Source organism: Netta rufina (genome assembly GCF_964035555.1).
Source record: "Netta rufina genome assembly, chromosome: 3".
Taxonomy (NCBI): Eukaryota; Metazoa; Chordata; class Aves; order Anseriformes; family Anatidae; genus Netta; species Netta rufina.
Genome location: NC_140125.1, coordinates 9,664,100 through 9,725,047, shown reverse-complemented (window position 1 = coordinate 9,725,047; position 60,948 = coordinate 9,664,100). Strand labels below are relative to the sequence as shown.

At 38.2% G+C, this 60,948-nt stretch overlaps 2 protein-coding genes across 4 annotated transcripts; one reads left to right on the top strand and one right to left on the bottom strand.

The window, feature by feature from the left end:
* Window positions 1-424: 424 nt before the first annotated feature.
* On the bottom strand, window positions 425-31,391 carry ESF1 (ESF1 nucleolar pre-rRNA processing protein homolog). 2 transcript variants are annotated; one of them, XM_084285217.1, is made up of 14 exons: window positions 31,266-31,292; window positions 30,341-31,031; window positions 29,292-29,641; window positions 28,349-28,462; window positions 27,623-27,723; window positions 25,826-25,978; window positions 24,255-24,369; window positions 23,139-23,277; window positions 16,903-17,064; window positions 9,160-9,281; window positions 7,431-7,521; window positions 2,945-3,018; window positions 2,059-2,205; window positions 425-1,478 (listed from the first exon to the last, which is right to left on the bottom strand). In XM_084285217.1, the coding sequence occupies exons 2-14, from the start codon at window positions 31,002-31,004 to the stop codon at window positions 1,182-1,184; spliced, it is 2,529 nt and encodes an 842-aa protein (XP_084141343.1). In that variant the 5' UTR covers window positions 31,005-31,031; window positions 31,266-31,292; the 3' UTR covers window positions 425-1,181. The 2 variants fall into 2 exon arrangements, with proteins under 2 accessions (XP_084141343.1, XP_084141342.1); XM_084285216.1 differs by lacking the exon at window positions 31,266-31,292 and adding an exon at window positions 31,310-31,391 and having other exon boundaries at window positions 426-1,478.
* A 388-nt stretch (window positions 31,392-31,779) lies between these two features.
* On the top strand, window positions 31,780-38,081 carry NDUFAF5 (NADH:ubiquinone oxidoreductase complex assembly factor 5). 2 transcript variants are annotated; one of them, XM_084285287.1, is made up of 10 exons: window positions 31,780-31,814; window positions 31,903-31,966; window positions 33,815-33,862; window positions 33,961-34,064; window positions 34,402-34,441; window positions 35,527-35,724; window positions 36,231-36,291; window positions 37,315-37,398; window positions 37,722-37,804; window positions 37,943-38,081. In XM_084285287.1, the coding sequence occupies exons 3-10, from the start codon at window positions 33,845-33,847 to the stop codon at window positions 38,027-38,029; spliced, it is 675 nt and encodes a 224-aa protein (XP_084141413.1). In that variant the 5' UTR covers window positions 31,780-31,814; window positions 31,903-31,966; window positions 33,815-33,844; the 3' UTR covers window positions 38,030-38,081. The 2 variants fall into 2 exon arrangements, with proteins under 2 accessions (XP_084141413.1, XP_084141414.1); XM_084285288.1 differs by lacking the exons at window positions 31,780-31,814; window positions 31,903-31,966; window positions 33,815-33,862; window positions 34,402-34,441 and having other exon boundaries at window positions 34,038-34,064.
* The last annotated feature ends 22,867 nt before the right edge of the window (window positions 38,082-60,948 follow it).

Sequence of the window (60,948 nt, the reverse complement as noted above, 5' to 3'; positions counted from 1 at the left end):
CTTATCAAGACATATTTATGTAAGCACTAGTTCTGAGTATCTGAAGTTTCTAACCTCTGCTTCAACAGTGCTTTGTTCAAATTAATGACGACTTAAAAAGTAACCGTACTTCTTCATGATTATGAATTACCTATCAGCTCCATGATTCTAATATTCTCAGTCTTTTTTGGTACAATATTGTATTTCTACTACAGTTGATATAGCAAACACTTCAAAAAACACCTTAAGACTAATTAATTGATAGGACAGTTAATTGAAAGGACTAGGAAAAAACAGTATTTTCTACTTCCTGTATTTAGCTTCCCTGCACTGTTGACATCACTGACACCAATAGCAACAAGGACCAACAGCAGGGTTTCTAAAATTGACTTAAAAAAAAATAAAAACAAACAAACAAAAAAACCCACACATACCAAGTCTCACAGTGTTTAAAGAGGAACTACATTAATGGGAATGCAAAATTAGGAAGAGAAAGTTTAATTTTAAACACAGTTTTATTTAGGCATAGAAAAAGAAAACAGAGCTAAGTGCCCACAAACTCATTTGGGCAAGTTTTAAATGTCTATTTCTAATATATATTAAAGAAATTCTTCTAAATAGCAATTTTTCCCATTAATTAGCCCTTATAAAATCCATGAACTCTTCAATTATTTGGAGTAGAAATTAATTAGGTAGCATATATGTAAACAATTAAACGTATACAATAGACCTGTATACAAAATTTCTTCAGTGTTTAGTTATATTACTACCTTTCTAAATCAGGTATTTATAGACTTCTGCAGAATTAAAAACATTAAGACTCAGTCTCAGCTCTAAACCCTCTGCAGAAGTGTTTTTTTTTGTTTTGTTTTGTTTTTTTAGTATAACCATAACTATGGCTACTTTTTGTAGTCATCATCAACACTTCTGTTCAGAGACTGCATGATATGAAGCAAATAGATCTGAAACCATTAATTCCCTAGGTTTTCAAGGTGTAGTTTTTCCAACAACAGAGCAAAACCATTTTGGGGGCAAAAAGAAAGGTTTATCGTTATTCTAGTTACTTCGGAACTGTCACTGAAGTTAAATGATCTTTCTGGAAATTTTAGGTGAACAGGAATTAGACCAAACTGTAGAAATGTCAACAGATGTTGTCAGAAGAACATCAACAAAAGTGAAGTCCGAGTATAAATGAAGTTCAGTTATTTAATTTTCTGCTTTTTTCTTGCCTGAAACTGTTCCGTTTTGGTTTTGACTGACTTTATTAGCATTGATAAAGCAGGATCTGTAGATTTCTTTGCAACCTCTTTCTTTGCCATCTTGCTCTCCTGCTCCTTGTTTGTCTCCTTAAGACCTTGCTGCTCTTGTTCTCTTCGGCGAGCTTTCTCTTCTAAGATCTTTTCTACTGCTTTTGTCTTCTTGAAATTTGGATCTGAAGGATCCACATTAAATAAGGGGGAAGTAAACATTGCTTGGAACCTCGTGTCAGCAACATTGACCTGAAGCAGAAAAAAAAAATGTTTTAAGTAACCTTTACCCATAATAGCAATGTTTCTAAATACACTATGAGCTGCTTATTGAGCATATGAAATGGTTCATCATGCCAGGAACTGCTCAGGTTGCAAGTTTTCAGTGAGTATAGAGTACCAGAAGATCATATTGGTAAACCAGGTGAGTGAATACTTGTACAAATTCTGTATAAGCGTCAATCAGCAAACCAAGGAAGAGTCTATAGTCGAGAACAATTGACCAGAATCAAAGACATGGTGGAAAATTATTAGAACAAAATGTACCTGTGAGTATTTACTCATTGAGTTGTAGAAGGTCTTATGTATTGCCCTGTTACCTCACACAAAGTTAGAATGTACCCCCCCTTCAACCTCGTGTCAAGATACTTTTGTTTGTTTTCTAAAACAGCCTGTAAAACCCTAAAAAAGGTAGATAGAGCTGCTTCTCCTTCACCTAGAAGCAAGGGAGAAGGATATGGAACCACTAAGTTTATCCCAAAAAGAACTGATACCAACAATTAGCATCTAAGTTATTCTAGTTAATCTTCAAAAATCAAGCATACACCATTACCTGGAAGTCATCTTCTAATAACTCTTTCTTTTTCATTAAGAGTTTCTTTTTCTTCTTGCTCAAGTTCTGCTGTTCTACAATCTGCTTATAATTAAAATGCTTTCTGCCATCGTCTTCATCATCCATCATAAGTAGAGCCATTTCAGCCTGTTAGAAAATAAGAGTTGATGTACACAATGAAATGGAGTTTTCTATGAAAAAAATACAGCAACTATGTTAGTGAAGTCTATGATTCTATACACAAGTTGAAATAGGGTTGTTAAAACAGTATTATATCAAGCATAACATTATTGCACCTCAAAATATGTAAATAATGCAAATTATTATTTTTTTTTTAAAACTGCAGATACACATTTCAACTTTCTAATATGTACTAATAACGTAATTTGAGAACTGTATACCCTAACATCAAAAGAACAAGTATCATTTTTTACGGGTATTTAAATCACAAAATAATTGACATTCACAAACTTCATAAACGTAATAAATTCTGAGAATGAATAAAAAAAAACACAAATAAGCAATAGCAAACAATTCAGTCTTGAAGGTTACAAGCCAATAGGACAAACATGCTGAGACAGCTTTAAAGCTAGAAATTAACCATCCAGCGTTCTTTCCATGCCCATTTACATTTTAGGGTTACTAAACTCTGTTGATCTGGTGTTCAACTACAGTTTTCCGTAAAGATATCCTGGTATAATCTTCGGGGCCAACTACCGATTTCCTTTGGTGATTTATTCCAAAAGCTCTCACTAGTCAAATTATACAGCTTTATTCTATTGTTATCCTAAGGGACTTAACAGTCCACTCACAAGCACATCTCCAAGTATTTGCAGAATTCAGGCAATGCAACATCTGTAATTCTCAATGTTTTAAGCCACTTTACCTTCTGCTTTTCAACTTCAGCTTCATCTTCATCTTCATGGTCACTTTCAGCTGACTCTGCCTTCTTCTTTGAACCTAAGTGCAAAAATAGGCCATGCATACATTTATTCAAGCTTTTGCATGAGACCATAATTTACCTATTAACAGGACCTTAAAGTACACCTCATTTTCTTTCTTTCTTCAACATTAGCTAATTTTTCATTGGTTTTCAGCATAGACTTAAAGCAATAAAAATCTACTGAATATTTGCATAGTTCATAGAGGAAACAATATTTAAATAGATTCTACTCTATTTTTTTTAGAGAGCAGTAGAGAGGATCACAACAGTGCAGGCAAGCATTGCAACTCTACTCCCACAGTATTTGAAATCGAAATTATTTTAGACTCCTAAGTCTAACTGAAGTATACTACAGTTTTCAAATTGTTCATTCTTTCTACTTAGAGAATGTAGTAAATACTTTAGAATAAAAAGCAAATGTGCACCTCTTCTCTGTATCCAGAATACAAGCCTGCCAGCTGAGTAAGATAAAACATCAGTCAAACAAAAAACACATTTTTAGAATTTATTTGTAAGCCTAAAACATCATATCTTGCCGTTAAGCATTAGGGTAAAGAAGACCTATTTTCATCCATGGGGATAAAAATATGATTGACTGTTCAAACTGAATATTCTTCAGATAAAGCTTTCTTACTCTTACCCTTAATGTTATACGCATAGTGCTAATTGGAGACAACATGAGTAGTAATAGCATAAAGCATGAGTCAAACGTAACGTTTATGAACAGGTCTGTTTTCATGAACCCTATGAAATTAAATGTATTCTCTTTGGAACACCCATAGAACTGGATCAAGAAGGAGCAGGAAAAGAGGAAGGTTTTGACCTGAAACACATACTCTGACCTTTGAGCTTGGAATTTCATTCCCAGGCAATTTATTACAGTCCACTGGGGGTACTTTTAAGGAAGATTTTGGCTCCATTTTGTTAAGCCAGATTTGTAGTCAGACTAGAAATACAATCATGCCAGAAAAATGTCAAGTTGTATCACTAAGTATACTCTGGAACAGGATGCATTTCTTGAAGAACATTTTTTCCTCCCTTGACTACTCTCTTGACTATTTCTAAATAGATTCCAAGCTCGAAATGGATTTCTGGAAGAAACTACTACCACCAAAAAAAGTTAACTATCCAGATGCAGTGTCATTAGCTCACAAGCTGAATTGTTGTTCTAGTAGTTCCAAAAAGTATGCAGGAAAATCAGGCTCAGATACAATATTGTTACCTAACTTAAACAATTTATTTTAATGTATGAAGGGAAGAAATACCTGTCTTATGTAAGGTTTCAACAACTTGCAAGTCTTCTCTATCTTTCCAGAACTGACTAAACTAGAGCAAAGTAAACAGAGCACCAGATGTGCAAACTGATGACAATTATTCTGAAAGTTAAATCTAAGTCTCTTATAGCCTTTCCACCTACACCTCTAAGAAGTGCCCTCAAAATATCTTCCCCCATCTTTTACTGTGTGAAGAACCACTAAAGCGAGGATAGCTTACGCTTCAGGCTTCAAAGACTCATGATGCTGCAGACCGGGGTCAAATCAGGAGACAGTATCAAACTAAGCTTTTTTGCACAGAGGAAGGAGGTAGAATAAAAATAAAAACTAAAATCCCTTAATTTCTTGCTGCGATCTTATGCAGCTAGAGCTGCAGTCTCTCTCAGCACTAAAACTACTGCATCGCAGTGAAAACAGTTGGGTTTCATAAGTCACAGATGTGCCATTTTCTTTCTTTTTACGATAGTCCTGACATAGTCCATCTACCCACATACACTCTGGAAGTCCATCCCCATCTTCTTCTGCACATACATCACACAATATCCTGAGTTGGAAACTATCATGTTAATAAGCAATTACACCGTTCAGCTATTCCCTTCCCCAGCTTAGGCTGAAACAAGAAAAATACCATTTAGTTTCAGGTGAGCCCACAGAAACAGGCACACTGAGACTGAAATTGGCTGAGCCAATTGACAGATTTACAATGCTTTTTTCAACAATACGTGTATTCATATAAATCAGAAGTGACAAGTGCTTTTTATTTCCCTTAACAATACCAAACCAGAAATGAGCTTCTGAAATACAGACATCAAGGTTCATATACTTACAGTACTTCACAGAACTAAGAGAAACCTGCCAAACACACTTGAGTAGACTTTACATAACTTCCAGTCTTCCTTTCCTAGCACTGGTGCTTAAACATAATATGAAAAACTGAGGCTCTTTGTCTAATACCTTCTTATAGTCTTGCTTCCTTTAAACTACCCCACCTCATCAAAAACGAAATAATGCAAAACCCTTGAACATTTACAATCAAGAAGTCAAACCAGTGTGGGAGCAAATATACCACTGCAAAACACTAACAGCACTACTGCATCCTCGTTTTTTGCTCTGGTTCACCTGAGTCTGTAATATGTTATGTCATACACTTCTCCAGTATAATTTAGTATCATATGACAGGCAGTTTAAGGGAGCAAATTCCATCTTTCAGGGGAATTGTGGAAGGCTTATGTAAAGTTACAGACAGCATTAAGTTGAATGATTGTATCCTAGTTATGAAACTGTCGCTGATAAAATCTTCTCTGAACTAGGCTTTAACTCATTTTCCTCAATCAGGTAAGCAAGCTGTGCTTAAAAAGAATCCCAGCTATTTTACAGAGGCCATTCTTAGCAAACTTGGGTAAAGCCTGACAAAGTTGAGCTGTGTAACAATAAAATGTCAGCTGGCTTGTAGTCAACCACTACTCTCCCTTTGAAACTTCTCCAGGCTTAGCCACGTTATGTTTTTCTCCTCTTTCTCAATAGATTATCAGTAATCTTGAAGACTGAAGTTTCACTTGCACAACCTTTATGTCTGTTCTGATATCCCCAAGGGCTCCAAGCAGAGTAAAACCTATTCTCTTTATTATGGATGAGAAGGCTCAATCATCAATACACAGTCATTCTCTGCTGAGTCCCTCCACAACACAAGCAACGTCTTACATGATGCAGAAAAACATCTTCAGAGATCTTGCATACAACATTGAAACATCAAATATTGGTATGAGAATAGCCACATAGTCTTGCTATTAAAAAAAAACAAAACACAAGAACAACAGAAAGAGTATTGGAAGAAATAGCATCTTTCCAACGAGTTCTGAAAAGTAGCCTACACACCACTCATCACAGAAGTCTGGCAGAAAACAGCACTGCATTACGCCTTCCTTAAATTAAGCTGATACTTTCCATGAAACATGAATCCAACTCGCTGTTTTGTACTTCAGATTATTAAGACATTCACATAAGTACATTAAGAAAAGTCCAGCTTTTGTTTTTGAATTATTTACTTTCTCCTAACACAAGCTTCTAACCATCAGGACATAAGCCAATGGTGTTTGATGTCAAATTAGAAGTAGTATAGTTTTGGGTTGTGGTATTTGTAATTCTGTTGCTAACACCTCATCCCCTTGCCCTCTTAATATGTGACCGTATGAATCACTCCTAGGCTTTGGCTCTCCAGAGCCTTCAACTTGCACTTCTTGATTATCCTCACCTTAAAATTTTAGCCACCAAAGTCATACTTCAAATAAATTTGTCATCACAGCAAAAGCTAACTTCGACACCAGACCAAAAACTTGTGAAAGCAGCATCCCAAAAATCTGAACTGGACAAGTTAACTCCCAAAATATTACACTTCAAAACATCTTACTATTGTCTTTGTGCCCATATAATAATGCCAAACCAAATTCCTAGATTAAAACACATATGGGAAGTCTGCTATCTGTTTAGCATTAGATCATTATAATTCTGAAAGCTTGAATAGTTCTCCATTTTCTGTCAAGAAAGGCTACGTATACTAAAGATTTATTCTCAGAGAAATAATTAATATATTTTCATACTGTAGATAACTCTTTAAGCTGTCCACAAATAAAAAAAAAAAAGTCATAGAGGTATCCAGTTTATTATTTCACCGTTTGGTTTGCTACGCAGCCAGAGTACACAAGTAAAAACATGCATCAGACTGAGAGAAAACAACATTACTTTCTTATGAGAGACAGATTTATTTATTTATTTATTTTATAACATATCAGATGTTTCTGTCATTTATATAACTGACCCAACCATCAAAGGGACCAAATAATCTGTCTGGAAAAAGGCTTCTAAGGCAACCAAGACTTTTTTCCCTCCAGAATTTTTAGGGGAGTAGACTGTTTGCTTGTTCTCAACAGCCATCCCCAGTAATTGGCTAAGTGACAGTTTCTGATTACAGCTGGGAGAAAATTTGCATTGCCATTACGTATATTACAGTATGCATCATTTTATCAGGAATCCTGCCTGCAATTATAGGCAAGTGACACACAGTTTTTTCCATTCTGAACATGCCATCTCTGCATTTACACTAACCTTTGTTTCTAAAGCTCGTTATTTAAAGAAAGAGCACACTTATTTTGACTCACCTGTTTTCCCAAGCTCTTCAGCAAAATATGGATCATTGAGATCAACATCAGATGGAATTTCATCTTCACTCATTTCTTTCTCAGCAGTAGCCTGTAACAAAGCAGAAACATTATTTCAACCAACATATAAACTACAAAAGTTTCACTGGAATTAAATGTTCCTTCTGTCAGAAACTACGAATGTGAAAACCAAAGCATTACATGCTGAACCATCACGAAACTAGAACTCACTAGAAATTGCTAGTTAAGAACAATCTATTTAAAACCTGTATTACAGATTGCAAGCTTTTGTTTTTACCTAAAGAAGGGCAACTTACATTTTCCAAGGAACTCTATAAGCTTATCACAGACAGCAATGCAGTAGCTAATCATACCAGCAAGTATGTGCATAAGCTGTAGTTCTAGGTACATAATTGTTACCTGATTGCTCTTAACTCCTACCCAGAAAAAAATTAAATCCTTACTACCTCAAGTAGTGTACTATTCTGTTCTTTGCTACTTCAAAAGTGCAATTAAAAAACAAAACACAACTCGTCATGTTCTTGAAGCGAAAACTCTTCCTACCCAGGAAGTCAGAGAATCAAAAACCACTATGGTACTCTAGGAAAATGTTACTTGCTCTATTCACGTGCTCTTTGCCAGACACTGCTTCTGACAGACAGAATATAGCATGCAAAAAAACCCCACAACATACATCTGACATGGCATCATGGGACTGGTGTGTCCTTATGTTCCACAAGGACTCTACCTTGGGAAAAAGCTTGAGTAAAGGGCTTCACTTTATGCTTCAAAAAATCAGAAGGGTCAAATTTGGATTTAGAACAGCAATTTCTGTTACTGGAAGAATTCAGTGATACACCTCACTCCTTGACCTAATTTATCAGGCCAAACTAGAGTATTACACTATCAAAAGCTGCTCTACTACCTAACAGTGCAATTTAGTTCAGAGCACTCATCTTCTGTATGATTAAAGAAGTTATTCATGAAATGCCAGTTAAGCCTGAACTAGAATGGACAGGATACCTCTAGTTATGGGTTACACTTATAAACGTTATTCTGCAACATGAACTGTATGCAAAGTAATTAAGATTATACAGAAGCTAGATTCTATATACTGCATGTTTTTTTCCTTAGTATACAAGCAAGAGTTTCATTTATCTGCCTATTCCTGCACATCTCTGCCACAGGAGTCAGTTACTTCACAAGTACCTTCTGTGTGGGGGAAAATGAAGCAAAAGCAATCTTTGCATTTTTATAGAACAACTTTGCTATCCGTACAACAAAAAATTTACTAGATTTGCTTTTGTAGTTTGAAAGTTGAATGATTCTTCATAGCTATTAGTTCTTGGCTGCTACAGCTCTGACAAGAAGCTGTAAGGTTCAAAACTACAGCTATCATGCATCCCAACTTTGCACCAAAAGCATACCATAGCAAAAAGACCATTCCTAATGCATTCAGAAGATGCACAACTTAAAAAAGAACAAATAGATAAATGACTTTTTTGTAAGAACATTATATACGATCAGTATTAGCCTGAACGTCCTTTAGCTCTGTAGATCTGATTAGAATTAAGACTTTCCAAATGAGCAACCACTGCACATTTGAGCCATAAAACAATACTGCACTCCTGCCATAAAACAAAAGTACCCCCCCCATTTATCTAAAACTAGAACAGCAACTTAAGAAAAGGAAGGAGCATCTCCTTTTGCAACTCAGAGCAGACGTTACCTTTCTCTTCTTTTTAAGGTTTCTTTTTTCTTTCTTCTTCTCTAAGTATTTTTGCCATGGAGTTAGGTTATCCTTTCCTTCCAACCTATTTTTGACCATTTCTTCAGCATTTTCTTTGAGGCCTAGTAAAAATAAATAAATAAATAGGAGGTTAAAGAAATTGGATCAATTTGAACTTTTCCTTAACCAACTGCTTTTCTTTTGCAAAGGAAAAACCTAGTTTTTCCTTCCACAAGTCAATGAGAACAAGTATCGCTTGGAGCAACATCTCCATAAATACGATTGGTTTATAGGTTGTGTTTTTCCAAATATAACATCTTTCCAGTAACAACTCATACAGGAGTGAGATGATGAGGTTGTGTGTGCAATATTTTATTCCCAGCATCCTTACTGTTCCTCAAAAATGTCACCTGTTCAGACAGTAGACTGCACAGTCTATGAAGTCTACCACTTTAAGGCTGAGAGTAACATAATAATGCAGTAATAACACAGCACCCTTAAATTTAATGTACCTTACTATTATTAGCTAAGCTTCACAAAAACACTTCAAATCCAGTCCAGTCATTCCCATTTTTTGCCCACGGGAAAACAAAGATTGAGCTGACAAAGCTTGTGAAATATTAAATCACTACAGGGCCGTATCACAGCTGGCTTGAACCTGTAGCTGGTGCTCTCTGTTTCCTGTTTCACCCAGAAATATTTGATGGTTGTTGCTATATCAGTATGCCCCACTGACGTAATAAAGTTGTTATGTAGCTCCCTTACTAAGGCAATGCTGCAGTGTCTTCATCATCTTCATCCACCATTGTAAGAGAGCAAAAAATTATTTTCACCATGTTTGAAGTCAAAATAAATCCGCAGCTAGGAAGCATGGAAGAACAGAAATAATAAAACAAATAATTTCTTGCATTATGTACTAATATCACAATGTAATATGTGCCAAGTCATTAGAGGCAAGATGTTTTCAAGTAATCTAGTCTTAATTCTGTTGTACCCCTCAGGATAACAAAACAAATATGAAAACCTGTATCTTGGGTTTAATTCCAATTAACAAAGGAGTAGAGGGAAGCATATTCATAATTGCAAAGGTTAGGATTTTTCAGTTGTTTAAGTCATGCAGAAAAGCAAGATCTTTCTCAACTTGGATTGCTGTTTCCTACTTTTTATTTTGCCCAAGACACTTCAAATAGAAAATTGCACCTTGTTAAATACAAAAAAATAAAAACAAAAAACAGAGCATTGTCTCTTGTATGTAAATTCACAGAGAACAAAATGTTTTCTAATCCACAAAAGTAGAAATAAGTAATGCCACGAAATCCTGATCGAGTATTATGCATACATTGCACAATCTACCTAATAGCTCTGAACTAAGAAGTTTGTTTTCCTGTTAACAGATAAGAGTTTTATTTCACAAAACTATTTTTAAAGCTACATAGTACCAGTCTGCTTTAATGACTAAAGCTACCCTAAATTAAGAAATAGTACACCTCTTGTACGACAGGAAAGCTAGATTCAGATTCAATGTTTAGGGTAAATTACAAATGTTTTTTAAAAAAAGAAGCTACCATTGGAAGGAAATTAAGGGACTTAATTTAAAAGATTATAGACTGTTTGAAAGAGATCAGCCTTGAATCAACAGAAAAACATTCAAAAGAACGTCCTCTGGTATCACCAGGTACCATTTCAAGCTGTATTAACTCAAATGAAACAATACCAGCTGTCGTTGTGTTGAGGCTGAGCACCTGAATTTGCACCATTACGCCTTGAACTTTAATACAGCTCTCTTGTCAATATGCAGTGATAAAGCTTCTCATTGTGTGATCACGTTTTACCTTTGCCCACTCTTAACCCTGTTTGATACACAGGTAATTAACACGCCTCAATATTTTGTGTCACTGTACAACATATAGATAAGTTACTGAACATACTAGCATATGGCCAAATTACCAAAAATAATTGAACTCTAGAAACAGAATGGAGCTTTCTGCAACGTCCATCATTACAGTATTCAATAGTGCAAAAACATCACCCTAAAAAAGGAATCCACTAACCACAGTGTCCCCATTTTACAGCTGCCTTTATAATCTGAATAAACACTGACCTTGATGGGCACCTACAAAAAGAAAACCTCATGATGGAAAGAGATTAAACAACTTGCCTTGCAATGCACTGAAGCAGAATTCAGTGGCAAAAAGGCAGAATCCGCTTCCATGAAAAGAAGTAGCAGCCCGAGCAATGAAGGATTTGCTCCTACTTGCAAGTCCTTCATTCATTTACTACATGCTTTTTTTTTTTTTTTTTTAAAAGAAAGCCTTCCCTAACAAAAGAGTCCGATATTCAGTAGTTAACATGCTCCTTTTGGATATGACTGATAGATCTCAGAACATGTAGGGATCATGTTTCTACTCTTCCCACCTCCAGGTCTGACCCTTGCTATCAATCCTCCCAATCCTCCTTGTTCCAACCATCAGGGATGCTGAAGAGCATCCCTTCCCTTCCATTGCTGCCCAGCTCTCTAATTCTAATCTCCCATTTCTCATACTAGCTTTATCGCTCAAGTCATGTGGACCTCTCCAGGTGTCCCAGACTGTATTTTCTCCCAGCTCCCAGATTTCTCATTTGACCTTTGTCTGCTCCTCATCAACCCTTCCAGCTCTTCTCAGTAAGAAGGAACTGAAAACAGATGGCATAATGGCAAAAAATAAATAAACGGGCAGCCTTCATGGGCAGCCCTACCTGTCCCTAGAAAAGCAGGCACAACATTTTTCCAACAAGCTGCAAACACTAATTTCTCTTCTTGCACTTGCCTGCTCTCCAAAAATAATTCCAAGGCTAGAAAGCTAGTTACAGCATGTCTGAAACACGAAGCGTGGACAAGGTCTAAAAATGTATTAAGCCATGCTTTATAGGAAGAAAAGAAGGAAGAAAGAAACACCACGTAAAACAGCCTTCTAATATGCTAGAAAGAAGCCAGAATTAACAGTAAGAGGCAAGCCAGTGCTGCCACAGAAACTGGTTACTGAACCAGCAAACAAATACAAAGCCACAAAAAAGTAAAGGAAAGTGTGCTGTACAGGTTCACCAAAAATGTGCCACTAAGAAACCCTCACACAGCCAGGGCTGTAATTTAGTCACTTCCAACAATACATGGTTTTGTCTCTGAAGTCTAGGAAAGGGCAGTCATAATGCTTCCTAGAAACTGAACTACTATTACTTGGGATTATTTTTCAGTAGGTTTTGGAGGAAAAAAAAGTTGCTGGTCAGGTAGCAACCTTGCAGATTCTCTCTAAAGACTGGATTAAGAAATATATATCACATCTCCAGAAGGAGGGTGTATGTGTGGGGTGGGGGGGATTAAAAAAAATCTCAGAGGAGGTTACAAGATTTCTGATTTATTCGCCTAGAACATGGCATCATTTGATCCATCTGGCACAGAAGGACTTGGAGGAAAATACAACCCTTTCTTGTGGTATTTGGCAGTCTCATGAAAGGCCTTAGAGTTTCTCCACAGATTAGAGTGGCTTACAAACTACTGTCCAGACCGCTTCCCGAGAATAAGAGTGTATTTAAGTGGTCAAAAGACTTGATTGCAGAACTGGAAAGAAGTCATCTGCTTTAGGTAGACTTATTAACTGGCCATACAAAAAGTTAAATTAAGTTTTACCTGCTCCTCCCCGTTTCTATTTTTAAATAACTGAATCACTAGTCATATTTAATTTTTACAAATAAGGGCCATGAAAAGAAGGTGTAAAGTTAATATACATTAGCATGCAACCAAATCATACTTGAACTAGGGGATTAGAAGCGTGAAAAACCCCATACAACATTATCAGCTTAAGTACTGCTTCTCACATTACTGAGGGAAGAAGGCTGAAACAGAAATTTTGCTTCTCTAAACAATGAAAAACTTTAGGCAATCTAACTGCTTGCAACTGTCACAGTTACTAAAAGCTAGAGAGATGCTTCTCAGTAAATCTAAATGAGTAAGATGAACTTACATGTAATACCTCGCCTACTCCCCCCCCAAAAAATAACAAAAGAACTGATACACACACCTTGTTGCAGTTAGATCAAAGGAACGGCCAGCAGAAGGACTCTGATAACATTACAATTTGTTTGGCACAAATATAACACATCTTGGGTCAAGACAGTTTTCCTAACACAGCACTACTCCCTTAAAAAACAAACACACACACACACACACTAAAAAACCCTTAGATGCTAAAATGTCAAGTGTGAAGAACCACAGCACTGAGCACACACTTCTTTGTGCTGCATGATGTAGGATTCCTTATCATTTATCTCTTTATCTCTACCAGAAGCAGCGATCTAGATTGAGACAGATTTTGATTCAATTCTGTCATTTTCTTGCCCCACATAATCTATAACAACATACCGTTGGGGTCCACCATGCACTTATAAGGGATCTGACTGCCTGCTGGTCTACTTCTGATGAAAACAAATTTCAAGGTTTCCTTAAAGCTCAGCTACATATTTACATCTCATTCTTCCCAAAGGAAGAATTTAAGTCCAATAAAAAAGCTGTATGAGAAACTGGCCGAATAGCATCAAGAACAGCGATTGTGGTCTTCTCCCTCTTCACCTTCTAAGGAGAGTTTGGGGAGCTGGATAAGAATGCATAGTAATTGTTGCTCAGATCGGCTATGATTAAGAAAACAGATGGATGCTTAAATATAACATTGATTTTGTGCCTAAAAGAAACAGACCAAAGAAAGTTGGAACTACATCTAATTTGTTTTTGCTGGCACTGTGGTTTATTAAAACTATTATGATTCAAGAATAACTGAATCATTCACAAAGTATGCTTTCTATAACCATGTGTAAATATTTGTGCCAAAACTCAAATTTTTAAATTAATTCAGATCTGCCTTTCAATTGAGGAAAGTCGTGGATTTAACTGTTGTAGTTCTCTCTATATTAAATATTTGGGCAGGAAAATGACCTTGCAGTAAGTCCATCAGATTGAGGCAGAGTTTGATAATAAAAGCATTTCAAGATGAAAGTTGGTTCTAAAAGACCTAAGGAGTCTTAAGAGATGATAGCAAACGATTTTTAAATTCCCAGAACACTCCAAATGGAACATAATTAGTTCTTTGAGAATTTCAATATGCACATTAGTTCAAGGAAAGGGTAATAACTAACATACTTCTCTCCCATAAGAAATCGTAGCCTCAGTTGTGTGTATTTGCCAGAGCTATAAATGATGCAGCAACTGCATTTCACTCTGAGAGCCACCCCCTTTCAGGTGTGCAGGACCTTCTCTCCAAATGCTGTCTACAAAGGCTACACGTTGCCACATATTAGAACAGTAAACAAAGTGAAGACACTCTTCTTTGCTTTTAAGGCTTATTTCAGAAAGAAGCCATCCACTTAATGAAAAAATAAAAAAGGGGAGTTAGGACATGAATAGGATTTTAAAAGCAGACTGACAAACTCAAGAGTTGGTAGGCAAGGGAGCTGAGTAACAATATCACAAACTCAATTCAGGTTTCCAAAGCCTGAATGCTCTTGTAATACGAAATAAACAAACTACTAACCTTCATGAGGTCAGTCAAAATACCATTACTAGCTATTAGCCCTCAGAACACAGCCAGCACCATCAGTTTTACCCATAGTTTTTGGAGTTTCGCTTAAAAAGGCAAGCGAATGCTTCCACGACATCCAGAACCTCTGATCTTGGAAAATACTCCAGAGTATAATACAAGAGGAAGAAATGAAGAAAAAGCTAATACATGCTTTAAAATCAAAGTTGCAAAATTGACATCAAACACTGTGACTTCCTAACGTAAGCTTCATCGTGCACACACGTGTGCTTAATCCATCATGATACAAACCCATCTGAAACAGCTCCCAGGCATCCTACTGACTCTAAACAAGGCCGTATCTACCAGGATGCATCTTTGCTGCCTGTTTTGATTTTACGAAGCATGTAGCCTGACAGAATAACAGGAAGGATGAGGAATGCTGGGTGTTACCACCACTCCTCTCCATCCCTTCTTCTAGGGAGAGGAAAGTGTAGGAGGAGTCCTAGGAGCTCCACAAGGTGCGATAATGAAGGGGTTGGACTAGATGAGACACAGAACAATGTCAATTTTCTAAGTCCAGTTCACTAAAAAAGAAACGAGGGAGCCACTCTATTGGGGAATTTGATTCCATCTGTACTGTGTTCCCAAACATCAGTACAAATTTTCTTGCAACATGCAAGGTGCAGCTGATGAAACTACACCCTTCAGCAAACTGGTTGCTCTCCCCATGCCACTAAGTTTCCTGCAGTCTCTTTTCATTTCCTGCAGTGGATGGTTTGCTCTAGATCCCTAACTTCAGCACCATCTTAAAAAATAAATAAAAATAAAAAACTTCAGTTTACCTATGTATGAAAACCCAGCTGCCTTGAATGCTCAGTGATACAATCAAAAAAGATACTAACCAAGCAACTCCAGAAATGCAAATACTGACACACTGTGGACAGATGAAGTAAAACATCCCTACAGCCTTGTCAGTAAGCACTTGTCCCATAACGCACGTTGTATCTTTGATTTCAAGGAGTTGGCCCACACCAGAACAAGATATTAAAAGGGAGCATACATACTCAACACAAGTCACCCACGTGAATTCAAAGTAACAATAGTGCAAGTTAGATATGCACTTCGAGATGGAATTAACACATCAGTTGGGATGGGGATGAGTTCTAGCACGGCTCTGGTCTTGTATGTACAGTAACAGATCAGATCGTGTTCTTGTTCAGACTGCAGTCCTATGTGTACTGAGTCAATACAACAACTGCTGCCCCTAGAAGGGGCATGTTACACTTTCATAGTCTTTGGACCACATCATTCAACCCTCTGAGCCTTCACCAAACGCTGGACTCTTTAACTCAGCAGTATAGATTCACTTCCTTTTTTTCCAGAGCAGCTCTGCCACTTTAGCAAATTAAATTAACTTGCAAATAAATCTATCAAGTTCTAGGGCTGGTACATGCTGTCAGAATGAGCTTGGGGCCAGGATGAAGGAAGAAAGGCTACAGAAGAAACCATCCCTTTTTTGGATGTAGTGTCTTGTTCAACTGGCTCATTACTTCTCATGGAAGGAGCACGCTCATAAACAAAACCTAAGCGTCTCAATGCGTTTTCATTCCAAAGGAAAAGAACAGACAATAGTTTTCAGAAAGTTTTCTTCTTTCTCAAGAAGAGATCTGCTGGGATTCTATATGGTAAAGTTATCTATACATCACTAAGTATCCCCTAAGCTTGCTTTCCTGGTAGCTTTCCTTCCCACAGAGCTGTCTCACTGGAAGATCAGACTTCTCCCTTTTCTGTTCCCCCAAACCTTTCGCATTAAGCGAGCAAGATTTTAAAACCACTCTCCTCCAATTTCACGCTATGTTTCCAAATCATATTGTTTCATTTTTAGAAGTGTAGGTATGTTTTATGATTCTATTGCAAACATGAATTCTACTCAAGTAAAATCTATAAAGCGATGAATGAAAAAGCAAGCACAAGAAAAACTGGCAAGTAAATAAGCTACACAGAGAATCTTACAGCTGAGGAACTGAGTTCAGTCATTATTTCTTCTATTTCCTCCATTGTATTCCACTAGGATTTCAATTTATGGGAAAAAAGTCAGTTTCTACTACTATAAATCAGACACCTTACATTGTATCCCCATTAACAGGCCAATACTGCACACTGCCCAAGTCTGTAAAAGAAAAAAGTTAAAGCCTACCTGGAACCCATTTAATCTCCATTTCTATACCCTTTTCCTCTTGCTTTTTCTCTTTTTCTTGGATACTTTGCAGAAGTTCTCTGTACTTGGCAATTTGTTCCTCATCATCTTTTTGGCTTTTCCTGGGTTTATCATCTTCCATTTCATGATCTACATCATCGCCTAGAAAGACAAAAGAGAAGGTATGGAAGACAACCTCAAAGTGATCCATTTACATTCAAGGAACACAACTAAGGAACATTAAATCATTTATAACAAAATAAAGTATTTTCATATATTATTCCCAGAAAAAGTAACCAGTTCTAGAACTCCCCTGCTTCACAAAAAAATAAAATAAAAAAATATCTGAAAAGGCAAAGAGTTGGTCCAACAAAGGAAACCACTGACAGAACACAGCATCCTTTACTGCGTTTTACAACTCTTGGAGTCCCTAATGTCCCTGGCAGCACAGTAATAACATCAAAAAACCTAAACCTACAAAAAAAAAGTTGTGCAAAGCATCTTGAAATTTTAACAAATTACTCAAGCCTTTTTATTAATTCAACGTGTCACTAAAGATAAAAAGCAAGATGGAAGCAGTTTTGGCTATTTTTGCTAAGGAAAACACAATTACAATGTGACCTGCAATAAGCTTTCAAGAAGCATTTCAAAGAGAACAGGCTTTTTAAGCTTTAAAGATGCTGCAGCTCCTTGAACAGTAGAAATCTAGCTTTGGGGCTCCTTTTTTCTTTTTCTGATACTGTTGTTCTTTTTCATCCCATAACCTTAAAATGCTTGTTGTTGGCTGGGATTGGAAATGTTGACTGTTCAATTAACTGCAGCTGCTTTTCCACTTTCCTCATCAGTAGCAGAGAACTCCTAAGACAAAAGCATCTGCTCACGCAGCAAGCAAAAACGCATTCAGCTCTTAAGAGTGAGAAAAAAATAAGTGACTGTCTTTTTTTTTCTTCCTGATGTCATAAGAAACGGTAAGCAAAGCTATTCTGGATGGGAACTGAAGAGATCCTTTGGCTAAGAAATGCTCCCTTGAAATGGGGTAACGAAGGGGTGACTCATTTGTATTATTTGCTAATTTTGCCAGGAGAAATTTAAGCGGTGACACATTGTCACACTTTCCAGTTTTGATGCAAGTTGAATTTCTTTTGTCAAAACCAATAGCTTTAAAACAAATGTTAACATTGCCTTCAAAAAACTCTTCAGAGCTTTTTCATTCTATAAGCAAATAAAGAACTTTGAAAACAGCTGCAAGAAAGGAAAGGAAAATTAACTGAATATGTTCTCGAAGTTTGTTTGGAGTTCAAGTAACCTTGCTGCTAGCTTTCAAGTATCACACTGTGTTGCACAACATGAGGAACCACTTTCTGATGGATATTAAGGCAGTAATGTTTTCTGCCAATATGTTTTTTAAAGACTTTTTGAATAAAAAACACGGCCAAAACAAAAACAAAACACTAACAGTTACATTGTAATAGAAATACAATCAAGAGAAAAAACAACTTAGCCTGTGAATGAAAAGAACATAAAAGCAGATGAAATTAGGAATATAAAATACAAGTATATAAAATAGAAGTCAGACTGGGTTCCCATCTAGCCACTTCTGAGCAGGGACGTCCTAGCCTGCACAAGCACACACAGAGATATCCTTTAATTCTAAGCCGCTGAACAACTCCAAGAGGTTACATGAATTTTTCAGAAGGAAAGCCAAGTTGACCTTTGTTCTGGGGTTTCCTAGAACTTAATCCATCTTATTTTTTTAATAAAAAATACACACACAAAACACGCTCCTACAAATACGCCTTAGAAAAAACCCCAACCAGCAAGTCATACCAAGCTTCAGGTGTTTCATAAAAAGAAACCATCAGGTTGTGGTGCTTCTATTTTATCCCAAGAAATTCCACCTGGCCTTGGCTAAATCATTAACTGGTAACTCCTCTCTCTGGCTTATTTCCTTAGGAATTATTTTAGCAACATGCCAAAACTAACCCAACAGGAATATTTTAAGAAGTCAGATCCTCATTACCATTGAAGCAGCAGTAATGCCTCAGCATCTACAGAGTAGTGAGGGAGAGAAGCCAACCCAAATCACATTGTGTGCAATGCATTTTATAAATACCCATTGAATTCAGCGACAATCTTAAATAGCTGCATGTTTTATCATCTGCCAGTTATTAGCCTTCTGCAACAGTCCTAGCAAGCATAAAAATGAACAGTATTCATATGTAAGACACCATATGTACTGTCATATGATAAAATATTAAATATCCATTTAACATAGCTAAGCTAATGAGCAAAATAGATTTAAAAACGTAAAATATTTATTAAGTGTACTGATCTTATTTACCATTAATCACTAAAAACTACATCAGCAGCACAATTAAATAAGTGAATCTCCACCTCGCAAATCCTCCTTCCGAGGATTACATTTTCTTTCCTCACGTGTGCATCTCCAGCATTGGTGCTGCAGCAGAAAAGCCTCCTGTCGCCAGAGCTTCTAACACAATACTACACAAAGGCAGCAGAACTCCTTGCTCAGACTCCTCCTGTGCAGAGCAGGGCTCTCTACAGAACTCCCTGCACATAACACCCCATCAAGAACAACTACTCAAAACCACCCCAGTTCAAGCGTTATGTCATATAGCCTCTTCGCGTACTCTGCGTGGCAGAGCAAAGCAGCACGGCAAATATGATCTTTTTATTGCAAAGAAAAAAAGAAAAAAAAAAAAAACAGCACAAAATCTTAGGCATCAACACCATGCTGCTTAATTTGAAGCGTCGTTTAAAATGCCATAAACTAAATCATTGGTGCTCACAATCAGAATAGCAGTTACGGGCTTGAATTTGATGCACGCCACAAAGTTTTACTAACCGCAACAAATGCATCCAAGCAACAGAGTTCAGAAGCAATGTAAAGGAGATGCTTTGTGCCCACAAGCTACTATATACCAAGTCCATGAAATTGAAATACTTGACATTACAAATCTGTTGTATCACGACAACATTGGTAACAGACATTTTTAACTTAAGAAATGTAATAAAAACGAAATGGACCAGGGCAACTAAAGCTGTTTATAAATAAAGCATACAAATAAATAAATTAGTTGGCCAGAACATTTTTTCCTTCTTATCACAGTCCTTACGCATTTTTCCCTTTTGTGCATAGTGCCACATAATTCTGCTGGACAAAATCCTGCTTTGTATCCAGTAACTCAACGGATAAAATGTCAGGAACACGTTACAGACACAGCAACACCACTCCTCTATTAACAACTTATTTCTCAAAACCATTATTAGGAACTACACAATTTGAGGTCTCAAGTGTGTTAGTGTGATAACATAACTCTAGGTCGATCTCTCTCCCTTCCCAGAAACAAAAGTTTACTTAAAATTTCTTCAGTGTTGCTCACTTCCAGATTCTATCACCACGCTGTAACAGACGCTGTTCTTTTAACGCAGCAGTAGCCTTGAAAACCTGAACTCAAAAAAATGAAATACTTTTCTCTGCAGCTACTGCTCCTATTAATGCATTTTACTAACCATTACTAGAGAAAATTAAGGTCATGGAGGTGCAGCTTATAAACATATTTTTATGTAATATGAGAAACAAATGGACACTTATCCTGCCAAGATATTGCCAAGTCAAGTCTGCTGCCAGCAGATTTCCCAACTCCATAACCAGAAAAATCTGTCATGCTCTTTTGCACACTTCAAACACATCTGATTACAACAACCTACTTTAATGCTGTATAAACCCATTTTAACATCTGTTTGAAAGACTTGATTAAGGCTTAATGATATGTTCTTTTCCTTGTAATTTAGGCTATATATATGACCAATTAAGAGTAGACCGATTTTTAGAGTGAAAACAAGTAAAGTACTTGAGGAATTTGCACTATATGCAGAAGACTTTAAAAGTTACATGACATTCTCTTCTTATTTTTAAGAAGCAACAGGAATCCAAAAGCAATTAAAATTTGCTGCTACTTCAGTCTTGCTGCTACTCCAGTCTTTCATAAGGTTCCCTTGAACACATTCTGTAACTTACCTTCCCCCCCCCCCAGCGTTAGACTTTGGAGTACCAGAAGTCTCATACCACATTTTTTTTCTCTACTGTCATTCACACTCTGATTACCCAAGAAGAGCTACTGCTGCGCCTAAGGACCTTTGTACAATCTACATCTTCCCCAGGGCCCTCTAAAGTCTGGAACAGGTTCCACATCCTGTCTAGGGTATCCCAGCAAGCCCAGCCTTAGGACAGGTTCTTCAGTGTGTCCTTGCCCTGCAGAGACTTTAGTACATATACAGAGGGTCATAAGGATGGCAAATCACTACATATATAATACTATACTACATTACTATTGCTATACAGTATTATATACTAAATACCGTAAATAGAATTTTCCAGTTGAAATATTACATTACCCTGAAAAATAGAGAGGTAGGAGAAAAAAAGAAAGAAAAAGATGTTGTACTTAGAGGCCCAAGCTACTAATCATAAAACAGCCACTTCGAGACTAAATCATTAGGGAAACTCCTGATCGCTCACCATTGGAAGTTTTTTTTGTTTGTTTGTTTTAATAATTAAGTCAGTGTTACTCAAACTCTACAGAAAAAAAAGTTTATTTTTATTCAGAACTGAATGAACCTGATAGGTACCAGTCTCTAGAAAAGTCAGTCAAATGTACAATGAAAAGTCTCTTCTCTTTAACAGTATTATCAATATCAGCAAAAAAGAAAATGAACTATGATTTCGATGAATTATGTTTCTATTTGAAAAACTCCATTTATAACCATTATATTTGTCTTAATTAAACATTAATTACACTAGGTAAAGATATTTTGCATGACAAGTGAGAAACAGGAAGCTCTTTGAAAGCAAGGTTTAAATATGAAAATCAAACGGTCTCATTTATCAATGCTCTGAATAATCTGTAACTCCTAAATCAGCTAATATACTTCACAAATTCCATTGCAGAAGTGTTTCCTTTGTCTTCAACAAAGAATTTGGCCGTTTTGAGGTCGTAATGGTGATATTATTTATTTGGAGAATCAGAATCAGGTCTGTATAATGAATTTCAGCTGTGGCTTTAAGAGAAATTTTAGAAATTTGAACATGTGTTTTCTTACTATGGACAGAAAACGCTGGAAAAGTTTGTTTTTGCAGTCAGTATTTAACTCAAATAAAAACAAAAACAAAACAGAAAAACAAAGAACAAGAAGAAATAAAGGGGCGAGGAAAAAGGAATGTCAAGTCCCAGTAAATCAGAGGAACTCTACAGCTGCTGTGTTATCAGGCCTAACTCAAAGACTTACAGAATTTTTCAAGTTTTGCATTATCTGTCAGCATTCTATCATCAAAACATTTATCTGTTTTTCCCCCTGTACTCAGCTCTGGTGAGGCCGCACCTTGAGTACTGTGTTCAGTTTTGGGCCCCTTGCTACAAGAAGGACATCGAGGTGCTTGAGCAGGTGCAGAGAAGGGCGACGAAGCTGGTGAGGGGCCTGGAGAACAAGTCCTACGAGGAGCAGCTGAGGGAGCTGGGCTTGTTCAGCCTGGAGAAGAGGAGGCTCAGGGGCGACCTTATCGCTCTCTACAGGTACCTCAAGGGAGGCTGTAGCGAGGTGGGGGTTGGCCTGTTCTCCCACGTGCCTGGTGACAGGACGAGGGGGAATGGGCTTAAGTTGAGCCAGGGGAGTTTTAGGTTAGATGTTAGGAAGAACTTCTTCACTGAAAGGGTTGTGAGGCACTGGAACAGGCTGCCCAGGGAAGTGGTGGAGTCACCATCCCTGGAAGTCTTCAAAAGACATTTAGATGTAGAGCTTAGGGATATGGTTTAGTGGGGACTGTTAGCCTTAGGTCAGAGGTTGGACTCGATTATCTTGAGGTCTCTTCCAACCTAGAAAATTCTGTGATTCTGTGATCTCCTAATTGAAATGCGTGAATCAAAGATACAAACGTGCTCACCGCCCAGGTCCCTCTACCTTTAGGTCACATATACAGAAAAGTGAGTATACACCATTTTCAGATATGTTTAGGTCTGGAGCAAAGATAGGTTATTTTTAGAGTAGAACTTGACCACACCTTCTCTATAAAGAGTATAAGGAGTTCAGAGTATAATGAGTCCCTGTAAAAGGAGACAGTCAAAGCATTTTCTGATGTTATGGAATTTACACAGTATTTTGAACATGAGTTAATTAAATGTAGCTACTGAGTTTGTGAACAACGTTTATGTAGGTACCTTGCTGCTGTTCTTCCTCTTCTTCACTAGATGAAGCCAAGTAAGCTTGAAAATCCATATCAAGGAGCTCCTCTTTTTTAAAAGTTCTGCTAAGTGACATTACTCGCTCGTGATCTGTTTCATCCCATGTTACATCTACCTTAAAAATAAGAAAGTCACTTCTAGAAGCTGAAGCACTAACATTAAACATGTCAAGACAGTCTTTTTTAAGAAAAAAATCACTACCTTCTACTTAAAAAATGTAAACCTATTAGTTTTGTTACTACAGAACAATTACCTATAATAATAATTTATTATAATAGATTTCATTATAACTTCTTTGAAATTCTTCAGCAATGGAAGTTTCAAGGAGTTTTAACTACATGAAAGAGTAAAGAAGTCCCATTGCATTCAAGGGTTCTGTAACATCAGGTCACACCACCCAAAATCTGTCAGCCAAGTTTCCTTTGTGGCAGCAGATACCAGTATTGAAGCAGCAGCCTCCAACTTCTTTCCTCTCTTCCTCCAGCACGAACTCATTCCTGGAATCAGGCATGGATTGCAATAGGGACAATAAAGTGTTTGCGCAACTGCGCCCTCAACTAAGAAGATGAAACACACGACTGAAAAATGATCCTGCAGAAATTACTTAGTTCTCAACTAATCACTTCTCCAATCCGGTTCATTTCATGGCCAGATGAACATTTTGGCTGTCACATAAGACAGTAGAAATGGATTGCTACAAGGAAGGGAAGCAACTGTTTAAGCCTGACACTGCCACCAAAAAGCCTCTTGAACTACACCCAAACATCCATTTTCAGCACATTAGAAGATTTAATTGCGGATAACAAAGTTTAGTCCATGCGCAACTTGTAAGAGGGGTATTACGAGGTCAATATGGAGTATTCAATTTCTAACAGAAAAGCCGAGCCCCTCATACAACAAAATTAAAGCTTATACATTGGGTCACAGCGTGCAGCTCTGTAACATGCCTGCATCTTGTAACATGCTGGATGTCTCTATTTTGAAATGCTTAAGACAAGCAGGAAGCTCTTCCCTACCACTTACATATAATTTAAAATCCGACAATAAAACTAAACAAATTAGAAAAACATTATGAAAGCATTGTAAAGATACCTTTGATGTTCCCATAGCAGCAGATGTGAAGTACTTTGGCTTATATACAGATACATTCACTTCTGAGGCTACATCTTTTGGCTTATCATCAAATGTAACATCATCTGGAATAAATCTTACAGGCAGATAAAGCAGGTTATTATTCAAATATACTGGGAAATTTCATAGTACAAGCAGTCTAAGCTTTTCACAAATATGGTACGTCAGCACAAAATAATTTGCTAAAATATAGTCAGTAAGCCTGAGAAGGAAACCAAAGCAATACACAAATACCACACACACACATTAACTGTCCGGCTTTTGCACAGCTATTCCACGGATTTTCAGTCTTTACCACCACCATGCTGGGGAAGTAAACTGAACAACTTGCAGTTTGGTAGTAGGCAGAGTTGGGGTGGTATTTTGTTTGTTTGTTTTGGGGGTGATTTTTAGTTTTCAAGGAATTATGTTTTAAGTATTTGCATTATAGGAAGCTTTATAATATTAAAAATGAGGAAGAAAAAAGTAAAATACAATTTTAAATCAGATGAGTTTAAAAAAATCAAAACATTTTAAGGATGTCTGGTACATCATTAACATTATAATTAGTAGGAAAAAATTTAGAGACAGGTCTGGTATCCAGCGGAAGTTAGATTAAATAAAAACCTTTGTGCACTACATATGAAATTGAGTTTTTATTTTTAATCACTACAAATGTAATATGATGAATACTATTCAACACTAAAATTTAATAAAGTGGAAGATTAGGAAAAGCATTGGAGAATTTCATACAGCTGCCTGCTGTAAAACATTATCTTCCTGTGTTTAGAAGCAAGAAAAATTGCGTGTTTATTTGGCAGAGTTGGTCTCCTCCAGAATGATTCAAAGGATAATGAATTAAACTCTTCTAGACAATGATTCAAAACAAAAAAGTTATCTTTCACCAATTTCCAAGGGTGCCCATTAATGTGGGTTCCAGCAGACAAAGCCAGCTTCTGTCCAAACTTACCATGATTTAGTAACCTCACTTCTGCTCAGACCAGAAGACTTTTTGGTAACAAAAGGAAATACTAACAATAAAGCACCACTAGAACTTAAAATTCTTCCCAAACGTGACTTTTGAAATATTAGAGCTTCCAGCTTATTCACAGGAACTAGCATAGTAATCTATTGCAGCTTCAGGACAACATTCTTGCCCTGTTGTAAGCAACCCTGAAAAAGCACGAGAGCAACCGTATGTTGTCCCATTTTCTCAACAACTTGAATTTTACCAAAAGGTTGAAGATGAAAACAGAACATTTTACCCAAGAATAATCTCTCTATTCAGAGCTCCTCTCAAACTTGCAATTTTCAAAAAAAAAAAAAAAATCATTTTTTTTTTTAAACGAAACTTTCCAGCTAAAGGGAAAACAAACAAACAAAAAGAACTCCACATCTTAACAATGTATCGATTGCCTAATTTAAAAAAGATAAATCTCATTTTGGTTACAATGACAGTATCGTTTAGTTGAGATTACCTAAAATTGGTTTTAAATTTATTGGCCCCCTCCCCACCCAGGATACATAGGTAAGACAGTCAGCACTGAATTTACCTCAGGTCAATAAAAGAGCAGCTACTTTCAAATTCCAACCCATCGCATTCCTCGTAAATTTTGTTGGCTGTTTCTGGAGAGTCACATTCTACAACTGCATAGAAGTACTTCAGTCGTTTAAACTGATACTCCCTTAATTTTTCCCTGCAAAGCCTGCAAAAGTAGGAAACAACATAATTAACTTAAACATATACACCATTCAAACACACTCCTTATCTTTTATTAAGATTATATGTTAGTGTGAAGTTTTACAAACACCCATTCAGCTTTACTCAAAAAACTAATTCATAGTTTGATTAAAGGAGGTGGTGTTTCACTCAGTGCTTTTATAATGGTATTTTCCACAAGATGAGCCAACATGCTAGGACCGGAGTCATGAAATTCCCGACTTCTAAATTACTAGCAGCATTCAAATCACTTGAAGACCTTATGCAGCAGCAAATCTATCCAGCTCTGCCTCCTACAGGCATCATGAGGTTAGCGTCTCTGCACAGGACACACAGGGTAGCATCTTTGCATGCCCCAAGTAGTACCATTTAATCTTTCCTGTCCAGGTGTCTGCACTTATTTAGCTGAGCTGGCACCTGAAATCCTGGCTCCTTGCAAGGCTGATGAAAACCATTTTCAAACAGAAGCAAAGTTACATGTTAAGAACATTAACTAAAACCACAAGACTGTAAGAGGACAGGATTTCAGATCCTCATGCTTGAGAGAGACAATATTGGAGTACTGAATAAGAGTGATATGGCTGAGAACAGGAATCAGGATACTAATGTTGGTAGCACAGGTGGTGCTGTCATCACAGAAGATGAATCAAAAGTTAAAAAGAGTAAAAGAGCGGCTTACAAGTAGATGAATTGGTGGAAAAATGGAGACAGATCACAGGGCTGAGGTCCTGGCCTGTGACTGTAAAGGGTATGTGCAGAGGTATCACAGAGGTGTCTGAGATATCTGGATTTCCATTCATTATATTTGAATATCTGGAGCCCACTGAGCAGTAAACCCAATATTTTACGGTGCACCTTGAAGCACAGGGTGAAGCTGACTTCAGCACACGCTTTAAGTTCATTATACAATTCCCTGATGCACCAGAGACTTTCCGCAAAGAAATTTACACTGTTTTAGAAGCATCCAAATTTTCCAAATATAGGGCAGTCCAGTGGGATATATTATACAAAACGGGCTCCACACAGGTTGCCAAACATCTGGAAAATCTGGAGAAATATTAAACCAAAACCTCTCCAGTTCCATACAGACAAGACTTTCAAGCAGAAAAGAGAGGAGCGGAACAAAACAAAAAGAGACATGCCTGAAGAAGCCTGGACAACGGTAGGCCTGATGAGCTCAGCCTAGTAAGCCATGGCTGCTGCAGGTGGCATGCAGGAAGTCTCAACCTGGGAATTCTTGGCCTAAGTTATGGTCCCTGTTGGTTACGCAGATAAAAGTTTTGACAGTAAACAAATGGAGTTTGTTGTATGAAAGGCAATTTGCTGAGAAAAACATCTTAAGCTCTCCACACATTCATTCCATTTATTACTGCAACAAGCTACGCAATAAAAATTTTCAAGTCACTTATCAATATGAAAATTTTCTCAAGTTTTATAATAATGCATCTATTCAACGCATTGACAGCGAACAAGAGTCAGGTCTAAAATCCTAAAATCTCTCTCAAAAAAAGGTGTAAAATAAATTTGTCCACAGGAGACTCCCACAAATGAAAATCTGCAAAAAGCAGCTGACCAGGCTTTTCACTAGGAATTAAGGCTTCTATCTCTCATTTGAAGACTAAGTTAATACCCGTCTTTTTCTGTGGTATTCTCTGGAAGATCTAATAGTTCTGCAGGTCCTTGTTGTTCTTCCTCTTTCAATCTCTCTTTTCCAAACTCTGAAGGATAAATCTACAAATACAACAGAAAAATAAATTTTAACTGCAGCAGCATAGCATATACCAATTAAGAAAACAATCTCACCAAGCCTTTTAGAGTTCACTGGTTTTAGCAGAAGAAAAATAAAGCCATCAATTCCACAGTTTAACACCCTCTTACTGTTAACTTACAGAAAAGACTGTGGAATAAACAGGTTTAAAAATGAGAATGCTTTCAGACAGATGAAGAACAGAAGCCCTGACAATGCGGCCCATTTCAAAAAGGATTGCAGTAATAACGCTTCTCAAAAAACTTCTGCTGGATGCAAATACTAAAAATGGAAAAATAGGACTTAACTATCAGAATTTAACCAGTTTATAACAACTCAAAATTGATGACCTCTGAAATAGCAACAGGGACTGTAAAACACTTGGAAACTGCCAGCTTTAAGATTGAGTTATCTACCCCATTGGTTAGTGAAAAACAGACTAGCCACAGAGATGTAGTCTACAGGACTTGGAGAATTCCACCACTGAGCTCAGCAAAATTGCACTTAGAGTTAATTTCTCTTTTGGTTCTTCCACGGAACTCTCTCTCTTTGCAGACTTCTCCCCCCTCTTTCCAGTAAAAGTCACCTCTTTTAGAAATCAGGTCTTACCTTAACATGAAGTATAGTTCCTCCTTTGGGTACAAAAGAATTAAATAAAGCCAGCAAATCCTTAGCCTTCAGCCTATCCCAATCCATGTTACAAACTGCCAGTCTGCTCGTAATCTGAATGGGAGAAAAAAAAAAAAAAAAAAAGGACAAAATTTGTAAGTTTAATTCCCGTCTGCTTTGTGGAATACACAATCCTCTAGCAACTTTCTTTAAAAAAAAAAAATAAATAAATAAAATTAAGTCAGCAACAAACTGCAGAAAACATAGAAGTAGTATTTTCCCCAAGGCTCAGTATCTCTTAAACTAGCAAAAGCCAGAAACAGCAATCAACAGAGCAGATAAAAAGACACAAATGGTTAACAAATGGTAAATCACCAACTGGTGCACTGGACTGCACCAACCACAAAATTAGGACTGCATTTGTAACATCAGCACTTAGGATTGAGTTATCATCACATGGTTAGTCACAACAGCAGTAAATATCAGTGCTACAAAATCACCACACTACTATGATTTCGTATACAATAATTGTGTTCAGTTTTAAAGTCCTGTTTCATTGTCTAGTAAGTTAACTTCGTCAAGCATGAATTAAAAAAAAAATCAAATTAGAAAAGTGGAAACAAATAAGTAATCAACGTCAGCAGTATTATTAAAACTCCAGAATTTCTTAAAAAGCTCAATTCCACTGTTCTTTCATTTGCAGATAACATTTTCATAGATAAGCCTCTGCTTAGATGCAGAGGAACACAGGAGAGAATGCCCAAGGTCTCTCATTCTCAGCCAATTTCATGATGGCTTGCATTTTGTAATGAGAAATGCTGAAAAAACACTATGAAAAATACTTTCACAAAGTTATATAGATGAGGATCCACAACCAACACATAACAACATACACCTTTGACGTAATCACATAGCAAATTTCCACATGCAGATGTAGTTTTACCTCCTCTCCACGAGGGGCATCTTTATCCAGCTCACCCCATGAATGCTCAATCTCAGGCTCCTTTGGAAATAGGTCATCTAAATCCCCTTCATCCTCCGAGCTTGTTTCAATGTTCCCTATACCTCTAGCTAGATCAGGCCCCATATCACTTTCATCGTCTTCTGAATCGCTATCTTCTTCGCCCGTTTCCCCATCGTCTTCTGACTCCTCATCCTCGCCTGTTTCCCCATCATCTTCTGACTCCTCTTCTTCTGTTTCTGCACACTCAGAGTTTTCTCTCTCAGAAGTTTCTTCCTCTAATTGGCTTTCACTGACATCACTTTCATCATAGGTGTCTCTGCGCACAGTCCCTAGAACATAAACAATACCTATTTTTATGCTTCAACTACATATGATCTTTTACAAAGAGGAAAAAACAAAGGTTTACTTAGTAAGGAGTTACAAAACCTCTTTTAGTACATAACACAAGAACAAGTTGTATCATGGAAGTACAAACAACAAATCATCAGTATTGCCTCTTCAGTTTGTCTAATTTATTGCTCTTCAGTCCTACAGCTGTATTAGCAAACTAATAAGAATATTGTTATTTTATTTTAATTATATACAAAATAAACAGATTAAAAGTTGGGTTTTAATAATGCAGGCTATACGCACAGAGATAGTATAAACAGTTGTTCAAGTCACCTGTTCTCTCTAATTCCCTCTTCTACTCATGGCTTATGCTGCTCTTCTTATGCTTTCACTTAACTGCTGATATTAAGTTCTCATGGCATCAGACCTTATATTCAACGTTCATTTTGGCAAATACACAAATGTACACACAACTATACGCTTTACTTTTCTAACTATCCTAACAAACTATTTCAGCTCCATCAAAGGAAAGGACAACATTGTCCACGATGTTACAGAAGGACACTCTGATTCTTCAGCAACCTGAGTCAGTTATTTTATGGCTGATATTGTGGGGAAAAAAATATTATATGGATAAAACAACTGCAACAACACACACATAAATATAGGTGAATGTACCTGTTACTTTAACAACTTACCCGATTCTTTTGTTTTTCCTCCTAGGGAATGATCCTTCCTAGGAGCTTTATCTGATTTAGCACTACTTGGCTGCAAAGGCTTTTGCTTGTTTTGAACCGAAACTAATCTTCCCCCTGATTCATTTATTCGCTTGTTTTCCCCGGGGGGCGAGAGGTCCTTGTTTCCCTGACACCGATCAATTTCCATTACACTTATCTTAGAGTCCTTTTTCAACTTGGTCCTCGATGCAACTTTCTGCCCCTCACTTTGATCATTCAGTTTTGACACTACTTCACCCGTTTGGTCAGCCCCTTGTTTGGTTAGCTTACTCTCTTTCTTAGGGTGACCATCAGCAAGTGGTTTTACACAATCTACTTCTTTCGGCTTAGCTTTTTTCTTCTTTTTCTTCTTCTCTGCGCATACTTCACTATCACCTTCTGAAAGTTCAGAGTCAGACTCTGACAGGGCATAAAACTTCTTCAGGTTCTCCACAGAGGTATAGTTAACAGGGCGCCCTCTTTTATCCACTGCACACTTGAGCTTGAACCTCTTGTCGTGGAACATTGATCGGAAGCGCTTGTCGATCTTGATTTTGCGATCTTTTTCTGGCATCTCCCAGAACCTGGGATCCCTGGTGACACGGCTGAACCGCTCATCGCTCAGGATTTCTTTTTGGGATGCCATTTTGGATGTCAATCAAGGCTTGGATAACTGGAATGCGAAAGAACAAGTATAATTGTAGATGCACAGCCGCAAAAAAGATAAAGAATAAAGTCAAGTTTGTAACCTCGACCTAAAACGCTTCCTTAAGCCATGCGCTCTCAAGCCCTGGACGCGGCGGTGCGAGAAGGACCCACAGCGAGCTCAGACCGCCCCCCGGACAACAGACCCTACCGCTACCCCACGCCCACCGCCCGGTAACGACCGTTAAAACCCGGAGAGGACCGTTACAGCCGTTAAACGGCCCGCACCGGCCGGCAGCACCTCACCTCAGCGCACCCCTCGCTGCCCCCACGGCTACGGCGGCCGCGGCGGCTCAGCCCGCTCGCAGCCAATGCCGCAAAATGGCGGCGGGGCGCATGCTCGGGGAGGGGCGGGGCGGGGGAGGAGGAGGAGGCGGGTGCGCGGCGCGCATCATGGCGGCGGCGGGCTCTCTGTGGCGGCTGGGGGTTGTGAGGTGGGGCGGGGGGTGCCGCCGGCTGTGGGTGCAGCCGGCCGCCGCTGCTGCCTCCTCCTCCTCCTTCTCCTCCTCCTCTCCCTCTGCTGCTACCCCTCCGGGCGTGCTGAGCCCCTTCGACCGGCGGCTGAAGCGGAAGCAGAAGAACTGGGCGGCGGTGCAGGCGCAGCGGGCGCAGTGCGAGTACCTGCGGGAGGAGGTGGGGATGGGAATGGGGATGGGGATCGTGGCACCGTGCCCCCGGAGGCGCTGACCCACAGCCGGCTGTCCCCACAGGTCGGCGGCAGGGTGGCCGACAGGCTGCTGGACATCCCCAGGTGGGTCTCGCTGCCCGGCGGCTGGGGGCGTGCTCGGAGCGGGGCTGCGGGGAGCGCGGCGTTAAAGCGTGTCCCGCCTGTCCCCCAGGACCTTCCCTCTCGCCTTGGACCTGGGCTCTGGAAGAGGTTACATAGCGCAGCATTTAACCAAGGTACTGGCGTGTCCTGCTTCAAAATGTCTAAAATAAGCGCGTGTTCACCCGTCTGTTTTCTATTAGGGCGCTGTTGTAAGATAAAATAACCCTCTGAATGCTAACGAGGAAATTCCTTTATTTATTACCTCGTACATGTATCTACAGTCCAAAGGTGTGCTTTTGACAGACTCTTAATCATAGAGGCATCCAGGTTGGAAAAGCCCTCTGAAATCAACTAGTGCAGCCTCTCCTGCAGAGAGATCTGGACAGATTGGAGAGCTGGGCGATCACCAACCACGTGAAGTTTAACAAGAGCAAGTGCCGGGTCCTGCACCTGGGACGGGGCAACCCTGGCCATACGTACAGACTGGGTGATGAAACAGGGGAGAGCAGCCCCACAGAGAGGGATCTGGGGGTTGTGGTTGACAGCAAGTTGAATATGAGCCAGCAGTGTGCCCTGGCAGCCAGGAGGGCCAACCGTGTCCTGGGGTGCATCAAGCATGGCATCGCTAGTAGGTCAAGGGAGGTGATTGTCCCGCTGTACTCTGCGCTGGTGCGGCCTCACCTCGAGTACTGTGTGCAGCTCTGGGCACCACAGTATAAAAAGGACATGAAACTGTTGGAGAGTGTCCAGAGGAGGGCAACCAGGATGGTGAAGGGCCCAGAGGGGAAGCCGTGTGAGGAGCGGCTGAGGGCACTGGGCCCGTTCAGCCTGGAGAAGAGGAGGCTGAGGGGGGACCTCATCGCGGCCTACAGCTTCCTCACGAGGGGCAGGGAGAGGCAGGTGACCTGTTCTCTGTAATCGCCAGTGATGGGACCCGCGGGAACGGTGTCAAGCTGAGGCAGGGGAAGTTTCGGCTGGACATCAGGAAGAGGCTCTTCCCTGAGAGGGTGGTTGCACCCTGGAACAGGCTCCCCAGGGAAGCAGTCACGGCACCAAGCCTGCCTGAATTTAAGAAGCAATGGAACTGTGCACTTAGCCACATGGTCTAAACTTTCGGGTAGACCTGTGCGGTGCCAGGAGTTGGACTTGATAATCCTTATGGGACCCTTCCAACTTGGGATATTCTATGTTTTAACCTAGTACTGACAAGTCCACCGCTAAACTATGCTACTGAGTTCCACATCTACACATTTCTTGAAGACCTCCAGGGATGGTGGCTCGACCGCTTCCCTAGGTAGCCTGTTCCAATGCCACACAACCCCTCCAGTAAGGAAATTTCTCCTACTATCTAACCCACGCCTCCCCCGGCGCAACTTGAGGCCGTTTCCCCTCACCTTACTTGATGCTTGGAAGAAGAGCCCAATCCCTACCTCGTTGCAAACACGTTTAAGGTAACTGTAAAGTACAATAAGGCTTCCCCTGAGCCTCCTTCTCTTCAGGCTAAACACCCCCAGCTCCCTCAGCCTCTCCTCATAAGACTTGCACTCTAGATTTTCAGATTAGACAAATAATAGTGCAAGGGAAGCTACTGTTGTGGAGTAGTTAACCTTCAGTCCTCAGCTGGTAGATGCATATTTTTCGGTTGGTCTTTGTTGCACACACTTTGAACAAGAACTATCAGTATGGAGATTTGTAAATGGAGAACAGTTTATCCTTCATAAACCATGCAATGTGTAAATGTACTTCACTGTCTGCTGTTCCGTGGTTTATATCTGACTGAACCTCAAGGTTGTTATTACTTCTACCTTGACTATTCTCCCATGCAGCAATCAGTAAGTATCTTGCTAGGGGAGAAAAATACCTTCAACTTTATGAAAAGTTTAATTGTTAGAAATTTCTTATACATGCAAGTGTTCAAAAATAACTATTGTCAATTTATAAAACAACTCAAATGGATGACAGAGTTTCTTATTTTATTTCAGGAAATTGTTGAAAAGCTTGTTCAAGTTGATATGGCAGAGAATGTTTTTGTAAGTGGCTTTCTGAGTGTTAATGTATTTAATTCCATAATGCCGAAAAGCAGAAGGAATACATTTCTGATGATGTTTTTATTATAACCCAACGTTAGAAAAATGCTGTAGAATCTGAAGTACCTACGATCAACGTTGTAGCTGATGAGGAATTCCTTCCTTTCAAAGAAGATACATTTGATCTTGTTGTTAGCAGCTTGAGGTATGTGTTAATCGTTTATTGACACCTTTTTTTTTTTTTTTTTTTTTTTTTTTTTTAGATGAAGATGTAAGTTGTGCTGTATGAAATGTGTTTGCATGGTCAATGTGACCATACAGTATGAAAACGTGGTGACCTGATGGTTCTTAACATTTATTTCCCTCAAGGCACACATACCTTCTCTTTTTTTGATTTTTCTCTACATTTTTAGCCAGTGTTTCCAAACTTCTGCAGCTTAAAAACTTGTTTGTTGATTTGACTTTTGAAACATACTTAGCATATACATTATTTTGCCTTTCCCCAAACTTTATTTATTCTGCAATTCTTTCTGGTATTTCAGTTTACACTGGGTGAATGACCTTCCTAAGGCTTTTAGAGAGGTAAGAAACTGGTTTTTAGTGCAACTATTTTCAAATAAAAAACAACACTTACCGTTACTTCCATTCAGAGCTCTATATATTTCTTGTTCTTTAAAAAAAAAAAAAAAAAGCACATGAATAGCTCATTAGTTGGGTATTTTTTGGAGTATTTCTGGCAGTTTGAGGAGTACCAGTTGATACTTCTATTAATTTATTGTCTCAAAGCAATTTAGGACAAATAACTACAAAACAACACATTTGTATAATATTTTATAGTTTTAACAGCTGAGATCATGGTAACTAACGTAAACTAAGTCAGTGTTACTGATTTCATTGTCAGTCGCACTTAATAGCTTTCTAAATGTTTTCTAAATCAAACTAGTCCAAACCTGGTTTATGGAATTTGTGTTCAATATTTGCCTCAGCTATCTTTTTGAATTACAACTCTAACCAGATAAAAGCTTTCTGATTCTTATGTGAAGCAAATATTTGTAGGAAAAACCACAAACGTTATTGAAAAAACTCTGATTTTGGGGTTACCTAAGCTCCTTTTTGCAGATGAATTTATTTTTTTTTTAAATCTCCTGGCTTTGGCACAGGAGTGAAGAACATCTTTTCCAGTTTGGCGTTTTTTCCTTTATTTCAAACATACCATATCCTATCACATGTTCATACAAATAGGAGTACCCTATTATGGAATAGTAAAAATAAGAATTATAATGCCCACAGTATTTGTTTTAAATAAATAATAATAAACCAAGCTTGGAAAGAAATACATTATTTTATCTGGAAATTTGAAAAATTGAAAATCTGAAATAGTGTATTTTGTGTTTCCTAGTTGTGAATGTAATTTCCAGTGATTCTCTTTCTGAAGAACAAATAGTCTCTTCTGAGAACAGATCATATATCTTGCAATGTTACCAAAAGCTTTGGTGGTGCAACTTGCCTAGTGGAATAGTCAATAATAAAAATCTGTTAAAGATACTACAATGATGACTTCTAAGTTCATAAAAAAAAAAAAAAAAAAAAAAAAAAAGCTAAGAATGTCTTAGTTGCGCAATATTAATAAAAATAAAAGAAATAATATAATTTTTCTTCTGTTGTAGATTCACCAAGTTCTTAAGCCAGATGGAGTATTTATTGGTTCGATGTTTGGGGGAGACACTCTCTATGAACTTCGCTGCTCTTTGCAGCTAGCAGAATTAGAGAGAGAAGGGGGTTTTTCTCCTCATGTATCACCGTTCACTGCTGTATCAGATTTAGGACATCTCCTGTCAAGAACTGGCTTTAACACTCTGACTGTGGTAATTATTAAAAAAATAAATAAAAATCAGAACAACGTGGAACATCAGAACTGGTGTATAAGAAATGCTACTTCCAAGAGTACATTACTAACGTGGTACTTCCTTATTTCTGCATGTAGTGCACTTTGTTAAGTAAGTTTCTGAAATAGCCTGAACTAAATCTGTTCTTGGCTGTACTGTGATTTTTAAAACCCACAGAAAAGTATCTTTGGCTAGTGGCCCAGTAGAATTTGCATGGTCGTTGTAGAGAGATGTGTCGCAGAATGTTAGACCTACTTGAAAAAACACTCTTGCTGTTTCTTCTAAAAAGAGAAAATAATGGCACTTCAATTAAAACTTGATTGCATTTGAGCTACTAGACAAAGTTCTTCAGCAGTGTTGAGGGAGTATATTTTTCTGAGACATACATGGTTCTGCTTGAACAGAAGTAGCAGGCTTTGAAAGTTGACATAGTGCTTTGTTTTTAAGTTGATATGCTCTACAATTAAGATTCTGAATTATTTCAGGATACTGATGAAATTCAAGTAAACTACCCAGGGTTGTTTGAGATAATGGAAGACTTGCAAGGCAAGTATATACTTTGGAAATATAAACATTTTCTGTATCAGCAATACCAATGCAAAAGAGTTTCAGCATGTTTATTAACTTCAAATAAAATGTACTGTAATAGTGAAAGCATTACTTTTTTTTCCTGTGAGTCAGAAACGTAAGCCCATCAGCAGACTTTTTTTGGGAAGCAAAAGTAAAAAATTTGTACTTGTGGCCTTCTGTAAATTTTCTGTTGCTCTTTTTCTCTTGTTCTTTGTAAGCCTCCTCAGTGTAATCTGCTGAAAAGCCCTGAGAGGAAGACAGAAGCATATATCCAACATAATGACTTTTAATGACTTTTTTTTTTCCCTGTGAGCCTGCCTAAGTAACAGGATGTTCAGGACACCGCTTTGGAGTGAGAATAGACCCTCACACTAGATTATGAGGAAAATACACACAAAAAAGTGGTGCTTAACAATTGAGTTGGTGTTCATTTGTCATGAATTGCAAAGTAGTTGTTGGTATGCAGTCAGTAGTTACTCATGGAGCAATTCAGGGCATCTTCTTATTTCAGGTCATCTGCTGTTGTGTAGAGTCAATACCTTAATGAAAATAGAACTTTAATTCCCTGCAGAAGCATTCAGATACAGTAAGTGATTAAGGAGAATTATCTAAGATTAGGTTTATGATTATTTCTTATTAAAAATCTTCTGGGGGTATTTAGTTTTGATGATAAAAATACGAGTTGTGTCTGAACAAACACTTCGTACTTGGTGGGTAAAAAAAAATATTAGAAAATCTAAATGCTTGAACACTCTGGCTGGAAGGTAATAATCTGAAATCATTCCTAGCAATACAAACAGTAAATTGCAAAGCATGGGCATTAAGAGGCTTGGATCTGTACAGGTAAGAAACTTCACTGCTGTAGGTTGTACTCTTACAGTGAGATTCAGAGGATTCTGTACTTACTCTGGGGTAATAAAAACCTGCCATTAGTGCATGACACTTAACTCATGATATATGCTGTATCTTCTTTTCCTTAAAGCTGAAACATATTTTTAGGTATGGGAGAGAGTAATTGCTCTTGGAACAGAAAACCTCTGCTTCACAGGGATACGATGCTGGCAGCTGCAGCAATATACCGAGGTAAGTATTTAATAGGTGAGTTCACCTGAAATGACTTTTAGAATGTATTTTCCATGTCTTTTCTCCGACCTCTATGTAAAATAAAACCATTTTGGAATAGAAAAAAATACTATTTTAGTACAGGTATTTTTAACCTTAATTATAATGACAGGATCTGAACTATATTGATACACCAGTAAGGGATATTTTTATTGTCCCAAATCTTTCACTGAGGGTCACTATGATGAATATGTCACACTTGGTTCTGATGTTTTGGGAACTGATTGTTTCTTAAAACTGATGTTCTGTACACCTTCCCATTTTCTCCCTTCCTGTTCTGGCAGAAATGTATGGAAATAGCGATGGCACAGTACCTGCAACATTTCAGATCTTCTACATGATTGGCTGGAAATTCCATGAATCACAGGTAATGTGAAGCCAAACAATTTTCTCTTTGAAGGTACATTTTGAAATGGCTGGTATTTTAAAGGGTTTTTGTGAAATAACTTTTTTTTGTTTGTTTTAAAAAAGCACTGATTTTTTTTCTCTTGTTTTTCATTCTTAGGCAAAACCTGCCCAGAGAGGTTCTGCAACAGTTTCACTTGGAGATCTGGCAAAAATAGATGGACTTCTTACGAGAGAAAAAAAATAGTTCTTCATGAGAAATAAAGTTGTTTTGAAGTTCCTATAAAACTTCTCAGTGTGTTTAGTCTCCACTTGTACTTAAAGACATTTTGAAATGATAGCAATCTGCAGGCAGCAGGGGATTTTTTAGTGCCTATGCTACAACATCAGCTGTGTAAAATAGCATTCATTTTTTTTTTCTAGATAAATATTTGAGTAGTATTCTAAGTGCTCAGTTTGATTAAATGACTGTTCTGAGATGTAATGTCTCTTCGAGTATTTCAATAGCAAAGACTGCTCCTGGTATGAGTTGCAAGTCTGAAGTGTACATCACCCTGCATTGCTTTCAAATTATTCCTAAAGGATGGTGGATCATAAAGAATAATAATATTTGGCGACAAATGTATATATGAGGCATACTATAAAATATGTTATCACCAAATACGCAGACCTAACCTAACATGTTTTTTTTGTGGGCTGGAATGGAAATTAAGACTTCAAAGTTACTGTCAGTATCGTTTGAAATTTGAATGTTTGACTTGCGTAAAAGAAAGTAATTGAGTAAGTGCTGTACTGTAAAAATATCTTCAGTTGCTACCTTTCACCTGTGTCACGCACATTCAATTACTTCTCTCTCCACTTGCAAAGACAGAAATAATTGTTTCTGAAATAAGTGGGAGAGCTTAGCTATGAAGAAGGCTGTATGTTTAATTCTAGCTTGAGCAGAACGTATCCTGATTAGACTAAGTTTACTGAAAGGAGTAGCTAACAGAAAAGTCAACTAGCACACACGTGGACTTGCACGCTTCAAACCAATTAGCTTACCATTGGCATTCTCTGGAGTTTTTTTTGTTTTGTTTTTGTTGTTGTTGTTTTTGAGCTGCAAGGTATTTCTACACATACATATCACAGCATTTGACAAATTAGAGGTGGCAGTTTATCTAAATATTAGTTTAAAATCACATTTGCCTGTTATTTTCTGCTTTTCTACCTTTAGAGACTGAAACGCATGAAGTATAGTTTTTCCGCCTTTAGCTGTTGCATGGGACTATGACTTTTCCCATAAGTATCTATTAGCAAAAATTGATCTTAATTATGAATATGGCCCATTAACCTGAGTTGTTTAGAAACAATAGCTCACCCAATGATTTCACTTGATTATAATATTGCTAGAGAACAGTAGAATGGAAAAGCATGACAAGTATATAATCAAGCATATTGTTCAAGCAGTTTTATCATTGTATGTAGTAGGTGTACCAACACTGGTGTAAAATAAAGCTTCTCTAGGCCTGCTGTAATAAGATTATCCAGCAGGTGGAGTGTGACAGAATGTGGCACAGTCCAAATACGCAAGGTAGGCAGAAGCCTTAATATTCTGTCAATGATTTTTGAGTTATGATTCAAAACTAATGCAGATATTAAAGTTACCACCTACTGCTTAACCAGTATTCAATTTTCCAAATTGCAGAAATGCTGTTTAGAAACTATTAATGCGGTATTCAGCTGGCTAGAAGACTAATTTAAGAGCCTACTGTGGGGGCTTATTTTATCTGAGTAAGAAATGGGCAGAGAAAGTACAAACCACCCTGATAAGGAGGGAAAGAATCATCCATTAGTTCTGACAAGCCTAATCCATAATTTTTCAAGGGGAAGGAGCTCATCTTCCATTTTTGTTAGAAAACAGTAATGCTCCTGGGCAAATGGAGATGGATGGGAAATGGTTTTATAACCTTTATTGCCCTTAAAATACAGACTAAAATCTAAAGGAAGAACTTGTCACACCAACAGCTTCTGGTTCTCCTAGAGTCTTTCAGTGGCCTTAATACAAGATACTGCCTCAGTTTACAAGTCCCGTTTTAAATAAAGTTCACTTATTTCAAGGGGAACTCACAAGGTTCCTAAATGTAGGCTTCTATGGAGCTGTGTCAAATGACTGCAACTTTATGCATTTTTGCTTCAGCAGGTTAATTTCCAGTCACTTCAGCTGGTGGCTGTGACTCAGATCTGTTAAGGGAATGAGGAGGTGGAATGTGCTGGGTAAATGTTAATTGGAGATGTGCTCCTACTGTGCCTGTGTGAAGCACTCAGGAAGAGAGGGAAGGATTTCCAGTTCTTTGATTCCGTGTTCCAGGGGTGGAATATGTAAACAGCAAAGTAGGTATGAATGTGATTTGGTAATGGGAGAAGGTATCTTCTGGATAGAGAGAAATGGAAGGAAACTATTCTTAGCAGTTCTTTAGCAGTTGGAAGAACACAGTGTAAGTACTTCGTTGACTTGGAAAAGGGCTCGGAATAGAAGAAGTGGTGAGTAATAGAGAAATTACTTGGAGCAATGTTAATTGGGAATTAGGGAGCATGACAGGTAAGGTGTTTGTTTCCCTGACTGATGATGTTTGATAAACAACCTTTTGTGTGTTGGACGAAGAAAACTTTGAAATGCATTGCCATGCTATATGAAGGTCATGAATGTTCAGGTTTTCACTCTGCGCTAGGTTTTTTATTTCTTGAGTTTTTTTTCAAGTGGTATATTAGGGAAATAACAAGTCAGTGGCCCACGGAAGTTGAAGAGAGCCTGAGGATTGACCACCTAGTGTATTGGCATATGAGGTAATCTGTAATGCTTGCTCCAGCTGAGCAAAATTCAATGGAAAAAATGGTCAGAGAGCAGCATGGATGCCACTTCCCAACTTTAAATAACAATGCAGAACAGGTTGTGGCTTTCATGTAAAATAAGATGAGAATGCCTGTGTTAAGTTGGGAATAAACATTTGCATAATGTTACCAGCAGTGAGGTATGAATGTGCAAAGATACAACCTTATACATATTTAAATAAATAAAAAACTACACTGAGGTGCTGCTTCTGACACGAGTAAGTCTTTCTGCTTGCTAAGTTTCAGAAAAAAAAATAATAAAAAAAAAAAAAATGCCCTACTATTACTTAACTTACAGAATCGCGGAATGGCCAAGGTTGGAAGGGCCCTCTGAAGATCATCCAGTCCAACCCCCCTGCCCAGCAGGATCACCCAGAGCACATCGTGCAGGATGACATCCAGGCGGGTTTTGAATATCTCCAGAGGAGTCTCCACAACTTTTCTGGGCAACCTGTGCCAGTGCTCTGTCACCCCCAGAGTAAAGAAGTGCCCTCTCAAACTCAGCTGGAACTTCCTGTGAACTAGACTTTGACTGCAATTATTTGGTAGCATTTCTTCTTGGAATTACTTTTTTTCTGGTTCCCAGTAGTCGTTTTCTTTGTATGGCACTTATGAATACCTTTGAAAAAAAGTTAGTTTATTGTGAACAGAAGTTTTTTCATGTAAGGATCTTATATTTTGATTCTCTTTTTTAGATTTAAGACTAGTGGTTTCTGAAATTATAATGAAGATGAATGTTATTACTAGTTGTTAGTCTAGACTATTTTGAACTCTGCATATTAAAAACCAGCTTTTGCAGAATAAGTAACTTCTAAAAAGCAGTTGCTAAGGTGACATAATGTCTCTTATAAGCTAGGTAGTTTTAAAAATCTGCACATGATATGGAATGTTTTTCTCCTGAAGTAGAAATGAAAATTAATTCAGGAAAATAACCCTTTTGACCAATCAAAAGTTCAGAGCGCAAATCAAAAGTTAATTAAAAAAAAAAAAAAAGAAAAGAAAAAAGCTTAGAAGGACATCTACACTTAATGAACATTAGTACCTGAAGGTCAAAGTCAGTGATCCTGATGTTATAATATCTGAGAGTCAGAGACAGTGATCATCAAGGATCCTGTTCCTTCAGGGTCTTTGATGACAAGGTCTGTCAATGTGCAGTTTTATCCAAGGCTACTTAGGGTACAGGGGATGATAATAAAGCCCTACATTTTGTATCCTAAGCATTAGATTTTGCAGTTCCTATGCTTTCAAATGACTCAGAATTTGAATTTAAAACACGGGAAAGGATCCTTGATTACCTCTAATTTATAAAAATAAATATTTACCTCTAATTTATAAAAAATACTTCAGCAGAAGTTCAAAAGGGAGCCTTACAAAGTAGTTTAACTTTTTAAATCTGCTTAAAAACAAAACAAAACAAACCTTTTCAATGTTTTCTAGAAGTGAACTAAAACTAAACTTTTTTCAGCTGGGGGGGCACATCCGTCTTTCGGATGTTTTTTCAATGGAATATACTAATGCAAAGACCTGATCTAGTGTTTTAAGCTTATTAGAACATCTTGTTCAAGAAACTACATTAGGAAAGGTAGCATTTGTCAAACCCAGTAACTGAATATCCACTTTTCAAAGGCATTCTATTTTGGGCCAGATTAGAGAGCTGTTGATTTGGGGAAGTACAGTCACTCTAGCGGTTTGATTGGAAGCAGCCTGAGCACTGAAGCAAATTTGACCTATGTAGAGAGCCAGTTGATTTCCTGCATTCTTAAGTGCCCTCAGGTGAAGGAGAGGAAAAAAATAATAAAAATTAAAAATTAAAAGTTGTGTTTTAGACAAAGGCTGCATGCATAGCAGTGTGAAGTAGAAAACACTGAAAAGTGCATATGCTTGTAGTAGAGGAAAATGACTCACGTCTTAAATCAAGCTAGGATCAAAGTGGTTTGTTGATTTATTAATAGCTTGTAATTAACTGTCAGTGAACTGTATATGCAGGATTTATACCAGCAATATAACAGACAAATGGTCATCCCGGAGCCTTACAAAATGTTAGTAAACACCTTCAGATACCTAATACACCCTTCTAGAGCAGTCTCCTACAAGCTTGCAGTGATGCGCTCGCCCTCCTGGGAAGGCATCTTCCCCTGTCTGCACCAACTGCTTCCCTTTTGGATGCCTGGGTGCTACAGCCTCACACATACCAGTGCTGCTGCACACAATCCACTGATCCACCCGGCCTGTGGGGACACAAGGCGACGACGTGCAGGCACCCCAGGAGCTCTCAATGCTTGTTGCACCCCAGGCTGTCAGCCCGAGGGCAGGACTGCCCACTGCTCCGGGCCTCAGCGGAGCCTGAGGTGCCAGGAGGCTGCCCTCAGTGCCAGGCCAGACCGGGCTGCTTCTCTCTTCTGCTTTGCACAATTACAGATTTTAGTGCTTTTGGCTCTTGTTTTTAAGTCGACTCTTCTTTCCACCCAAAGTCTCCTGGTAACTGGTTGCTGTTTAACCCAGTTGATGGCGGCCTTTGTTTGAAACCTGGGCAGGTTTTGAGCAAACACCCTCTCAGGTTTGGGTGTTGTGTTCACACACGTGCTGAACTCGCGTTTCTGTATTAGCAGCTGTTGTGATCCAGGCTTTTTGGCCAGGAGGAGGCCCTGTGGATTTCCCCCACAATTTCAAGCTGTTTCTTGGGATGCAAGGCACATGGATAAAATAAGAGAGAAAATAAGTCCTTCTTGGAAAAATGTTTCCATTGAAGCACTGGGAATTAATATTGGAGAATCTTATTTGGCTTCAAATTGTGCATGATAGGCCAGGAAGTATCATGATATGGCTGTCTTGTCATGGTAAGAAGGCTTCATTTTTACCATACCAATGAATTCCATCTAGTTTGTGTATTTGTTCTGAGTTTTGTAGGAATTCCTTATATTACATACAAGTAGAAGTGCAACTTGGAGGTTGAGATCTGCACGCTGTGTGACTTCTGATCATGGGCTTATTCTTGTAATATTACACCCAGAGTTTGTGTGAGTACACTAGGAAAACAAGGAAAAAAATGAACCTTGTGAATAAATGTATATATGAAAATTTTCATAACTTCTAGTCAAATATAACTTATAGTTTCATAGATGACAAAACTACAGAATCAGAAGAATGTTGAATACATTTCTGCTCTATATAAGCTCAGCTTTTAGCCAAACGTACAAACTAAGAAAAGGTGTGTGGGGGTTAATTAGTACAGGCATTAATTTAAATGGATCAGAACTCTAATCTTAAACTCACTTGTAATGTGAAGTGCCCTAATATTGAGAAATTATTTATTCTGTGGAAATATCGAAAATGAACAATTTATTGGAATCTAATGAGTAACAGATAATACATATTAGATGTATATTAGATTTAATTAACTTCAAATTACAGGAATTTGGATACTTGAATTGCCGGACTCTGTATTCTCCCAGAACTAAGTTGCTAGTTTGTGGATGGCTGTAACACCCCTTCTTTAGCTCCACCACCTCGTCTCTACAAAGTACGTAATGCTTTAGCATCTAGATGCCTAGCAGGTGCATCCCTTCCTTCCAGCATCTACTTCAGGGATGTGGTTAACTCTCCCTTTCTTTTCTTCTGTGTCTTCTGTTATCTTTTTTTGTGGAGAATTCATTGGTTTATTAAATTTCTGGAATTATTCACTGCTTTAATTTGATGCAGAACTACAAACATTTGATACAAGGCTTCTCAAGTTACTTCCTAGTATCAGAGCTGTTTTCACTTTTGTAATTAAAAATGTAATTCCCGTGAAGTACCACTTTAGACATGATTATCATGTTTCCCAGTCAGTACATTTCCTGACTCAGCCCAAGATTGTATGATCTTTCAGGAGTAATATAGTAGCTTGGAGGCAAAGGCTGTAGCAACATTTAGCTGGTGAACTAGTGCTGAACTTGATAAGTAACCAGGGTCAAACTGTAAACTGAAGTCATAGCTTAATATCCGTGACACATGAGTTTGCATGACATCCCATCCACGCCTAATTTTTGCCTTTGGATTTCTGCAGTTACCTGTAGTTCTTTCTGGAATCCTAAAAAATAGCAGAGATGTAGCTAGTGCCAGGAGGTTTTGTTAGTCGGATCTTGAACAGAGCATTCCTTAGATGATTTTGCCTACAGGAGTTAGCTTAGAAGGCACTCTCAGGGGGCTCTGAGGTGCTGTCACACCGCTGTTCAGTCAACAGAGTCAGAGCACTTGTTTGTTGCATGGGTGACTGATCTTCGATTGCAACCTTTCACAAAACAAACTGAAACATCTGTTGTTTTATTTATAGGTGAGCTTTCCAAAGCGTAGCTTACAGGGTTTCGTTTGTTTTTTCCCTCCCTCCTGGCTCAGTGAATTTTTATTGTATGCAAAGTGGAAATTTAAAAACTGTATAGATTGGGTATCTGTTCAGGACTGTTACAGCCTGGTGGCTGCTACTTTTTGGTAGCTGGGAGTTAAATTATCCCTTATTGAGAGGGTAGGCTTTAATTTGCAGCTTCTGTAACTCTGTGTTTAGAGATCTCAAAGGTACTGAATTAAAAGGTAATGGTATGATTATTTATTGGCCCCATAAATGTGTTTGGAGTAAACTTAGTTGTTCCACTTCGGGAAAGGATTCAGGTTCATGAACCCAAAGGGCTCGTAAGTGTGAGGAAGTGTTTTCCTGCGGCTCCCTGCAGTGAGTTAGTATAACTTGACACAGACAAAATTACTCCAGTATTGACTACTGGGCAGCTTGGCTTCATTATATTAGCTTTCCTGAGTCTCCAAACAGCCACATAGAGACTGTGCATCATTTTACATGTAAGTCAGAGTCCCCTGGCTATAAAAGGATCTAAAAGTTAGATGTCACAGTACTGAAGGCTGCAGCACAGCAATGTTTTTGTAGGCCTATCTTTTGAGTTTCTGCTTTTGAGTATTGCTAAATAACTCCCTCCATTTAACTGTACTTTAAATATTGTTTGTGTTCTAGCAGTTAACCATCTTGAAAACACATCAGTGTGACTTAGTATAGCACTTGAGATGAATTTACAAATGAATCTTGGCATAAGACAAATGTATTTTAACACTTCGGTTTGTGTGCCTGCTTCCTGCATATTTATTTTCAACCTTCAGTTGATTAGCTGCTTTGTCTTGTATACAGAAATGGCCTGTTTAATGCAGTGGGAAGTCAAATAAAAGCCAGCATTTGTTAATGGATGCTTAGAACAGGCACAGTCAGACATTTTAAATTATTCTAAATAAGCAGTAATTCTAATTTATTTCTAAAGATAGAACTATAACAACCCAATTACCTAGTTTCCTCACAGACTGTAATGAGTACAGTTAGCATAAAATTGGTCTATAAATTTAATGGGCAATTTCTTGTTCTGTGGACTTTGAACGTACTAGCAGAAACGTGGTAAGCTGTGTTAGATTCTGTAGAGTAGCTTGCTCCCATTGGATGCCTTCTTGACAAAATGCCTTACTGTAAAATGCCAATCAAATCTGTTCAGTACGAGGAGTTCTTAAAGTATTGGCTCAAACAGGGATGGCAGTAGACCTGAGAGGGATGTTCACCATTCCTTCAAGAAAAACAATCATTATTTGTCTGGGTTAGCATTAGGGTGGCTTTTTTCCTTTCTACTGGAGAGTATTATGACTGTGGATTCAAACTTCAAATATATGTCAGGATGTAACTAGTGTAAGGCCAACTCTATATGAGCAGCCTCATAACTTGCATCATTTTTTTTCTAAATGTAGCATATGCACAGAGATCAAAGACTTAAAAAAAAGCATGTCAATACCCTACTGATAGAGGAAGGGAGTGCTGGAGTCCCACTGCTGATACAGGGATTCTCAAACCAAGATTCAGGCAGCTGCTGCTGTACGTGTGTGCCAGTAGTTGTGCACTCTGCTGGATGTATCCCAGCATGGGGCTTTACAGGATTCCTAGCGGATGTGATCCAAAGATAATGGGAAGTTCTTTGTGACCATACTCTCATACAGTAAAAATAACTGAGATGGTCATAGCAAAGTTGCAGTTACTTGCTGTGACTAAAGTAGTAACAATTATGGACCATGAGAATACATACTTAACACGACATGAAGTTTCTTTCACTTCTGTTCTTAAGAGTGAATAAGCAAACACATAAGACTTGCAGAATAGAACCAAGTATTTCAAGGTATGTTTTCATGATGGGCTTCTGATTTCCCTCTCCTTTGCAAGCAGGAATTACTCTAAAGAGCGAGCCCAGTCCTACATAAAAACTGATTTCATTGTGTTTTTCTATTAATCCTATTTTCAGCAGTGTTCTTATGGAACAGACTTTCTGACCATACTTCATAAATAACATTATTCTTCAATACAATGCTATTTTTGACAATGCAATTAACTGACAATGTTTTTACTAAAAGGTACACCCGAGAAGAGAATAGAGCAGTAATAAAGACATTAAAAGCAATATTTAATTGACCACATAAGGCTTGTATTTTAGTAAAACATCTCTTTTCTTTTTGATAATGTATTTTGCAGGAAATACAATGTGGTATGTCTGTAGTTGCAGTTATTATCACTTGCATTACATGACCTGGCAGTTTGTCCAGCTCTGAGGAATACAGCTAACTGGATGTTGCTGACTGCTTATATTTAACCTTTTTCTCAAAACACAAAAAGGCATAATTTTGCTATAAAAGTGTGAAAATCCCTTTGCTTGTAAGTTTTACTCAACTTTGCAGTATGAATTGACCATAGGAGAATGAAGTCTGTAATGAAAGGAAAATGTAACTTGAAAACGTACAGCCATGGAAGAGGAACGTGTGTGATAACCTTCAAGACCTGCCTCTTTTACCAAGAACTAGAAGGAAACTAAGGAAAGAAAAATGTCTCACAACTTGTTTATTGAAGTTCATATTCAAACATACCAACAAAGACTTGAAATGTATTAGCAGATAGAGATTTTAAAAAATCAGTAAAAAGTAATGTTTTTTCTTTAATCCGAATACTTTCAATTGTCATGTGTGTATTTTTCCATTTCACCTCTTGACGCCCTACCTTTACATAGTGTAGTCAACTCTCTGGTCGTTTTTAATTTTCAAACTGTGTTGCTTAGAGGTACTCAATCATAAATCACAATGTCATTTAGTAAATGGAAAGAAACAAACCAGAGTGCACATCATTTCTGGTTTGAATGATAAGTCAGGTTGCCACGAATTCTTTGGTTTAAGACCTTGACATTCATTTTCTCTCTATAGGCATTTATGTCAGGAAAACTCAATTGTCTGAGCACTCTCAGAAAGCAAGGGCAAGAAGTGCCCCACTATGACTAAAGCAAATTCACTGAAAAATAAAAGTCTGTGGATGTTTTTTTCTTCAGTATTTTCTATAACAGTCAGACCTAAGAACAAAACAGAAGTTTCATAATTGGTAGCATGTAAACTGTTTTTGTTTGTTTTTAAATTAAAAATGAATGGATATTGACAAGAAAAAAAAAAAAAAAAAAAAAGAGTTAAAGATGCACGCGTACAAAATTGGAATGTGATATGACAGGAAAATAAGTCTTGTAGCCTGGCTTGGGCTCAGCTTTTTGATTCCTTGTGCAGAAATTAGATAAACAGTCACATGTAAAATCTGACAGTGGGTCACACAAGTCTGTGAGTGGAGCAGCTCTGGAGCTGTGGCCTCCAGATTACTGAGTTATTGCCATCTGTATTTGTCATTGCTGAATTACTTTGCTGCTGGGTTTTAAAGCTGGTGATTATTGCCATGAGCTACTCAAAGGGACTAAAGTGTATAGCTACAGACAGTGAAGCTGGCATTTATGGCCTCTATTTAAGTATCACTCTTCAGAACAGTCCCAGAGAGTTACACGGCTGGAAGGCCCAGTTTAAGGCAGCAAGCTCCTGATGAGTGTGCATCAAAGGAAGGGGAGGAGGTACAAAGAATTAGACAGTCTTACAGTTTCTGTCTGCCCCTTGTTGTTGATCAGGCATTGAAGTGCAAGGCATACAAAGTGGCTTAAATTTCTGTTTTTCTCCCCAGATTGAAGGAAAGTATCCGTTCTGAGCAGCAGATTTCTTACAGTAGTGTGTTCAGCCTGCAAGTAGAGGGACTTTGGAGTGCAAAGCCTTTGTTTTGGGACATGACTTGAGGTAGCATTTTTACTTCTTGTTAGCAAAAATAAAACACTATTGAACTAATAATGTTTGGAGCTATGCTAGCGAAAGTTTTGTTTTTATGGCATTGCACATGCATAACTACTTAGAACTTGGCAGAAAAGAAACAGAGTATGAGTGAAGAAATAATAGATTTTTTTTTTTTAACCTAAAATATGTAGAGGTTATTCCAAGCAGAAGAACAAAATAAAAGTGTCAAAGTAATGATGCTCTGAAAAGGACTCAGAAACAGGGCATTTGGAGTGGAGAACTCGAGCAACACCATCGGCTAAACTGAAGCCTCAGATGTAAGTACAGGTAAGAGGTGTCGAGTTCTGAAGCTGAAAAAGAAAAGCCTGGATCTGATATGGAAGATAAAGGAATGACAAAACCAAGTGCTGAGAGGGGTATTTAGCAGCAGTATTGCTAACAAACCAAAGAAAGCAGAGTGACAAGCAGGAAAAAGGGTAATGTCAAAAGTATCCACTATGGTTTCAGGATCAGAGAAAGAGGAAAAAGGATTTAGAGAACAATGTGAAAGGAAAAGATGCATCCCCTCAGCAGTAGCGTAGCGAGAGGAGAAATAGGCTCGAGTATCCTGATAATGGAACAAAAGAGAAAGTTTGATGGAAGAGAAAAAGATCTAACAAAGTTGAAAAAAAATATTTTTGATAGCTAGCTGGAGGTGACGAGGCACACCTTCAATTCTACTGCTAAGATTGGGATCTGGGAGTACAGCCAGCAGTAAGAAGAGATTTAGATCACTTAAAGACACCAATGACTTTTGGAAATACTGAGAATATATGATGTCACCTAGGTGAGAGTGACAACAGGCACAGAGCTTCCCTCAAGGCTGCAGGAAAATGAGACGTGTCTTTTATCAGCTTATGCAATGAGATGAAGTTGTAGAGGGAGGAGTTACTACTTGTCCTTTCTTTGACATTATAAAGACTGATAAGCGAAGCCACTGAGAACGTAAAGGACACAATGAAGATGAGATCTGGAGTCTGTCAGCATCTTTCTGGTCACTTTGATAAGTCAAGTTTCAGAGCAGGAAAGGGAGAAGTATGCTGTATATTCAAAGCTATTAGAACTAGTGGAGCAACACGAATAACTTTGCTGTACAAGGCACTGAAATCAAAGTTTTGGAGAGAGGTTCGCTGGAACTGGTTTGGTGGAGAAGATGAGAGACTGAAAGTGAAACAAGAGTCAGCTTGGAGAGTGGTGTAGGCTGCCTACGCTGTAAGAGAAATTCAGAGTAAGTCCAGTATTTTTCAGCACTATGAACAAGCTTGAGTTTTAATGCCCAAGAAGTGAGGGGAAGAATGAATTTCTTTTGCCAGAGGAGATGAAAAGCAGCTCCTGTGGCTGCTTTTACCCAGCTGAGACAGAGCAGGGCTGCAGCCATTGCAGATGAGAAGTCAGGTGCTGCAATGGCAGCTGCTGTGAGACCTAGCAAGTCTGTCCTTCCTTGTCTTCCTGCATGGTTCTTTTTCCATGCTGCTGGTCTGCAAGGTTTTCTTTTCTTTCCTACACTCTTCCCCCTTCCCAAGCCCAGCCCAGTAATTGCTTGCTTTGCCAATAAGGGAATAAAAATGAAGAAATGTCAAAAAATGGTTAAAAGGTAAGGACAGCCACAGGGATGTCATCAACAGCAAAGCTGACTGTTTTTATTGGTCATATGAGAACATGTTTCTGTTCTGAAAGTAAACATTTTGCTGTCTAGATGGAAAAGGTAAGTCCAGCAATCAAAGTTAATATCACAAGCTGATTTAAAGATACAGGTGAGGAAGTACTTAAGGATATTTATTTGCTTCATGTTGGCAGCTTCATAAGATGCAATCCGTTTGTTTTTGAAGGCTTGAAAATATCTTGGAGCTTCTCCTGTTGACTGGTAAAGAGTTTTGTGCTTAGAGTGCTGTCACCTCACAGGGGCACCTTTCGTAACACTGAGCGAGCCTGAATGACTTCAGTAAAGGATCCATAAGACATTTAATCCTGATCTGAAGAGCTTGAGTGCCAGTGAACCTACCACAGACCTTATTGGCAATGGTTAATTATTTGTACCTTTTTTAAAAAATTGGACCTTATCTTAACCCTAAAATCTTGAGCTTCTAGGTGTTGAGTTTGGTATGGATTGCTGTATGAGACAGTAGGCCTTCACTGTCAAAAAACAAAAAGAAACTTACCAGGACTGGATGGTGATCGAATTGTATTTTAACACTTTTGGATGAAGAATCAAGTGAATGTCTCTAGAACTGTTTATTCTTGATGTAGTATTTAATTAAACTAAGTACTATATATTTAACAAAGAACATATTTTCACCTGTTTATATCAATTTCAGTACTTAATTTCCTTCACATTTTTCATGAGTGAACAAGATGACATTTTTCTTTTTCTGGAGTAGATTAATTTAGCTAAAGACAACATTTCTTTTACAGCTTTAGTAACTAGTTATACGGATTGAACACAGTAGATGACTTTTTTGTAAAGCATATTCATGTGTGATGATTATGTAAATGAGAATCACGGTTGTACAACCAAAGGATGTGAAACCCTACTATCTCTCTGTTGTTCTTAATAGGCTTAAGGCTTTATAGTGCATCATATTTTCTGAACTGAAGCAAGAACTAATCCTTTGAAGACAGAATAACTGCAGATTGTAGTATCAAACCAAATGTGAATCGATTTCACCAATTTGGGAAATAAAATACATAGTACAGAATTTCTTAGACCGGTTTTGCAGTTCAAAAACACTTTGGTAAAGTTGGACAAATAGCTAGCAGTAGAACTAAGTGCGATTTTACATGTCTGCAGCACATCTGAGCAATCAGCCTGACCTTAGTGTTTTAATATGCATAATCTATTCTATGGTTTAATGAGATCTTGAGCTATTGGCTCTGAAGATTATTAGTACCCTGGTGAATAGCCCTTCAATCTTCAGGCATGCAATGAGAATTTGCTTCCTCTTTCAATTCTTCAACTTCTTGGCTAGAATTTATTATTTCCCTAAATACAAGCAGCTGCAGAATTTTATTATACTTTATATTACCCCTTTCTTCTATATTTAACTTTTATTTCAATAAATAGATTATTGCTTTCCTCCTGTAATTAAGTACAAATCAAATACAATATTGTAATATTATATTAAAAACATAAGAAATATGACACCTTTTCAGCTGTCATTCTTTAATTCTTAAAGGCAGGAGCGCTACTCTGACAGCAACGTGTTCTTCCAGAAATATCTAGTCAATATGAAAAGTGTATCTTCTCCTTATAGATGTGATAGTAAAGTCATAAATATCACAGATGAAGCGTTCTGTTCTTTCCCACTTGAATTCCATTTAGAGAGAATTCTTTTTCTACCTAGTTCATCCATTCAGTAGCTGGATAATAATGACTTCCTTCAAAAGTTTCTGTTGGATATGGGTTGTCTGGACACCAGCAATCTATATTGTGCTCAAAATATTGAGCAATATTCTCTACTGCTCAAACAATAGTGAAAAAAAGTGTGAATCTAGTGAGGGATTATGTGTTAGTTTCATAATCTTTTAGTTTTATGTAGTGACTAAATAAAAATTTCTGTTTACACTATGGATGACTAATGAGAATTCTCTTTCATGTTCTAGAATTTGGTCAAGATGAGCATTGTGGACCCAAACCTTTCCTCATACGAACTTTCAGAGTCCCAAGTTTAAATTCAACCCTGTAGTGGGTTTACGTGGCAAGGTTTTGGTAGCAGGGGGCCATAGGGGTGGTTTCTGTGAGAAGGATCTAGAAGCTTCCCCATGTTTGGTAAGGGCCCCATTGTTTTCCAGAGCCGAGCCAATAAGCGATGTTGTTTTGCGCCTCTGTGAGAGCATATTTAAGACAGGGAAAAAAACGCTGCGCCACACAGCAGATGGAAGAATGAGAGGAGTGAGGAACAGCCTTGCAGGTGCCACGCAGGAGCAGGTGACCTGTCAGGAGCTGCTGCCCATGGGGGACCCAGGTTGGAGCAGTTTTCTCCTGAGGGATGGACCCCGTGGTACGGACCCATATCTGGAGCAGTTCAGCAGAGCTGCTGCCTGTGGGAAGCCCACGCCGGATCAGTTCATCAAGGACTGCATCCCGTGGGTGGGACCCCACAGCACAGGGGACGAGAGTGACCGAGAAGGAGCGGCAGAGAAGAAGTGCTGTAGACTGACCATAACCCCCATTCCCCCATTCCCCTGCGCCGCTCGGGGGGAGGAGGTGGAAGAGGGTGAATGGGGGGAAGGGGAGGTGCTTTTGGTTTCTTTCCTCTGTTTCTCACTTCTCTAGCTTGTTAGTAATAAGCAATAAATCTTACTGTCTCCCTATGCCGAGTCTGTTTTGCCCGTTACAATAATTATTGTGTGATCTCCTTGTCCTTATCTCAACCTTTGAGCCCTTTTCATCGTATTTTCTCCCCGTACCTCTATGAGGAGGGGGAGTGAGAGAGCGGTTGTGGTGGAGGTTGGCTGCCCACTCGAGCGGAACCACCACAAACCCATTTAATATCAATCACAAAATTAAGTTCAAGAATTAAAGTTCTCTATAGAAATAAAAGGGGAATCATCTGCACTAAGGGTTTGATCCCCACCTAAGACCTGCACGCTCTTGAAGGCACCTTTCTCCCTTTACTGACTTTAAGGTAGTACAGGGCAGCAACACGTCTGACCCAGAGCTGGCATGTAAGCTCAGTGGTCTTCACAGAGCTCAAGGCAACCAAAATGCGTAGTGTATCTTGGTTCTTTGTCTTTGGAGTTAAGTAGGCAAATACACAGCATTTCTCCAAGTTTACTTCAGGTATTATTTAAGCATAAACTAAGTGAATGTTGTTAGTCTGTATCCTAGAGATATTTCTTTCTTTTTATCATTAACTCTAATTTATCTGCTTTCAAACTGAGTCACTAATTACATTATTTCTAAGAGCCAAATTCTGTTTCCCTTGGTACGTAGAGGTGAGAAGAAGGCTTGTATACTACTGCATATATAAGAAAACAAATAATTTCCATTATGCATGCATGCTGTCTCTGTTCTGCTAAACTCTGCCCTTTACTCTTTTGAACATTTTCCATCCTACATGGTGCGATGCAGGAGCAATCAGCCCATTCTGTTACCAGTGTCTGAGTCAAGCTACAGCTTTTTCTTTAAAAGAACAAAGGGCAGGCATCATACTACTCTTGTTTACCTGAGCAACTGCATTAGAGCTAGCCATTATGAAGACCTTAATTACGACAATTTATCAAATTAGCCTTAAAATAATACATACCATTTCCCAAATGCCATAGGATTAGCATATCCTCTTTTGGCTGTCTTTATGAAATTGTAAACACTTTCTTTAAAAAAAAAAAAAAAAAAAGGAAAGAAAAAAAAGAAAAAAAGAAAAAAGAAAAATATCTTCTACCACCCCAAGCTGAAACAAGCTTGATATGTCATATGTTTTAACTTTGTTTCATATGAATTGAAAATTGTTGAAACACCCAAAATGTGTTTCCCTGATTAGGTTTTGAGTTTGTAAATTTCTGTGGAAAGTGGTTAATGCATGAGCATTCCCACTCAGCAGAGTAATTCGTAACAGGGACATGGCCGTAGTTTATGTGGGAGGTGGAAAGTGGCTGACTTGAGGTCATACCAGAACAGTCACATATTTCACCTCAAAAGACTTTTCTCTAAAGAACAAGGTCAGGTTAACTCTACTAGAATCATACAAACCTGTAACTTGAAATGCGTCTTGAAGTGAAATGGCATATATGGAAGATGCATTACTTTATGTGAAAATATGCATTAGTGTTTTTTAACACTAATTATTAACACTTACAGTATATTCCCTGTTCTGCCTCAGTTGATGACAGTATCTCCAGAAGTGCTCAGTGAAATATCAAATGTAATCAATACATACATTTGTGTGTGTGTGACTTATATTTATCTTTTTGAGGGGGCAAGCCTTAGGCTTAAGAAAGTACTCTCATCTTCATTATTTTGCAAAGCCTTGAAGACTATGCTGACCTAGTAAGTCAGAAGTCGTTCCATCTTCTGTTTTGACAGTAGGGACAGAAAGAGAAGAGACTCACTTTCTGATTTAATTGCTTTTCCTACAGTGCTGAAGTGAGAAGGAACTTTCTCCCTGTTGTGGTTTAACCACCTTTCTCTCTCTCTGGTGGCCTCAGTCCCCTTTTATTTGGAGATCTAGAGCCTACTTTGATTCCAGATTTGAGGCTTCTATGTCATAGTTCTGTTTTATAACTATAATGCTATTAGCAGCTCTTAGGATCTGGATTGGTGTTTTGTTTTTCAGGGCACAATGAAAAGAAGTAGAAGACCTAAATCACACTCTGAAAAGTCTTAAAATTAAGTCTGATCTTCTGTGAGCTCCTTAGTTCTGTAGGCTGTGCCTGTCTTAGCAAAATGGGTGAATCAGTGGATGAGGATCACAAAAACAAGCAGGTGATGTTGCAGACTCACTGGAGTACTCATTAGATATGCATTTTGGAGGGGTGAGGAATTTACATCTAACTAGTTGATATCTTACTCTGTGAACTAAACGCACATTAATGGTTTCAGCAGAAACTAGTCTAGTTAGTATACACCAAAAATAATCCACAATGTAAGCCAAAGCAGGTAAGTGTGGACAACAGTGAACCCTTGATTTCTATTTTTTTTCCTGTAACCAGACCACAGGCCCTAATGAGTTGTATATTAAGCATCAAAGGCACTTTGTTTATGACAGTGACTATCTTCAGCAACATTTAGGAAAAACTGTCAGAGCGGGGGGCTAAAACACATCCACATAAATACCCAAACCATTGTTTCCTTTTGTGATGTTCCTTTTTTGCCTTACTCCTCCGAGTAAAACAATTTAGCAAATATTTGAAATTGTCCCCAAACCTTCCTCCTTTCTGTTGTCCAAGACATTGTTTTGTGGTTAGAGGTTCGATTTTAACATTTTTTAAAGATCTTTGATCTTTTTTAACCTAACAGCAGTTGCTTGTGAACGGTAACACCTAAAGTTGAGATGAAATAGCAGTATATGGTAAAACAAAGATCTCAAACCATCCAGCTTATGTTAAACATAATTAATGAAACTGTGTATAAACTTGTTTAGCTAACTGGGAAAAAAATACACAATTTCCAATGCTCTTCTTTTCTCCTTTTAGTAATTATTGGACTGCTCAAAAAAGCAAGAACAGTATCTAAGCGTAAGATCACTCCTTAATAAAGTCAAACAGCAAAATTCCTGAACAAGTCAGCACAAGGTGGATTGTTTGGGGGGGATGGCAGAGGGTAGGTAGATAGGTTTTTTAGTTAAGAAATGCCTTGGCTCTACTACTATTGTTTTAGCATGATTCAGAACAACTGACTTGCCTCATGGTCTTGCCTAGATAAACGTATTGGTGAAATGTGAGAAGCAATCAAAAAGCCTCTAACAAATCAGCATATCAGGTGTTTCGCTAATGGCTTGACAGGAGCTGGATTGGAGAATGAGAGAAGCAGAGTCTCCAGTTTGCCCTCTGCAAGGCAAAACATAAGAATTAAAAGTTGGAATAAAAGTCAATGCAAGGGCTTACACTGGAATTTATCACGTTTGCCCTTCATGTGCAGATACAAGGCCAACAAGAGGTGAGAAATAAATTGTATTTACCAAAACTTAGTGAAATTTAGTGTGTTTCTCTAAGCTCTGCACTTATTGTTGCTACGCTAATGTGACTATTTCAGGACTGCGAGTTGGCAAAATACGGTATTTTCATTTTAAAAATTACTCATGTAAACTTGACATTCTACTGCTTTTGCATTAATGACAAAATCATCTTCTGAGAAAACACACATTAATAGTAGGAGAAACTTCAAATTGCTAATTTTAACTTCAAATGGTAAAACCTTGTTCCAGCTATATAACATACGCAGTTTCTTGTGAAACTCACTATCCTTTGGAAACAAAAACAGAAAGTTAAAATTAAGAATGTGTGACTTTATAAAGCCATGTGGCCATGTTGTACCCTAAGTACAGTATAATCCTGTGAATCGGGAAAGCTGCTAGTTAACAGCTCACTATCGGGGTTAACGTTGCTCCTACCTCTACCCACCTGCTGCTTGCAGAATGGAGCTCGTCACTATGTCCCACAAGAAGCTTAGTCAGCTCTCTTAAATAAATCACAATAGTATGTTTTCAAATTGTATGATAAAACCTAACACCTACTCTTGCAGTTGATGTAGGTTACAGTTAGTTGTAAATAAAAGAAGTATTTGCAGGACTCAGAACTCAACTGGCTGAGCAGATTTTGCTTATGTCAGTGAAGCAGTACAGGTCTCATGAGCTATGGCTGAGCTTAATTTCTGTGAAATCTTAAATGTAGTTCTCTCATGCTTTACAAAACTAAATAGGGTGTAAGTATAATCATGTGAAGACGTTAAAGCTGCCAGTTTCTAGAGTCAGATTCATTTCTTGCCTTAAAGCACTAGTGGACTGTTGAAATTTGGGATGTAATTCTACAATGACAAAAAATGTATCAAATTACAGCTGGTGGTAAACTTTGCAATTCTTCTTATTGTTATTTAGAATATGATCAAACCAGAAACATATTTCAGGAAAAAGCATACCTATTTCACTTGGCAAGGATTTCTTAGGCACAATTTTGGGATTCTGGTGAAGAATGGGAAGAGAATTAGTTGGGTGGTGAAGTCCAAGCTCAGTGCAAGTCATCTCTTCATCTCTTTTTGCATGGTGGGGTGGGGGGGGGACGAAGATGTTGGATCTAATCTAGAATAAAAATGCTTTTGAGATCTCAAAAACATTGGCATTTTTTCCAGTGCAGACTACCAAGAATTGGGTACAGTCCAGAAAACTGGTGGCAATGGCTTGGAAATGCACATAAGCACATAATCATAAAGGCTGGGAACCCACAAATCAAACTTCTAATGGAAACTGGTATGAGGTATGTCTTTTTTTGCTCCCTATTCCAGGTTTTTTGTTGCTACCATCTGGAATTTAAAAACATTAATGATGATTATGAGATTAGAAAGATAAAAATCTACAGCAGCTCCCACAGCTATTAGAGCAAAGCTCTTTCCGTGCACCTGAGGGAAAAGTACTGTACCACATGTACAGTATTCTCAGAGAGATTTTATTTTGACTTGATTTGTTTTTATTAAATATATATATTTGCATAAATATAAATATATAAGTATTATTAAGGAAAACAACAATTCTTCAGTGCCTTTAAAAGGGATGAAGGGGAAAGATAAGTGCATAATTCACGTACAATTTGCAGCCAACCATCCTGCACAGGTGGGAAGGTTCAGAGGAAAAAAAAAACAACAGCAAAACAAACAAAATAAACACCACAAATATACATTTTGAAAGAAGATGCTACAGTATGAAAATGAGGAAGGAAAAGCAAATTACAGTCTTCTACAGTTTAAGCTATGAAATGCTAGTTCAGTATAAAGGAAAAACATGCTGAATCGCTTGAGAGACTTGTCCAAGGCAAGGGAAGCTTCATGGTTAAGAGTGACCATTTCTAAAAATGACTGCAACCTGGCACACAGTTTCTTGCAAAGCTGCAATAAACTGCTATCATAACAATTTCCTACTATATAACTGCAGCTTAAATTGCTACCTAGTACAGAAATCCTTGGTCATGGCATTTTGTTTCTTTATAATCTTGCCTACTGTAATACAACAGTAAATGTCTCAAAAGAATTGCAGGAAAAGAATGGTATTTTTCAGGTTCTCTGTGGGAGACTGGAGCAGGCTGCCAGGCAGAAGTTTCAAAAGAAGCATTGCCATGTGAGATGTTACAGGAGTGGGGAGCAGCTGAAGGACAGGGAAATATTGTTATACAAGCTTTCTAGTTCCTGGCTACAAGATTTCTTGTAGAAAATAGAGTTATGAGCTAATGCAAATCCCTAATCTGTGCAACGATTTCCATAGTGAAATGGAAAAAGACAATCATTGACAGAACTCTGGCAGAATGGACCTAAGAGAGGTGGCCACCCCAGGTGTCCATCTGTGGACTACATCACATGAAATTTGGGTGAGTGAAACCGTTTTATTGGCAAAAAGAGTCTGATGCACAGAGAGTGGAATGAGCAGGTCTGGCTCACAGGGACAAGGAAAGGAGGCGAATGGCAGTGGACTAACAGGTGCTTTTTCTTCTCGCCAACTGATGTCATCCAAGGCAGCGTGCATCAGCTCCTCAGTCACAGGGTAGGTACCAAACTGTGCCAGGCTTTGTATCCCACTCCTTTGAAATACAGACTTCCTGGGGAAGAGCAGAGATCCTGCCAAAGTACTCAGTGGACTCAGTCCAGCCTTGAATACTCCTTTCTTCCATTTTAAGAAGGCAAAAAGAAGGGCAAAATGTGTGGAAAGTAAGCCCTCACTTAGAAAAAGGAATTCTTGCTCAATCTAAGTGTAGGCAAAGGTGGTGCAAACCTTGATTTGATTAGCATGTATGCAAACGATTTACAGTTACTTATCTCTTTTTTCTCTAGCGCTTTTGTCCTAAACTGGTTATTTCAAAAGCAAGGCAGTGATCAGCTACTTTTGTCATCCCCTCTGAGGGAAGGGAGCTTTGAGGGTGTTGAACTGCACTCAGAACAGTGGAAAACAACCACCAGGAATTACAGGGAGGCTTCAGGACAATACCCTGCTCAGGAAGAAAAGGAACAGGTTCTGATCAGAGGATGATAACTGCTTATGCCTGAAAATTAAAAAGATGCCCTTGAGGAGACCACACAGGGATCACAGGTTCAATCAGCTCCAGAGATGAAGCTGATGGGTAATCGCTAGATGGGTCATTTACCTAAGTAGTTTAGTGGCTGCAATAACTATTCATTATTGCAGAGCTATCAAAATGATGGTTCTATTTTTTTTTTCCTCTCCTTTTTTTTTTTTTTTCTTTTTTCCATGGGCTTCCTTCCCTTCCCTGATAATATAGAGAGGAAAGCAAGAGAGCCATTATATTAAATAGCTCTTAAATAAGGTGGAACAATGAGGTTGGTTGTAAGTAGTTTTGATAAATGTTACTGAAAAAGGAAAAAAAAATCAGCAGAAGAAAGTATAGCTATTAACACAAATGATATCTACACATGGGTTTGGAAAGTTCTTAGTCCAAATTAACATAACTTCCTAGATTTATGTGAGTAATGCCACAGGAGACTGATAGTCTTTCCTTCTGAGCTCAGGAGTAAAAGAAGAATAAATTTGGGCATTTAAATCATTGTCATCTGATTAAAGGTAAACTTAAGCCAAAGAAATTGGGAAGTTCAAACTGCCTAAGAACACAACCTGGCATAACAAGTTATTCAAATTTGCATGCTGGATAGGTTAAAGAAGCCAGAGAGCTTATATCCATCAAAGAAATTTGTTCCTGCAAGGAGAAATCTAATCTGTTTGCTTAGACGTTCAGCTAAGATGCAAAAGAATTATATTCAGTTTTATGGTTTGTAAAGACACCACATACTCCCTGGACAGTTAGTTACTTGACCTCTGCTGGGGTTCCTATACAAGAAATTAGTATAATAACCAAAAACATCGACTTTCCTTTGGTCAAGGTCTTGTGCTGGTAACCAACAGAAAAGATCACTGCCAAGGTGCTGAAACTTTGTGCTCCAACCATTAAAAGGTAGCTTAGAGAAACAGGAATGAATGTTTTCTTTCTGTAAGCTTTGCTAATGAAATCTGTTCTCACTGGAACGCGTTAATCAACCCTGTTTGATGGATTGATGATCTAATGTTTACTGAAGTCAGCAGAAATCTTTAACTGGATATTTAATGTATTTTTTTTTCCCTGTCTTGCTGCAATGCTTTTGGTCAGTGGACCAGCTGAGGAAAAATACTCAAGAATTTAGAACGAGTATTGGAATGCCCTTGGGATACGTACAAGCCAACAATGATCCAAAGGAAAAACACAAAATCAACAATTCTTCAACAAAATCAACAAATCAAGAATCTTCAGAGTTACACCATTTGCAGCTTAAAAGTAATGGTAACCTCTTTTAGTTAAGACTGAAAGACCCCAACCACTGAGAATAACCTTGAATACAATCTGCAGGTAAGAAACAGAAGAAGGAAGGGCACATGGTACAACAAAAGGTTGCATCCAACTGCAGCCCATCAAGCACGCATAATT

Coding starts and splice junctions, on each gene's coding strand:
- ESF1 (XM_084285216.1), bottom strand. CDS start 31,004: ATGGCATCCCAAAAAGAAATCCTGAGCGATGAGCGGTTCAGCCGTGTC. Junction 29,642..30,340: donor AGGAAAAACAAAAGAATCGG/GTAAGTTGTTAA, acceptor TTTATGTTCTAG/GGACTGTGCGCAGAGACACC. Junction 28,463..29,291: donor ATGCCCCTCGTGGAGAGGAG/GTAAAACTACAT, acceptor TCTCCCATTCAG/ATTACGAGCAGACTGGCAGT.
- NDUFAF5 (XM_084285287.1), top strand. Junction 35,725..36,230: donor GCTTTAACACTCTGACTGTG/GTAATTATTAAA, acceptor GAATTATTTCAG/GATACTGATGAAATTCAAGT. Junction 37,805..37,942: donor GGAAATTCCATGAATCACAG/GTAATGTGAAGC, acceptor TTTCATTCTTAG/GCAAAACCTGCCCAGAGAGG.